Source organism: Alligator mississippiensis, chromosome 6 (genome assembly GCF_030867095.1).
Source record: "Alligator mississippiensis isolate rAllMis1 chromosome 6, rAllMis1, whole genome shotgun sequence".
Classification (NCBI taxonomy): Eukaryota; Metazoa; Chordata; order Crocodylia; family Alligatoridae; genus Alligator; species Alligator mississippiensis.
Genome location: NC_081829.1, coordinates 66617732 through 66671180, shown reverse-complemented (window position 1 = coordinate 66671180; position 53449 = coordinate 66617732). Strand labels below are relative to the sequence as shown.

General features: G+C 42.5%; 2 protein-coding genes across 2 annotated transcripts in view; both read right to left on the bottom strand.

Annotated features, from left to right (window-relative positions):
• Nucleotides 1-6703, bottom strand: part of LOC102566262 (putative lysosomal acid lipase/cholesteryl ester hydrolase) — a 15659-nt gene extending 8956 nt beyond the window's left edge. Inside the window, exons 1-3 of the mRNA XM_014607810.3 lie at nucleotides 6593-6703; nucleotides 2357-2474; nucleotides 1382-1580 (exon numbers count right to left, since the gene is read on the bottom strand). Of these exons, the coding sequence (XP_014463296.2) occupies nucleotides 1382-1580; nucleotides 2357-2474; nucleotides 6593-6697 (422 nt within the window). The 5' untranslated portion in view covers nucleotides 6698-6703. The remainder of the gene's footprint in view (nucleotides 1-1381; nucleotides 1581-2356; nucleotides 2475-6592) is intronic.
• Nucleotides 6704-27398: 20695 nt separating this feature from the next.
• Nucleotides 27399-52673, bottom strand: LOC102565783 (lipase member M-like). The gene is made up of 10 exons (XM_014607841.3): nucleotides 52545-52673; nucleotides 50860-50967; nucleotides 46056-46173; nucleotides 42146-42344; nucleotides 41315-41424; nucleotides 36944-37080; nucleotides 34657-34800; nucleotides 31774-31845; nucleotides 29674-29739; nucleotides 27399-28381 (listed from the first exon to the last, which is right to left on the bottom strand). Exons 2-10 carry the CDS (start codon nucleotides 50956-50958, stop codon nucleotides 28124-28126), a joined length of 1203 nt encoding a protein of 400 aa, XP_014463327.1. The 5' UTR covers nucleotides 50959-50967; nucleotides 52545-52673; the 3' UTR covers nucleotides 27399-28123.
• Nucleotides 52674-53449: the final 776 nt, after the last annotated feature.

The window sequence follows — 53449 nt, the reverse complement described above, 5'->3', positions numbered from 1 at the left end:
TCAGGCAACTCCCAGTTCACAGTGGTGGGGATGATTCACAATCAGCAATAGACTGAGAGGGTCTTGGGTAAGGAAAAAATGTCAACAGAGATTTCACCCCATGTGCATTTCAATGCAATATCAATGAGCCCTGGGGCTGCAGTAAAGCCACCTAAACTACACAGTGCTTATTTTTGCCAGATCAGGTTCCAGGGCTTTGCTTCACTATAAAGTACACATTACATGTTTCTATTTGAACTTTCCAAATATTTATGTTTATTTGGAACTAGAAACTACATGATATTTGAATTAACATCAGCCCCTCTGCTCTTTCAACTCTGTTTCTGTGCCATCTTCTTCAGCAATGTCATTTAAAACATTTTACTCATTAGATCCACTTATGATAAAATCACTGAAGAAGTTTGTTAGAAAATTACTTGGATAGTTAAATAAAACACAAATTGATTACAGACAGGTGGAAAAAGCTTGACTGATATTGTCTGAACCTGCATTCCATACATTTTGAACCTGAGCTCCATTCTCTTCTTGCTCTCCCTTTGAAGCAAATGACTGCAAGGTACAAGGTACATGAAATTCTGGTGCTACTCTGAGCTCTGGGACTGATGTCCTTATCACATAGGACTGCAGTGATAGGAAGTTTTTTCTGCTCTCTCTTTGATTCTACCTAGTTCAGAGTGTTTGATGAGCTGGAAGCAGCTACCACAGCAGTATGTTGTTATGGAACATGAATCGTCTGCACAATGACAGTTTACAGTATGAGGTTCTAATTAAAAGTTTTCCATGACACACAAAGTCTATTTTACTCCATGTCCGGTCCTGCAACTCTGACATTACTGAGATGAATGGAATTAGTGACTGGAGTAAGATAACAATTTCTCAATTATGCTTCTTGTTGACTTGTAAGTGGGTGCCTTTTACTGATATATTATAGGGCATGCCAGTGGTTTGACATTAGTGCCAGGCTCTTGCACATATCGTGAATCGCTATTACTCTGAACTAATACCCAAGCTTTTGTTTGCATGAACAATTGATCAATCAAATGATCCATTTGAAAATGCTGATCATGTACAGAGAGAATTGGCAATGGGCAAAACAATTTCCTAGATTCATTCATTTCCTAGCTTATAGAGGATAAATTCAGGCTAGATATAACAAAGAACTTTTTCTCTGTAAGGGTCACCAGAATCTGTAACACACTCCCAGCAGAAGTGGTGTAGTCACCATCCTTTGAGTTGTTCAAGGTGAGGCTGGACAGGTACCTTGCTGAGCTCGTCAGAGCCCAATAACTTCCTGTCCATGGCAGGGGACCGGACTTGATGATCTTACAGGTCCCTTCTGGTTCTATGATTCTATGATTCTTATCTACCTAGTTCAGCCTACCTGAAATCCCAAAACTCCTCTTGGTCAGTTGAAAAGTTCTGATGTCTTTTTGACCAGGTTGTCCCCCTGTTGTTTCCAATCCAAACATCATAGCCAGAGTCTGCTAATATGAAGCCCAAGCTGTTGTTGGCCAAATTTGAAACCCAGTTGCTACCTTCTCCAAAAATTCCATGCTGGAGAAGCACAGCGGGCTTTGGCTCTGAATAAGAAATAAATGGAAAATTTACTAAACCATAATTTCTGTAAAATAGTAATAAAATAACATTTGCATTTCCTGAACTCATGATAATAAAAAACAATTACATCCTACTACGTCCACAAGACATCCTATGGTAAATAACCAGTTTAAGTTAGAAGTAACCATAAAGGAGAGTTTGAAATGTTTAGCAAATCTGCCTGATAGCTGTTACCAACATGCCAGGTACATATTTATAAAAAATAGTTGAACTTCTTTTGATCACAGCCATTTGCCTCTCCTATGCAGTTCCATTCTAAGCTTCTCCTTTTAGGTGCTTATAACAAGCATTTTTGTGTTTTACAATAGGCATAGACAAAAAGTGAGAAAAGCACAGAGATTTCTCCTGTAATAAAAGAATCCACAAATTAACAGGGGAGGAGAGGAGAGGTGGAAGAAATCACTGAGAGATTTGACCAGCACACCTCTGTCCCAGTATTCTCAAATTCAAGTCATTGCTTATGTTTGGCCTCACTACCTGAGGTTGTGTGCAGTTTCTCATACTGTTTTGTTCAGAAAAAACATGAAGATGGATATAAAAAATTGTAAAGACTCATTTGATTCCGTTTCAGTCTGAAAAAATAGTTTGGGTTCTGGATTTTTGCTTTAGCAAATAAAAATTATCCTAACACAGTCAGAATTATTTTCTTTATATCTGGATGACTGAGTCAGTTTTGAATTTGGGGTTTTTTTACCCCCTTTTTCTTTCTTCTGTTTTTTCATGTAAAATGTAGCCATACCTTTGTTGCAAGGATTTTGTCTGCCACAAGGAATTCTGTTTATTGTCACATAATAACCATCATCTGTGAGTACATCATACTCCTCACTGGGATATCCTCTGCAACAGATCATTTGACTCTGACAAAAGAAAAATAATATTCGAAGATTGTTTATCTTGGATTTTTCCCTTATCTGGAGCATAGAAATGGAGGCTTCTTATTAGGCAATGTTAGAGTGCATTTCAGATTTCAATTAAGACACAAAACAAAGCATGTAGTAGTGATACCATTAGCATCTGTCCAAAACAATTATGCATGTGCCTACACGTGTGCTTTAATGAGCATTACCCTACTTTAATGAGCGCTAAATCATCACAAAGGGTGTTTATAGATGTGCTCTGGGAGGCAAAGGGAGGAGGCACTTTAATTAGCACAGCTTTAAGAGCCACACTAATTAAAAGCACCTGTAGTATCACGTGTATCAGCATCCCCACAGTGAAAAATGGTGCTAGGGCACTTTGAACTAAAGCTCATCCTACAAGCTTTAGTTTAAAGCACCCGGTCACTATTTTTCAGTGCAGGGGCACTGATACACATGATGCAGGAGGCTGCTGGAGCACAGTAATTACCAAAGGAGCAGACTAGATTAATCAAGTCTACTCCGATGCACTGTAATTACAGTGTGTCTGAGAAGCCTCCCTGCACATGTATAGGAGCCCAAACAGTGAACTTTTGCTAATGCACATTAAAATAGGCTAATGTGCCTTTTTCTAGGACCTCACAAAGAAAGGCATTTATATACATACTTTTTTTTTCTACCAACGTGCCAGATATCTGCCGCTTCAGAGCAGACTCAATTAATCTAGTCTGCTCCTTTGGTAATGCACATTAAATTTGGTATCTCTGGGCATTTATACACATGTATGTGTCACAGCACTGGGCACTTTGAAAAGCACCTGGCGCTGACACACATGCAGTTGTATAAGTGGTGAAATGGGCATCAGCACTCAGAAAATGGTGGCAGCGCACTTTTGAACTAAAACACCTTGGAGGTACTTTAGTTCAAAAGCTCACCACTGCCATTTTCTGTGATGAATCTGCTCTGCACATGAGATGAGGCAAACTGCACTCACTGTGTGCAGTTGTAAAAGCAGCAAAATGTGTGTCAGTGCACAGAAAATGGCAGTGGTCCGCTTTTGAGCTAAAGCACTTCCAAGGTGTTTTAGTTCAAAAGCACTCCACCACCATTTTCTCAGTGCTGATGCCTGTTTCATCAGTTATACAACTGCATGTGTCACAGCACCAGGTGCTTTTCAAAGCACCTGGTGCTGTGACGTATACATGTGTAAAAATGCCCAGATGTACTACATTTAACGTGCATTGCCAAAAGTACATTAATGAACATGTAGACTTGCCCAGAGCGTGTGAGAAATCCAGCCCAGTTCTCTAAATAAGGAAATATCAAGCCATTGAAAATTATTTGAATGTTTTAAATTTCCCAACGTAAAATGGAAAAAATCTCCCTGTTCTCCCTTCAAAATTTTAAATGTGCTGGCATTAATCAGAAGGGAATAAAAATTCAGGAATCTATTATTTGGGGAAAAATAGGTCATTGGAATTATAATACTAGAAATTCACAAAAAAAATTAAACAGCTTAGATGCAAAGATATGGTCAAGGAATAAAAAAGCGAAAAAATGTAATAGATGGGAATGAAAATGCTGAACTTATATAGAAAGGAAGGTAAGCAAAAGGGAAGGGAGATAACTCTCTGCCCCAAAAGAATATACACACTTCATTTCGGTATGTGAAGTATGAGTTTGTCCAGTACAGTGAAAAACGCTCGCTTTGGACCTTTCAGAACCAGAAAACTGTGAACAGTGGAGTCTGCTGACACATGAGAAGCATAAGTAAAGCTGACTATTTAGTCTCCCTCAAGGTCAATTTTCAGCAGCAGACAGATTGTAAGTGCATCTGAAGCGAAACAAAGAAAGTGAAATCCATATTGCTTAACCTGAGGAGCCTTAGCTGATTTTAAATCCCAGAGGCATAAGGAAGCCAAAACAGAACTTGTGTCATTTCATCATACCTACTGCTCGTGCCTTCTGTCAGCTCAGCATTTCACCAAGCCATAAACAATTAGTTTTTTTAGGGGCATTCTGTGAAAGTAAAATCAAACCAAATAGTGATTCCAACTAGATAAATTAGGTATGTTATATATAAAGCATGTGTAGCTGCCATCATCACAGACCAAACATTATTATGAAGCTTATAAGCAGAGTGTAACCTACCCCAAATAAGTATTTTTGTTGCTTATGCAGCCTTTTCTTCCATACTACACACACCCTTCCTTTGCTCCTTCAGTCCCTCCTTTAAACCCATTCTCTTTGCAAAGTTTCTATATTCTATCATCATATTGAAACAGCTTGAAGTTTGTTCCCTTACTTATGCGCTACATTTTCCTAACAATTCTTTTTCCTAATAATTCTTCTTCAAGGAAGAAGGAATCACTGCCCAAAAGGGTGTTAAAAAAAGTGTTTGACAAACAATTTGTGAGTTTGTATTCCTGGAGACATAAGGGAGAGACACTTTAGACATCTAAAACAGCCCTTGGATCCCAGGCACAGATTCTGGAAAGTGCACCTCTGAATCCCAGCTGATTGTACCACTTCACTGGCAAGCAGGCAGTCCAGAGCCAGCAGGAGAAGGGGTGGGCAGGAAATTGGGAAGACTGGGCCAGGGGCACTGGCAAAGAAATGAAGTTCTGTTTTCCTCTCCCTTCTCATTCTGACCCCAAACCACATAAAAGATGGTTTCTTCTCCTGGCAGACTGACCATCCTGGGGTGTTTGCTCAGGAACTATTCAAAAGTCTCATATCAACTTGTCTGCTCAGAAAGTAGAAGGTGCTAGTCTCACTTCAAGGTGGTTGCATTTGGATGTCCAGCCTTCTGATCTGGGCCAGCTGCTGCAAAGTCTCCTCCTCCAGAGATACCCAAGCCTTCTAAAGGATATGTGGAAGTGATGCTTCATAACCACCAATCACCATCTGCAGCAACACATGTACCACTGCCTCCTGTCCAATCCAGAGTTCTTCCAAAACACCCTGTGCTAACCCCAGTCCTTACCTACCCATAGCTTAGCATACTACCCACCAGTCTAGTTCTAGTTCTGCCCTCCAGCCCTGAAGGAAGTACTCCCTGGGGTTCCTGGCAGGGTAGTTTTGTGTTCTCCCAACACCTGGAGTAGACACATGGGCAGAAATGAAGCGCCAGTCACATATACAGCCCTGGCAGTGGGCAGCTGCAACCCAAAAGGTTGATCTGTCCACAAGTGAAATCTGGGTATGGGAAAAATCAGGGCAAGAGAAGAGGGAAGAGCACACCTACACATGCAGGCCTTCCAGACAAAAACAGGATAGAGACAGGTTTAAGAGAGAACACAAGGTGCCACCACATACAGCAACAGAAACACAACAAGAGGTTGCCCTCACAGGCACTTGAGTGTCATATAGGTGCTTGGGTGCACATAATCATCTGTCTCCTGACAAAACAAGCTATGGAACTGACTAAACTGTTTTATTACAGTTTTGATATCTAGAAGTCTAGGCTGGGAACCTTGTCTCCTAATCTTATTTCTTTGACTCACTTGTCTGGTGTCAGGTGCCTAATTATTAGGTGTTGGGGGCATGACATGTACATCTCTGGATTTTACCCTCACTCATGGGAGCAAAAGGGGAACAAACTGGTTCTAGCAGAGGAAAAAGAAATACAGAATTTTCTATTTCCATGAAGAAGTACATATAAAATGCGTAAAATGTATGTAAGTGATATCCTCATAACTCTACTTAGTAGCACTTCCCCTGACCTATGTCCCTAACAAAAGTAATTAGGTAGGGCCCACTAGGGAAAGCAAACTAAAAATACAGTAAGTGCAGCTACATGGGGAAATGGAGGCAGAAACCTGCTAATGAAGTTACACATTATATTATTAGTAGAGACGTACCCGAGCCAAAATCATAGTTTGTTTTCTCCTCTCAACAACATCCCACGCACACATTTGGGAGTGGTATGTTAAATCAGACCTAAGTTCAGATCCACTGTCAGCAGATGTGGTACCTTCTGTGCAACTTGAATGTATCTCTCCACACACCAGAGCTAGATAGTTACAAACTTTGAATGTTTGAAATGCATTTTGAGCTCATTTATCTCAAATTATTCTGTTCTGTGATTTCAACCATTTCACTAGTACTTAACTTACAACATTCATGAATGTTTCTGGATTCACATCTCTCTTCCTCCGAATCAGTTCTTCTGAGCTGGGAGATGCTTGTATCAGAAATGCTACTGCAATGAAGAGCCACATTTTGTATCTGTGTAAAACAGGGCATCTATTAATAAAGTTGCCATGAACACACACCCTAGCTTTATGACTTTTATTCCAACTCTTTTATGTATTGAAAGAATATAAAATATAAGCTGGAAAGGGGAATCCCCATGATAGCTTGCCTATTCTTATCATAAGGGTGTGATGAAATTCAAAGCGGGTAATCCTACTATCAGCTTACATCACAATTATCATACTCAACGTATTGAACAAATCCATCTTCCACTTTACTCCATGAAAAGTGGAAATAGGATCAGGTCCTTTGTGAAAAACTTTGATTACACATTTAATACAACAAGTAGTTTAAATGTTCTATATCCCCTCCCAAGTAATAATGTTAGAATATTGCATTTTCTTACATATGGAAAGGTAGTGAAATTAAGGAAAACCACGCTGAGGAATGTATTCATTCAGGTTAGATTATGACTGTGTGGTAAGGCAAAAAGCCAAAGCCAGAACAATATTATTATATTGGACCTTGTAGAAACAATGTGGGAAGATACAGTCCATCCCTCAGAGTTTACAATCCAATGAACTACTCCAAACCACTATTTCCAGAATGAAACATTTCTCAAACCAATTCTTTTTCTTTTAGTGAAATATGTCAAGAAAACTTAGGAACTCTTCTAACTGTTTTACCCATCTCCTGAGAGATGAGAAATCTCATCTCCTGAGGGAAGACTAATTGACTGTTTAGGCAGCCTTTAAAACAGTTCTACATTTGGTTGCTTCACTCTATTGCGAAATTAACCACAAAACTTCACAAAAGTAACAAAGGTATAATTAACCAGAGGTAGATTAGTGGCACGTCAACAAATGTTAAGTGATTGAAAGTGAGGTTGAATTAGAAACAACATAAAAACCTAAGAACTTGATGATTTAAACATTTTATGATTAACTACATTATTGTTAAAGAAGTTATATTATTCAACACGTCTGTATGTTTTGAATATTCCTAATTTATGGTACACAGCAAATATTTTTCATCGTTTTTAAAAGTCTTAATCTATGAAAAAATTAGATAGATCCTTATGAGACTGACTTTCTAGTTTTCCAACTTTCCTTCCCCACAGAATACATAGGCTAGAGAAGTTGCCAACCTTTTGTATATCTTCAGAGGAATGTTATAAGCATGTACAATCACTTCACCTTTGTAACTAACAAAATGGTTCATGACTTTAACCTATACCAAGTTACAAGCAAACAGTGTATTGGCTTGCCCCTGGAAAAATACCTAAAAAAGAAATCTTACTTATGGTAGGAAAAGCTATTACCAACCAGAATCCGTTCACTGTCTCAGGCTGGATTAGGAGGCTTGATGTGTGGCAGTTCTACTGTCAATGGTGTTATGAGAAGCAGTGTGACACAGGTCTATGGCATTCTATTATATGCAATACAATTAAAGGAGGTGCATACCGATAACATCGTTGACACCTTCCTTTCCTCATCCTCACATAGATTACTTTCAAGGGAACACCCATTGCAGTATTATTAACAGGAATTTCAGCAATGATTTAAAAGACGTGCATATTGTGACATTTGTAGTTAAGTTTGCTACAATGTTTTCACTTTAAAGGGTCACGTCCTTGTCCACCAACCAAAGGAGGACAATCTGCTGCTATATTTTTAAAGAACCTGGCTCCATTTGCAATTTCCTATTCCTTTGTGGTACTGTGTTCTGTTAAGGAACCAGGGAAGATTGCCTGTTGTGTGGGCTGTGAGAGTTGTAGAATAGTTACTTTCGTGGTCCAAGTCAGTCATTGCACATTTATCCAAGGACATGCACAGGATAGCCATGAACAAGGTATGGGTCCTATGAGTAATATTTTGTGATCATACATTAAATTGCCTTTTATATACGTATGTTGGGATAGATTTAAAGTAGCACAGAAAACTTTAACCTAAAATTTTTCTGATCATAAACAATAAAACTTAAAACTTCAAAGTTTCTTGAATGCCATTTTTGTATGGAATTAACAGGAGCTTTGCAAAAATTAGTTAAACGAAGGCATTAGCTTAGCTACTTCTATAGTTCCACTGATGCACTGTAGAATAGATAAACATACCCATGGCCCTGCTGTGTGACTGAAACTGTATTATTGCTTAATGAATTAATATTTTCTCACTCTCCTTCATATGAAAACAAGAAACACTATCTGTTACTTCAGTAACAGCCAAAGGTACTAATCTTTAAGTAAATTATATTTCTACTAAATGTTAGGCTAACAAATTAAATGTTGCCTATATGCAAATGAGTTTGATAATCTCTTTTCACATTTGCATGACATAATTATAATGTTATGTACAACACGAGTTGAAGTTTCCTCATACCCACGTAAATGGTATTAATAACATTGTTTTTATTGGTCTGTCATCATCGTCTTCAGTCTGAGCTACCGGGAATGTTAGAGTTTCACCCATCTTATTTGCTATATTCCTCTACTTGGAAGACGACAAAGGTGCTTTTGTAAATCTCTTCCCACTACAAAAATCCCACTGTATTAACCATAAGCGATAAGCTAAAATATCAGTTACCATGACACTTTGCAAGAATAAATCTAGAACTTTCCACTGTCTTTAAAGCAGATAGAAAAATGACACTAACCAGGACCAAATCAAATTTGCTTTACCTTTCATTTACAGAACATGTTTCTTTGAGCGCAGACCTAGCCACATACAGGTGAATTTAAACGGCATCTTTGTAAAAATTATTATTCATTGTGTAAATAAGAATTTCAACAAATATCAGGGCATTGGGCCTGTAGGGCTGTTTTCCGCAGTGTCTTCAGTGGAGATCCACAGGTGCTAATGAGAGCACTGTTTATCCCACAGATATTCTCAGATTGCAAAAAGCTGATTACATACACCCATGACGGCACTCTTAGTTCATCCAGGAAAATGATTCTTTTAAAAATACAGTTTAAACAGAGAATAATTGTCCTTGTTAATTACCTTGTTAATGATGACAGTAAGGGCTATACTATGAAGTCTTGTCTGTAAATAAATGGTAACATTAATTTGCTTTAATTATGATCTCTTATGTGTTTGCATTTGCTGAACACAGAAACTAGAGCAATTTAAATTTTCCTATGCAAAGGCTAATGGAAATCCATTTTCAGCGCATCTGTGAGAGGACACAAATTGGTTAATTTTCCATGGGTTAGATACACCGTAAGAAATGCTCTCACCAACTCCCAGACAAAGCTCTAACCATACGAGCACACCTTTCACAGCCTTCTGAAAATGACAAAACACAACAGTGCATGCATGCAAAGACAATGATACAAAATTACAACCCAAGGAACACCAAGCAATTGATATAATTTATATATGGAATGTGACACTGCTTAAAACTCGGTATAGTTTGGTTACTACATACAGGGTTTAGCAATTGCTTTGTATTAATCTGAGAAAAAATTAAATATTTCAAAGGAAATTAGTTTTCACCCAGCCAATGTACCACAGAGTGGTGTTATCACATGTATAAGTCCACCCAGTCAACATACCATAGAGCAGCCTAATCACGTGTATGAGGGCACCTAGGAAACATGCCACAGAGCAGCCTAATCACATGTATAAACGCACCCACTCAACATACCACAGAGCAGCCTAATCACGTGTACAAGTGCACCCAGTCAACATACCACAGAGTAGCCTAATTATGTGCATAACTATACAACTATCAAAATACATCAGTGTTGGCATCAGTTACACACAGAATAAATAGGAAACATAATTATGCACTGTATAAATAAAGTTGGATAACAACTTAGGTACTGGCTAGTGACATTCATGTCTGAAGGAATGAGTCACAGTCATTTACCTCTGAAAAAAAAACAGTATTGTTCAAAAATACTTGTATACCTATTTCAAAAGGATCAGACTCTGCTCTGGATTTTCTGAGAAGCTGTTGATATTAGGGCTGCCTGAGAAGTCAGCCTGGGAAGACAGTTTAAACTAAATTAAGGCATCCATTGGGTGACCTGGCTATGGTTCCTCCTGCTACCCACTTCTGTGGCAGTGGAGGGCAGCCCAGGGACTCTAGGCCAGTGGTGTTGATGTTATGGATTCCCTTGCACAGCCATCCTTTCCCACACTGGGGCAAGAGCATTTTTATACATGACTATTTGTTATAAGCAAGCTGGCCACCACCAAGTGGTGAGACACTGTAATAAGGCCTCCTGCCTGTAGCTGGTTAGTCTGTCCTCTCCAGTTCTGGTGTAATTTAATTAATGAACAAAATTGATATAGAGTGCACTGGTTCAAACTTTCAGAAATATTAGTTGTAGCTGTGTTGGTCTAAGGGTATAGGCAGACAAGACTTTTGGGATAGAGGTCATATCTTTTATTAGACCAACTTAATAGATGTCAACAACAAAAATTTGTAAGGTTTCGGGCTCACACACCCTTCAGCAGGCAAAGGAGACATCAAAGATGGCAATAGTTTTCCCAGGTAGAATAGAAACTTTCTTTTCTCCCCAGGAGAACTCTTGTCATCTTAGATGTCTCCTTTGCCTGATGAAGTTCATTTCTTTCAAAGAAAAAAAAATTGCAACTATTTAGTTGGTCTAATAAAAGATGTCACCTCTGCCTCAAGAGTTTTGTCTTCCTGGTGCAATTGTGCCATTTAGTCAGGTCCTCAATTCTTCAAAGGGATGCTAAGAGAGATGAGACATGGACACATGCCATTAATACCAGTGTAATTGGCATTTGCATCAGAGTAAACTGGGAGCAAAAAGACAACATACTGCTCTGCACCATTATGCAGTACTGTATTACTGTATTACTTCAATCAGTTGTAGAATCACTCTAGGGAAAAATCAGAGGTAACGCTAATGTAAGCTTCTGGCCTGCCGCTATATGGGGATAACTGCTTGTGATCAGACAGTATTTTTTGAACTTTTTTAGACTCCCGGCACCCCTCCATACCTTTTGTGAATTGAGCACCACCCCATTTCAAAAATGAAACTATTTATTACAGTGATAATCTCCTTGCAGAAGAGCTAGGTAGTGGGTATGGGGGCATGGCCAAGCTATGCTTTTCTCCTCATATTTTTGTACACTCTTCTGGCACCCTTCAAAGATCTTGCTGCATCCTGGTTGAGAACAGACCCAGACACAGACATGGGCATACCAGGTGGCCACACAGGGCCCGTACAGAAAGGAAGCCTGAAAATGAAAAAAAAAATTATAATTGTAAAAAAAAAGTTTTAAGAGTGTATATATATGGGACTGGCAATGTTAGCAGTTGACAATGAGCTACATAAAGACATCAATACCACAGATGTGATAAAGACTTTTGAAACAAGTTCAATTATTATTATCATTATCTGTGTGGAAGGCGGGCCTGATAGTAAAAGTTTGCCCAGGGCCACAGTCTAGATACAGCACTGGTTGAGAATCATTGCTATGTGCCAGCAATGTATTCCATGCTCTTGACCACAATTGGAAAAGTCCTGTAATAGTGTTTACTGCATGCAGCTACTTCTGGATAGCTACATATCTGACCGCTGAAGAGCTTAGTGTTATTTGCATAGATTTGCAGAACTAATTTAACTTATACTAGTGTAAATATGTCACATGTGTCACAACCCAATGATTTTAGTGCCTCGGCACGATGGAATTTTCCCGCCACATGAGAGTCTCTTGCACAGCAAAAGTTTTCTGCTGCAACAGAAAACTCCGGTGCAAGAGAGTTCCCACCATCCTCATGCAAATTTGTGTCCTTCTATTGGCCAGTTCTAAATTATTCCTACGTGGCAGCTAGCGATTGGCTTGTTAGCCATATAAAATTCTGTGCGACTTCCGCCCAAGTCGGAGAACTTTGAGCACACTGCAGAGTGCCTTTGAAGATTCTTGACTTGTGGCTTAGCTGATTGATAGCCTGATCACCTATCAATTCTTCTCCCTGTCGCTGAGCGCAATCCTTCGACGTACCCTTTTCCCTGCCGGCCTGTTTCGTGTACAGATTCGCTGGCCTGAGCCTTGCCAGCTGGAGCAACTCATGTAGTTGTTTAAGCGACCAGACCACCTGCGTCGTGACGACTAGCGGCGTAAGTAAAGCTTTTTGCAACCAATACGCTTTGTCTGCCTCTCCATTCACCAGCCCGCCCAAACGACCGAGCAATTTGTATATCACCTCAAGTCAGCTCCGGCCGTCTGAGACAGGGCGACGAGGATGGGATCTAAGGGCACAGTGATGGAGATAAACCTAATTGGGTGCTGCCCTTGGCGCACCGGGATTCGCCGCATAGAGAATGCAAACGATCTATGGGCGCATATCGCCTACCACCAGGCGGTAGAAGGGGATGAAAGAAATATTGATGGCTACTTCTCCATAAAGAAAGAAGAAGCGGTCATAAAAGAGTGGAGGACAAAGCTATCCCTTGGGGAGTTCGGGTGTATAATGGGGAGCGATCGGGTCTATTATCGACCCCCGGAGGAAACATCGACCATATCCCTAGCCGGGGTGAAGGCGCAGAAGGCAGAAAAGCTGTCCCCCGCTCAGGAGTTTGCTCAATGCACCCAATACGTGAGGGAAGGAGGGGAACCCACCCCAATGGACTGGTTCAACTGTCCGGATTTGGTGCCTGGGTCACGGAGTCATGAGCTTCTCGTTCAGCTCTGGGAGGGCCTGGAAACCAAGGGCCGTCACGTGCCCAAGTGGGGTTTAACTAAATGGAAGAAGGGAAAAATGATGAATGTGTTGTTCCGTACAGTAGCGGGTCTACTAAGGGAATATGCAAATTTGGAGGTTCAGCTGCATACGGCGGGTAAGGAGTCGCTGGAGCGGACAGCAAAGAGCTCCAGAGCGACGCTTATCAATAGCGTCGGCCGCATGATGCCGCTGATAGAAAATGGCGCTGAAAGAAATGCGAGCTATCCGGAGAACCCAGAAAAGAGGGGCGGAGCTTCAGAAGACCTGGCGGGGATCCGCCTAGCGATTCCGCCCCCTGAGGTGACGTCGTTCCCAACGGCCCCGCCTCCTTGCCATGGGGAGGGGGCAATGGGAGGAGGGATGTATCCAACACTCCCGCATGAAGAATTTAACTCTCTCTCTGCCGCAGCTCACCCAATAGCTGTGACGAGGCGTGTTGCGGATGAAGAAGGTACCACGCATACCACTGTTACCTCTCGCACATGCACCCGACCAGAAATACAGGAACTTTGCAGAGAATCTAAAATAAAACCAGAAGAAACTTTGGCCATGTGGTTGGGATGATTAATAGTAGAGTTTGGATCTGACATTTTAGACAGGGAAGAAGCGAGTGCCCTGACCCAACAAGTGGCGTGGAGCGGAGGGCGTGCTACTGATTTGAACGTGGTCACGGACAGTGCCCACTGGCCCATCCCACTCCCGGCGCTTGTAGTGGGACAGGTAACCCACAAATTCCACTCCTGGCATGAGGGTCGCCCGCAGAAGGCCACTGCGGAGCAACTCCTCCTAGCCATAATCGGAGTATCATATCTTTCATGGAGCCCAAGAGCGAATCCAATGGGGCTAACAGCAGCCCAACGCAAGGAAAGATGGGCTCATCGCCACCTTTAGGACCCTGGGGCAATTCCAACACCCCTGGAAGCTATAGACGCCTGTGTAGAGGTATATGGAGGAGCAAATGCTGTTACGCTCCGACTCTTTTTGAACCCGATGGCGGGTCAGCCAGTGGGAAATCTCTTAGGCCATCTCCCATGACTGCAGGCGCTCATGAAACAAAGTGAAGGAACTTCTGATGATATAAGAGACCGATCTTCGGCATACCCAGTCGAAACACCGAGACCAAGACGTCAAGAATTTACCCCCCGGTGAGAGCCATGGTGGTCACCTCAAAGAACCTTGAGGGAAAGAAATATGTTTGGATTTCTCCTCGCCCACTCTGGACTTACAAAGTATCAGTTGCGTATTTTGGGAGAAAGGAGCCAACGTCGTTTAGCCGAAGCATTAGGATTTAAATTCGAGGACCCACCAAAAAATGAGTAATAGCCGGCGGCTCCGCCGGCGGCCTTCTCCAACTCGAACCTGACCCCACTGACCCTCGTCCTTATGCCGAACTCACTGTTTACAACCCTACTGATCCAGATGACCAACAACAAGTACTTTTCCTCCTCGATACTGGAACTCAGGTTAATGTAATTACCTCAGCAATACCCCACCAAAAGGCCACCAAAACGATCAAGGTACAAGGGCTTAACGCTATTGCAGTCACCACAAAGGTCGAATTCTTAGTCCAAGGTTATCGATACGCTCTAGAGGCCGTGTTAGGGGGCATCAACATTCTAGGAATCCCGGGGATTAAGGCGCTTGACCTTAAGGAACAAGTGCTACAAGCATTACCCATTATTATCCCAGAACAGGATTGGCATCGACCAACACTTCGTAACACCTCCACCTGGCGGTATTGACCAATCCCAACCAAGAGTCCCCTAAAAAAGTCCCTTACTGACCTCCTGCGGTGACTCGAGCAACGAGGTTGTATTAAAACCGTAACTGCTAGCACCTACTTGTCACCAGGATGGGGAGTCGCGAAACCTGGAAAGCCCAACGAAGCCCGGCTAGTTGTCGATTATAGAGAGGCCAACAAAAGATGTCAAATATTTCAACAACCTAACCCTTCTACTCTGCCACAATGCATGTTCGAGATGGCTCAATTCCAGCGACGTAAGTGGGTCGGGGTCACACTAGACTTAAAAAATATGTTCTTTTCCATTCCAATAACTGACCCTGAGGGAGTACTAAATATGTGCATTGACGGCACTATGTACAGGTGGACGGTTTGCCCCCAGGGATATCGCAATGCTCCATCGGTGGCTACTGGTGCCATGAACAATACCCTGAAGAATTTTCAAGCCTCACATTCTCTTCCCCCAGAGGAGGAATTAAAAATCTGGAGTTATGTCGATGACATTACCATCATGGGTCATGATAGTTCCGTAGTTACTAGTATAGTCAATCAACTAGTTGCTCACCTTCAAAGTGAGGGATGGACGATCAACGAGGAAAAGTCATGCCTACATCCTGTAGATGACATTATGTTCCTTGGCACCCGATACATCGGTTCCATCCGCCATGGAATCTCACATGATGATCCTAAAATCGATCCATTAAAAACATTCTTCCCTGTTACTAAGAGACATTTCCAACAGCTTTTAGGTCATTTAAACTGGTACCGGCATTATGTTGAACCCAGTCATTTGGCGCTCCTCACTAAGTTGCAGTGACAGATCTGTGACAAATCCCGAAAATCCACGCCTTGGACGAAAGGAGATCAGCGGAACCTGCTTTGCCTTCTAGCCATGGTTAAAAACACACAGCTCCACACCATCGATCTAGGTGAGCCATTAACCGTAACCCTTGGGTTCACCACAAACCACGTGTGGGCTATGGCGCACAATCCTCGCGATGAGCTAGTATACACTGTCCATAAGACGCTTCAAGCGGCACAACATCGATATGGAGCTATAGGGAAAATCCTCCTAGCCGGACAACTAGTGGAGCCATTAGCAAGGGGGCATGGGACACTATGCGCTCCCGGTGCCACATTGTTACCCTTGCTGGATGCGGAAAAAGTCGACCCGCATTTTCAGGGGGAGCCTAAAACGTAGAATACATTGGTGCTTACCCACCATTACAACTGGCACTGCTGGAAGTTTGAAGATACGACGCCTAATCCTAGCCCAGAAGATAAGGAAAAGGTCCCTACACTGTATGGAACCTCTGCCCCAGCATGGATGGCATCAGATGGAACCTCCCAACATGGCGGAGGCTATGGGTATTACTGCAAGGCTTGTCACGATAAGGAAATATTTCAAGCCTACCCAGATGACATTTCGGCCCAAAAATGTGAATTGTTAGGATTCCTCAAGGTACTGGAGCACTGTCTGACACATCATGACGATACACTCCCCGGTCCAATCATCGCAATCGACTCGCAGTATATTTACAAAATTCTTACTGGTACAGCCCTTCCTACCGAAAATTTGAATGATTGGCAAGACATCTGGAAAACGTTAACTAAATTTGCATGGCTCCCGTTGCTTAGGCACACTAAGTCACACCGTCTGGATACTGATCCCATGAGGTCATCGATAAGCTCTTAGAAGACCCACTCCAGACCGACGTAGTTTTGCCTATCACATCTACCTCCGGTCCTGAAATAAATCCATTCCTCGCGTGGCTTCATGAAAATTGGGGTCACCCGGGACCACAAGTTTGCCAATGTAGCATGGCATCTCCATCTGCCATACCACCCGCAGTCCAATGGCGTTGTAGAAAGACATATAGGCCTATATAAAGAACAACTTCATCTCAGAGGAGGAGGGATGTTTAAAAACTGGGCTAAATTTAATCATGATGTTCTCATTTCACTGAACACCTCAAAACCATTATGGGATGAAGCTAATGTCCAGAAACCTCTACCTTGGGAACCCAAGTTCCAACCAGATGAGTTAGTGTGGATCTCAATACCGCACCCCCACCAGTCTCATCGGCAAGGTCACAAGGGAACAGTTCAACGGTCGGGACAATATCCTAATACCTATTCTGTCCAATTAGAGGAAAAGCCCGATCGTCCCCCTATTATCATTCATCACAACTGGATGACTCGTCGTTCCGACGTTCACCTAGTATCCTTATAGTAAATTCAATTACGATTCTCTTTTGTTTTGTTGTTGTTTTCTTTCTTTACAGGCCTGACCACAACAAAGCAATAATCTACAGCTGTTCAATTGTGAGATCCGTCGAGCACCCAGCTGCGGTTCCTTCGAGTCAATGAAGTGACGGCTATGAAGGGGACACCGAGGAAGCGAATGTCTGTCAGGTCAGAACTTGCTCTGGCGCTGCTCCTCTCTCATTTCTGCTGCAGTGTATTAGTTAAACCTGTTGTTGATCCGTATGTAACTGCAGTTTGGGAGAAGAATGACACATTAAAATGTATGATTAACACAAATGAAACCATAATAGAAGTATCATGGGAAAAGATATATGATAAAAGCGCACAAACTATTGTTGTGCATCATCCTGAATATGGGGTCTCTGTTCAAAGAAAATACCACGGGAGGGTGTTGTCTAGAAGTTCTTCGCCCATTGATGCGACAATCAGTCTGCATAATGTGAGTTTCTATGATGAAGGAAAGTATATATGTAAAGTAACTACATTCCCATTGGGAAATACACAATCATTAACAATTGTAACTGTACTTGTTAAGCCCACTGTAAGTTTCACCAAGGAGCCAAATTCTCCAATAGATGATGGAAAGTGGACAGTGACAGCTATTTGTACAGCAGCCGCTGGGAAACCAGCTGCAAATATAAGTTGGGAAAGAGACTTTGGTAAAATAGAAAATAGTTTAATTTCCTTTCCAAATCGAACAGTAACAATTATAAGCCAATATAAGATCATTTCTACTAAATTTGCGAGGGGAAGGTGTATAACTTGTATTGTGAAACACCCAGCTTTGGACAGGGAAATAAGGTACTTTCACGTCCTAGACATCCAATATGCCCCTGAAGTATCAATAACCGGTTATGACGAAAATTGGGTTTTTGGCAAAAAGAATGCTCAACTTACATGTAATGCTAATTCTAATCTGCCACCTCTAAAGTTTACCTGGGCCAGATTAGATGGACAATGGCCTAAAGGCTTACTGTCTATAAACAATACTCTACATTTCAATGGCCCACTAACCCACAATCATGGTGGGACTTATATTTGTAGGGTGACAAATTCCCTTGGTCGAAGAAGCAATCGAAAGACTATTTACGTATTGGATCTCTCCACCATCACTACCACACAATCACCCACGGTTTCTTGGTATCCTTCAACTAATAGCATTACGGGTTTAGCGTCAGCATTAACCTCAACAGTAATGCAGGGACGCAGTTGGGGTACCATCATCGGTAGTGCAGTAGGTGTAAGTCTCTTTCTAGTACTGGGAAGTATTTTAATTGGCATTGTCTGTTATGGAAGAAGGCGAACGTTCCATGGCAACTATGACCACACTCCGTCGACTGACATAGAGGAAGAGTCTCAAGTAGATGTTTCCCAGTCAACTGATAATTAATAATTATTGTTATAAATTCAAGTTGTTATATTTTATAGTTTGTTAAAGACCGGTCTGTAAAATTGTTTATTTGTATATATATATATATATTATTGTTGGTTGCTTAAGCTCTGCAAGGCCAGTGAATCCTGAAACAAAAATTCCTTATATCGTGCTCATGTGTCTAAAATTCCAGTTGCGCCGTTGGCAAGGGGGCATGTCACAACCCAATGATTTTAGTGCCTCGGCACGATGGAATTTTCCCGCCACATGAGAGTCTCTTGCACAGCAAAAGTTTTCTGCTGCAACAGAAAACTCCGGTGCAAGAGAGTTCCCGCCATCCGCATGCAAATTTGTGTCCCACTATTGGCCAGTTCTAAATTATTCCTACGTGGCAGCTAGCGATTGGCTTGTTAGCCATATAAAATTCTGTGCGACTTCCGCCCAAGTCGGAGAACTTTGAACACGCTGCAGAGTGCCTTTGAAGATTCTTGACTTGTGGCTTAGCTGATCGATAGCCTGATCACCTATCGATTCTTCTCCCTGTCGCCAAGCACAATCCTTCAACGTATCCTTTTCCCTGCCGGCCTGTTTCGTGTACAGATTCGCTGGCCTGAGCCTTGCCAGCTGGAGCAACTCGTGTTGTTGTTTAAGTGACCGGACCACCTGCGTCATGACAACTAGCGACATAAGTAAAGCTTTTTGCAACCAATACGCTTTGTCTGCCTCTCCATTCACCAGCCCGCCCAAACGACCGAGCAATTTATATATCACCTCAAGTCGGCTCCGGCTGTCTGAGACAACATGTACAGGCCTTTATGTGCCAAATCCTTCTGTAAAGTTAGGCAAACACTCTTGTGCATTACCTGCTGCATATAGCACTTCTATAAACCACAGGTTTAATAGAAGCAGTGAGTAAGCATAGCTTCTCTCTTTGTCGTAATCCATGTAATAGCTCTAGCTACAGAACAAGTCCAAGAAAAGGCAAATCTCTTTCTACCCAGAGCAATTAAAATGTTTCTGAATACATATTTTATGTATTTGGCTCCCTGAATGGAGTCTAAACCCTGGATTTTAAACAGCCAGGCTCCATGTGCAGTGCATGGGAAGAAGCAGGTGCCTCAAAACACATTCCATAAAATTCTCATGCTGAGCTGAGAGTCCCTTAGAGCTAGCTTATAGGAAAAGCTGCATGCAGGGTATTCTGCTAATTGGCTCTACCAGGGGACTGTTATTTATAATTATTTTACATTCAACAGTCACTGGTAAAATACATAAAATAATGTCTGGAACAGGAATTGGAACCCTTGGCTCAACCATCATAGATGAGTGCCCTTCCCAGTCATGCTCTTTCTGGTGAGTGTTCCCTCTCCCTCTATCCTATTGAATAAAATTTGTGCACTTTTTCTGCACAGTAGCATAACTTCCACAGGATTGATGGAAAGGATTCCTTTGCTATCCTTGCAAGCAGCCTGGTGGTCAGGCACACACCTTTATTTTCCTTATCACATCCTAATTTCTCTATACCCTGCTTAAGATGCAATGCCCATAACTGGATACAGAACTCCAGCTGAAGCTTAACCAGTGGTGAGTAAACTGTCATAAATTTACAGACAGTCCATAGAAAACCAAGCTAAAAATGATTACCCATAAAGTCCTTTTGAAAAAAAAATGTGCTACACATAAAAATCTAAGAACAGTGAGCTTGACTGAGGCTAGATTCAAGTGTTGATAGACTGAACAGAGCAGTGCCAACTTGTGTCTGAGTAGGAGCACAGTGTTAAGGCTCTGAAGGGTGCCCTGTGTTAAAGCTTTCTGGCCCATAGAAGTCTCCATAGCTCCAAATCCAGCCACTTGCTGTTTCTGTGTCCTGCTGCCTGCTTATAATAGCTTTTTGCCTCCCAGGTGAGCAGGTCCACACAGCCTAAGGTAGTCTGAAGCACTGCCTGAGACAGGGAAGTACGTGCAGCCAGGATGGAGCTACAGGGTTCAGAATGCGGGGAAACAGATGGTAGGTGAGGGCCTGTGACAGGAAAGGAAGGTGGGGTTGGCAGGGATAAGGCTGGAGGATTGGGGAAGGCAGCACAGTGCAGGGTGCAGTCAGGGATATCAAGATGTGGGAGCTGGTAGAAGATCCCAGGGGTGGGACAGCAGGAGGTAAGGCCACTGCTGCAGTGCACAAAACTTCATTCTTGGTGAGGAATTGAGCCAGATTTGGAAAGTTTGTGTTAATCCCCTAAATGTGAACATGGTCCGTGTTACTGCCATACAGACCCTGGCAGAAGGGCTTCATTTACATTAGGGAAAGCATCAACCAGTAAAAACACGTATGTCAATAAAAGAAGTTTGGTTTTTAGTAAAAAAATAAAATTGAAGATTGTTGTTAAAAATAATTTCTTGGGTTGGCAACCATGAGTAGGGTCATACTATCATCCCCATGTCTTGCATACAACGCTTTTGTTAATGCAAAACAGAACAGTAGTTGCTTTTCTTATGAGAGCATCACAATGCTGATTTGAATTTAGTTTGTGATCCACCATAATGCCCAACTCCATCTCAGCAGTGCTAACAAGCTATCCCCCATTAAGCATTTGTGTATTTGGGTTTTCTTCCTTGGGTGCTCCTTGTTTTTGTTGAATTCCATTGTTGTCTGTTGCCCATTTCTCATTATTTTCAAGATGTTACTGAGTCATGGTCTTGACTACTGAAGTGTTTGCAGTTGCTCCCAGTTTTGTGTTGTCTCTCAATTTGATTAGCATATTCTTTATTCTTGCATCCAAGTCACTAATGAAAATGTCAGACAGTGTCAGAACCAGAGGAATGTCCCTATGGAAAGCTAATTGAAACCTCCTGCCAGGCTGACATTGATCCATATATAGTTACTCTTCACTTACAGTTATTCAACCAATCATGCATTAGGGCTGTGTGAAGCTTCAGTCCGTGATTCAATTAAGCACAGATTCGGCCCGATTCAGTGGCTGAATCTCTGAATCCGAATCAAATCAGGAGACCCTTTAATGTCTCTGAATTGAATTGGAACCCTCCAAATCAATTCAGAGAGATTCAGAAAGATTTGGCAATTTGGATATAGACAGAAAGTCTGAAGATTTAAATGTTTTTTCTGCATATCTCTAGGTAGCAGGCGGCTTGTAAATACTGTGATGCTGGGGCTCATGGAGTATCCCACAGGAGTGTGGGGGGCTCCCCAGCGCACTCGGCAGTAGACCCGGAAATGGACCAGAAGCACTTCCGGTCTACTTCCGGGTTGATTGGGGAGTGTGCAGTGACTGGTGTCTCCCGGGTCTGGGGGGATGCACATGCTCCCCAGCAGACCCAGAAGTGGACCAGAAGTACTTCTGGTCCATTTCTGGGTTTGTTGCTGAGCATGTGGAAGCCCCCCCCCCCACACTCCTGTGGGACACTCCATGTGGTCCAGCATCACAGCATTCATGAGCCATGCTGGTACCTCAAGGTATGTAGAAAAAACATTTAAAGCTGTGCCTATGTCCAAATCACTGATTCTCGGACACAGCATCAAATCTTCAGATTCAGATTCAGCCGGATTGAAACAGGGACAGTGATCTGAATCAATTAATCGAATCACTGTCCCTGATTCAGAATCTGAATTGAATCAAATAGGCCCCGCTTTGCACACCCCTAAGATGCATCCATCTAACTGTAGTTCTATCCCACTCATGTTTCCAGATTACTTATGAAAATGGCATGTAAGACTATATGAGAAGCCTTAAAAACTCTTCTTTTCAGCTATATGAGATTACCCCCTCAAAAAATGTTTGACATCTTCTAACGAATCTATGTTGCATGAGGATGTTCATCCCTTCTATCTCAGATGCTTACAAAGTTAGCTGTTTGCTTCAGTAATTTCCAAGGTATACATCAGTCACTATGACTTTGATAATTCCCCAACTCCTCTTTTTCCCCTTTTTAAAGATGGGCCCTATGTTAGTCCTTCTCCAGCCGTCTGGATTTTGACTTGTCCTCCAGTAATGTGTGAATATTATTGTCAGTCACTCAGCTTTCCTCAGATAGTTCATTCAGCACACTTAGTCAATTTCAGCTGGCCCTCCTTGTCCCCAAAGGACAGTGAGTTCGTGCCCTTTGCGCTTGTGCCGATAAATACACGGGGTGAAGGATCCAACTTAATCTTTATTTCTGCGCAGAAAGCGGTGCTTGGCAATCATTCGCAAAGCAAGCACCCCCACCCAAGTGGGCATTAGCCTTATATAGCCTCTTCTAGCCTTACACACTATGCAGTTACTATAGGTTTCCCCTTTTGGTCCATGCGCACTTCACCCTAGCTACAGACCCCTCCCTAGTCAGTTTAAACTTGCCTTTGTGACAGTGTAATTTGCTGATGTGGCACCTGTTATTCAGCAAGCTCAGCCAATAACCCCCCTTTCTAACCCCTTAGGGACCTTGCTGATATGGCTTTCCTTCTAGCAAGGCCAGCAATTAAGCAACTAGGCAACAAGCGATCTCCCCCAGCCTAAACAACCTACTCTATGCCCTTGGTTAGATAAAATACTTTTTCAAAACATACAGCTGTTCCCAAAGTATAAAAAAACCTATAAAAGTTTCAGGGCTACTCATCATCCTGATTTTAATTAATTCAGTGTTTGCTGCGGCTTTCTTTTATGGGGAAGACTGAGGCAAAACAGGAATTAAAGTAGCTTCTTTGTGTTTTCCATTAACATCTCACATTCTCTGTTGAAGAGCAGACCTATAATTTCCTTGTCTGTCTTTTTCATCTGGCATATTTGTAGAACCTCTTTCTGCCATCTTTAACACTTCCTGACCCACATCCTAGTCCACTGTTGGTCAGGCTGAGAGTAACACTGCCCCTCCTCAACCTGGATGGCACTGGAGTCTTTCTCTGCATCTTGAGCCAAGGTATTGGTATCAACTGGAGTGGGGCTAGCCATAGACATTTCTCAGAAAAATGCAGGAAAAATGCTTCTAATAATAGGTGTTCATTACCCTACAGGCAATGGAGACACAATTGGCAACCTGGGCCCTCTTGTAATCAGAGCTTGAGGACCCTGGTCTTTGAGGGGCACTACTGCATGTCCTGGTTGTGTCCCAGAGGTGCCATTTCAGCAGAAATCACTCAAAGAGTTGGTTCCATTATACTACTATAAACATGCTATATATGTCCATAACCTGAGCAATTTCATCATAGAACTATACCCCTGTATGCCAGTATAAGGGTATTGACCAAAAATGGTGGGAGTAGAGTCCTGACCAATTCAACTTCTTCTGCCCCTAGTCTACAGAACAGGCTGGATGCTGGTTGGGGACAAAAGGGAAAAGGAGCCCCCCGTGTGCCATGAACGTTGCATAATGAACTGTGGCTCTCTGAGCTCTGCTTGCACTGATTGGAGTAAAGGGTGCAATGATTTATTGACTCCTGCCAGTACCTAAACACACACAACTGTGTTTGTATAATCATTCCATAAAAAGATTCCTCCATCCTTTTCCCTGAACAATTCTAGAATACATTTAAAATGCATTAATATAAACAAACACTTTTAATGAGCTTTCTTTGCTCAATAATTAATATATTACAAAATGATAGCCAAAAAAATGTCTTTTCACAGCAATGCCTTCACCATTTTTCACAGCCACAGATAATAAATTATACCCTGAACACTAGCTGAGGTGATAATATATATTTTACTGCAACATTCTTTTCCCTTGATATTCTTTCTTATTAAAATTTCATGAGATTGTGTTTTTTTTTAAAAAAAAAACATTTTAAAAGATACATTTCCATGACTGAAACTGATTTCATAGACATTAGGACTGGAAGGGACCTCAGAAGATCCTTGAGTCCAGCCCCCTGCCCGAGGGGCAGGAAGTCAGCTGGGGTCATAGGATGCAAGATAAGCATCCAAATTTCTCTTGAAGGCGTTCAAAGTAGGTGATTGAACCACCTCCAATGGCAGGCTATTCCAGACCTTGGGGGCTCGGACAGTAAAGAAATTCTTCCTTATGTCCAGCCTGAAACGTTCTTGCAGGAGTTTATAACCATTCAACCTTGTCATCCCTTGGGGCGCTCTGGTGAACAAACGTTCCCGCAGATCCTAGTGAACATCCCTGATAAACTTACAAGTGGCCATCAGATCACCCCCGAGCCTGCTGAGATTTGCTTGAGAAGCATCTATGGATGCAAGCCAGTGTTTTGCTCACTTTACAAGCCGCAGCATCACATCATAGTTTCATAGTTTGTAGGGTCGGAAGGGACCTTGACGGATCATCAAGTCCGACCCCCTGCCATGGTAGGAAAGAGTGCTGGGGTCAAATGACCCCAGCAAGGTGTTCATCTAGCCTCCTCTTAAAGTCTCCCAGGGTAGGAGCCAGCACCACTTCTCTTGGAAGTTGGTTCCAGATCCTAGCCGCCCTGACTGTGAAGTAGCGCCTCCTGATGTCTAGTCTAAATCTACCCTCTGCCAGCTGGTGACCGTTATTTCTAGTCACTCCTGGTAGTGCTCGAGGGAACAGGGACTCCCCCAATGCCTGCTGCTCCCCTCTGACCAGTTTGTAACAGGCCACTAGATCCCTCCTCAGCCTTCTCTTGTGAAGGCTGAGCAGGTTCAGGTCCCTTAGCCTCTCCTTGTAGGGCCTGTCCTGCTGCTCCCTGATCATGCAGGTGGCCCTCCTCTGGACCCTCTCCATGCTATACACATCCCTTCTCAAGTGTGGCGCCCAGAACTGGACACAGTACTCCAACTGCGGCCTGACCAGTGCCACATAGAGGGGGAGGATCACCTCCTTGGATCTGCTTGAGATGCATCTGTGGATGCATGACAAGGTGTGGTTGGCCTTCCTGACCGTGTCCCCACACTGTCGGCCCGTGTTCATTTTGGCATCAATAATGATTCCAAGATCCTTTTCTGCCTCTGCACTGACAAGAAGGGAGTTCCTCAGCCTTTAGGTATGCTGCTGGTTCTTCCTTCCCAGGTGCAGCACCTTGCACTTGTCATTGTTGAAACCCATCCTGTTCTCATCTGCCCACCCCTGTAACCTGTCTAGGTCCAAATGCAGCCTATTCCTCCCTTCTAGCATGTCCACATCCCCCCACATCTTAGTGTCATCAGAAAATTTGAATAGGGTGCTTTTTACCCCCTTGTCCAAGTCACTGATGAAGATGTTGAACAGGGAGGGTCCGAGGACCGAGCCCTGGGGGACCCCACTGTCCACATCCCTCCAGGTCGAAAATGTCCCGTCCACCACCACTCTCTGGGTGCGACCCTCCAGCCAGTTAGTGACCCATTTGACTGTGTAGGTGTCGATGCCACAGCCCCTTAGTTTTTTAATGAGAATGGGGTGAGAGACAGTGTTGAAGGCCTTCCTGAAGTCCAGAAAGACTATGTCCATTGCTACCCCTGTGTCTAAGGATTTTGTGACCTGGTCTTAGAAGGCCATCAGGTTGGTCTGACAGGACCTGCCTCTAATGAAACTGTGTTGGTTGCCCCTAAGCATAATCTTCCCTGCTGGCCCCTCGTGGACATGAACCAGGATAATTCTCTCAAAAAGCTTACCCAGGATCGAGGTAAGACTAACTGGCCTATAGTTCCCTGGGTCCTCCTTCCTCCCTTTTTTGAAAATGGGAACCACATTGGCCCTTTTCGAGTCCTCTGGCACCACACCAGAGCACCACAAGTGCTCGTAAAGCCATGCCAGGGGTCCCACAATGACCTCTGCTAATTCCCTCAGTACTCTGGGGTGGAGGTCATCAGGACCAGATCATTTAAATATGTCCAGTCCCTCCAGAAGTTCCCTGACTAGATCTTCACTAACCCTAGGCCTGGCTGTGTCTCCCCCGGGGCCTGAGGGTGGATGGGCTGATCTGGTCCCTGTTGAGGAAAATGGAGGCAAAGAAATTGTTAAATAGGTTAGACTTGTCATCTGGTGTGACAACCAGATTTCCTAGCGTGTTTTGCAGAGGCCCCATGTTACCCGGTACCTTCTTTTTGCCCCCTATGTATTTAAAAAAGGACTTCTTGTTGTCTTTAATCTGGGTAACTAGTCCCAGTTCCATCTCTGCCTTTGCCTTCCTGACCGCCCCCCTGCAGCCCAGAGCAACCAAGGTATAGGCTTCCCTGGTGATGGCCCCTCCCTTCCATTTGGTGTACACCTACCTTTTAGCTAGGAGATGTTCCCGTATGCTTTTGGTGAGCCATGGGGGCTTTTGCGCCCTCTTGCCCCCTTTGACCCTTGTTGGGATTACCTCCCTTTGGGCATGGAGGATGGACATCGACGGCTCATATTCATCTTGTGGTCAATCATGACCCTCAAGTCCTTTTCATTCATAGTGCTAGCCAGTGTAGCACTGCTGAGCCTATAAGGATGCTGCAGATTTTTCCTCTCAAGGTGAAGAACCTTGAATTTTTTGGTGTTAAACACCATCAAGTTCTCAATTGATGTTATTTGAATTTGAGTGAAAATGATTGTAGTGACCTGAAGAATGCCTTGCATTCAAAAGCTTGTCCAACTCTATCCCAACTATGAAGCTGGTACAATAAAAGATATTACCCTAAGAAATCTTTGCCTCTAGGAAGAATTATCTTATTGTGTAGTGAAAACATTCATAATTTTCACACAAAAACTGTAAAACTTCAACTTTGTAACAGTTTAATTTTTATTCTGAAACATAAATTCAGTATTAAAATAATTTTGATGCTTTTAAAAACGTGCTCTTGGAGCTTCTATAATTAAAGTGCCCCCCACCTACCCCAGAGCACATGTAAAAACACCCAAAAAGATTAAGGATGCACATCTCATTAATCAATGGCCCTAGGGAGTACTGAAGTGAAGCATGGTACACCTGCTCTTCATGCACTATACCCCAGAAATGATGCAATATAGCCACCCTTAGAAAAGTGTTGGGTGCATACTAGCAAGCTTGCTGTGCTTATAGGTGTGTGGCCAGCATCTTGTGAAGATGGCTCTGCAGCAGTGGTAGATTTAATTTGTTACAGGTGTGAGCAAATGAGGAGTCAACATGTTTTGCTTTGAATTGTGGTCCTTGGACTCTGCAAAGATGCTGCAAGGCTCAGCTCCATAAAGATATTTTTGCATCTAACTACCTTTGGAAACAATGAGAGTTAGACACTTATAAAGACTTGAGGATTTGGCCTGAGTCACTTGGCCTGGGTCTGTAGGAAGTGTATAGTAGAACAGGGAACTGAACCTGGTTTCCTTAGAACCAAGCTACAATCTTTTTCATATTTACAGAAGTATTGCAAATCCAAACCAGACAAAGCAGACACCTCACCTTCATATGTTAAAAAAAGAAAGAGGCCCTGAGAAAACAAAATTGATGTCACAAGAACTCATGATATACAGTTACAGTAACTCTATACAATTCTGCAAAGGATTCCTTCTCAGCAGGCCAACAATTTCATTGTATAGTTGCTCAGGTGCTTCAAGACCCCAAATGAAATCAAAATGGGTCCAATGAGGAATATATTTTTTGTACACTATATTATTTATTTGAGGGATTAATCTTTCAGCATCCTTTAGGTCTACTATCCAATCATTTCCAGCATACCACAGTGCAGTTGGCACTTTCATATCCTCTAACCTGTAGAAGGGAGCATCCGTCTGGAAAAGAAATGGAATAGCTTTAAAAATGGAAGTTTGTGAAGCTGTAGTAACTTTAAAATTTACTGTTAATGAATGGCTTTCACTGATACCCAAAGTTCCATCCAATTAGAGTACAAGAAGTGTATTATTTGATATGAAAAATAAACAGTTAAGCAGGTACAGTTCAGTAAAACCAACTGATTCTGAAGAATAAATAGGGCTGTGCGAAGCTTCGGGTGCTGATTCGATTCAGAGGAAATTCGGCCCAATTCAGCAGCCAAATCTTCAAATCTGAATTGAATTGGGAGACCAATAAAAAGGTCCAAATCAATCTCCACATCAATTCAGAAAAGATTCAGAGACCTTTGGAGATTTGGACAGTCCCCACTCGCTGCTGCAGGGACCTAGACCCAGACTCCGTGCTGGTAAGTAGGGGGCCGGGGAGCGGGGCCTGCAGGAGGAGGAGGGGACCATGGGTCACCCCCACCAGGCCCTATCTCCTGCTTGCTCCCCAGCCCCCCTGAGTGCCCCCTGACCCCCGCCCACTCTCTCAGCCCCCCCTCATGGCTGCCCTGCCCAGTCTCAGCTCCCAGCTCTTTAAAAAAAAAAGAAATAAAAAGCCCCCACTCACTGGCTCCTGCCAGGATGGGGGGGCAATCCCCACTGCCCCCCACTGCCCTCCACTGTGTGGGGGACTCTTCCATGAACCCCCAACCTCCACCTGCTCTCCCAGCCCCACCCCCCATGTCTGCTCCATCCAGTCCCAGGTCCCAGATCTTTGAGAAAAAAAAAGCCCACACTCACTGGCTGCTGCAGCAGCTTCGGGGCTTCTGGGGGCTCATGGCAGAGTCCCCACCCCCACAGCATGGGGCAGTGGGGGGCAGCAGGGATTGCTCCCCGCCTGTCAGGAGCCAGTGAGTTCAGGACTTTTTTTTTTTTTTTTAAAGAGGTGGGAGCTGGGGCCAGGCGGAGCAGCCATTGGCAAGGATGGGAGACGGGCAGGGGATGGGGTCTGTCTGATTTGGAGATTCAGCCAATTCGGCAGTGGCTGAATCTCCTAATCAGATTCAGCTGAATTGATTTGGGACATATATTCAAATCATCTAATTGAATCACTGTCCCCCAAATCGGCCAAATCTGAAGCGAATACTAGCCGCTTTGCACAGGCCTAATAATAAATATACTATTTTGAGTAAAATATTGAATAAAATAAATAAAATAACCTGATGTAATTTGCTACTTAGTCCTTTGGGGGGTGAGGGTGAGGGATAGGAAGGGGGAGGGGGCAGAGAATCAGAGATTTCTCTTACCTGGTTGTACTTGGCTTTATTTTCACTGCCATAATCATAATTTTTAAATTCCCCTGTTTGATAGGTCTAAAAAAGAATAAATGAATACATATATTTGATTTATATTACATATATATATACATATATTTGACTTATATACATATATTTGATTTATATATTTGACATATTTATTATATTAATAATATAATAAATATGTATTATACGAATAATATAATACAATTCTATTATATAATATTAATTATACATATACATTATTATATATGCACACATACACACACACTGTCTCTTACATCCTGAATTATTTATTCTGTCTCATAGGAACCTGAAAATTTCAAAATAACAAAAACATTCAAAACACTGTTTCCCTTAAAAAACAGCAAATAGTAGCCACTTTCACAGTATGGAGACTGACATCCTAATACATGTTTTATTTTACCTTAAATAATAATTCCAGACATCCTTCCAAGATATTTGGACTGATCTAGGGTTTACAAGATGTGCCTACTTGTATATCAATATAAATTATATTTTGAGTTGCTCTGCCCACATAAGGCACTATAGTGTTTTCAGGTATATTCAGAAATATCCTATAGAAAAACAGTGGCCCAATCAAAGTATGGACAAATATTCATTTGGAACCATTTCAAAAGGGGAACTGCTGACTGAGTGTGCACAACATCTGTTGTTGCCTTTTGTTAGTTAGAGGTGGACGAACTGAGAATGATATAAATGTAGCAAAACCACTCCAACTTTAATCTGGAGAAACAGCAGTTGTAAAGTTGGACCTGTTTTGCTACATTTGTATCATTCTTGGTTTGTCTACACACAGCTGTTGGAATGTATAACCCTAGGCTGTGTTAACTTTACTCCGAAACCGTTTCCTCATATGGCCAGTGTGAGTTCTTGTGATCATGGGAACAAAGAAGCCATATTACAGAAGCGCTGAAGGCAGGAGGGAAAGTGGTCTGTGCTGGGTACCAGAGACCAGACACTACAATAAAGACAAAGATTTGGAGCTTTCTGGCTTCAAGGCTAAGTCTTAACCTCACATAGACATTCCCCATCCCTTGCCTCTTTCCCCTTACCTCTTGTGCCCCATCCTAACCCAATGACCTGATAATAACTCCTCTGCTCTCTCCTTCCATGGAATATTTCTATTTCTAAAGCAAGGAAGTATATACTTTTCTCCTTAATTTTAAAAAGCAATATTATTTTTATGGTGGACTTAGTTTCATTGCATAATGAATGAGATACTATGTAATTCACCAAGTCACTGCCCATGTCTCATTCACATCTTTCCTGATAATTTACTTCTGCTATGAAGCCTTTAGCATGTGAAATGATTCATGTACAAACTAAATGCATTTTCACCAAGCTGATTATGAAATAGGTGTGGCCTGAGCCCTGCAAACATTTAAAGCTCTCCATGACCTAATTTATATAATCAAACCCATCTGTTCCACTTGAACCCCTACATTATCTTTGTCATGTAAAGATAAGTGTCTGGAAGCAGAAATATCCAAACCTGACTACCAAGTATCCAAAGATGCTTCTGGGACATATTGACATTCACATGTCATCTACTAATAGTAATTTTTTTAAAATTCTGGGACATATTTTCTTTCCAGTTCTTGGCTTCAAAAGCACTCTAATGAATATATGACAAAGATTCTTCACTGAGAATTATAAAAGTAATTTCACAGACTTTGACATTCCAGATGTGCACAATCCCAGCTCTTCAGTTCTTAACTCTGTTCTAGGATCTACTCACTTTTAAATAGTTTTGTTACACCTCCATTCCCTATAAACCCCATATGCTCAAAATTACCTTTTGAGAAATGAACCACTTTCAAAAGCCAAAAGCCTTTTCTTGACTGTGTCTATACTAGTTTTATATAATATATTTAACACGGTGATAGTGATTATGGTATTTTGCATACTGTTTGGTAAATTCAAATAGAAAATATGTGATGTTTACTTACATCACCCACCTGCATTTATACATGATGATGCTGATTTATGAAGTATTTGGCAATATATTATACGCCCACGGGAGAGAGAACATAAAAAATGCACAATTTTAGATTACAAAAACACTACCTGGCCCCAGTGAAGTATATTTTGCACAGATGTTGAATCTGGGAAATGTGACATGTAGATATCAAGGCGATTCTGAAAAGAAACAATTTCAATAATTTATTTCAAAATGAAATGGGCCAAGCTAAATTCAATTTAAATATTACTCAATTCAATAACTACAGAATTAAAAAAGGATGAGGGAGACATCTTACCAAGAACACTTTCATTAATATACAATAACTTGATTTTTCATGACCATGAAAATGTAACCATTTAGAACATTCCATCTTGGTTCTATGAAAATGTGATGATTTCTAATATTAAGCCCTCCATATTTAACAAACCACAAAACAATGGAAATTTACAAGTGGTGCAGTGAGTCTGGCAAATTCCAGTGAAACCATCTGGTCTGTTAAACCATAATAACCAAAAACAAAATTGGTAGCTTTCACTCAGCTTGCTTTTGAATAAAGGTACACTCTTAGGTTTTTTAAATATCTATGACCTCTGTGGTAAAAGCCCAACTTGAATTTTTCCCTAGCTATTTGTGGCCATTTGGAATTCTGGCCAGCCTTGCAAGGCCCCTGACAGCCCCGGGGGTGAAGGGGGGGCGGGGGGATGGAAAAAGCGCTTTACTTCCAGCTCAGTGCACCCCTGTCCCAAGTGCAGCACAGGCCTAGAAGTAGATCTGCATCAGTTTGACCTGGCTTGCCCAGACTCTGTATCAATCGCACACTTTAGCAGGGCCTTTTAGTGCTTTTATCTGATAGTGATTGAATCAGCTTTTTTCTTCAAGCTCTATTTGTTTTGGGGTTTTTCTCATGTCTGTCAGTAGCCTTAGTTCACACTGCTGTTCCCTGGTGTGCTACAAATTTGTCTCCAAGTCAGATTTTGTCCTCCTTTCTTGTGTCAAACAGCATCTTACTCCATCTGCAGTCCCATAAACTACTCCTTTGTAGAGGTAGGAGCAAGAGAATCTGCATGTTCAGTGTAACTAGCATACAAGAGAGTGGTCTACGATTCTTTAATGATGTTACACTTCCCACACTTCATGAAACATCTTACTGCAAAATAAAGGTTACTTATCTTAATATAAATGCTACTATGCCATTTATATTTTGCATTTTTTGTGCAGGTCCTGCTCTCCCAGATCCTACTCTTCTTCAAGTTTTTTCTATGACAAGCTAATAGCATTAACTTTTGTAACCTTGTAATCATCTGAAATGAAAAGATCAGATTCCAGTTTAACCAATCTCCTGAAATCTAGTTTGAAAATTCATGTTTTTCAAAATCTTTCTAACAAATCAGCAGTAACTTATATAAGTAACAGTCTTGTTTCTACATTCTTATCTTGATGAAAGTGGTTATCAGGGCACATTAAAATTTTAAATTAACAAATGAGTAACTACATGCACCACAAACTATTATGAAGATTCATGAAACCTTCATAATAGTTTGAGAAGCATGTAGCTGCCCATCTGTTAATTTACATTTTGTAAGTGCCCTGCTAACCAATTATACTTATGCCAAGGGGTATTATAGTCATACACCAGTCCTGAGGCCTTGCTTACAGTAAGAGAAGTTTCTACAGAAGTTAACCCACAGCTGGTTTGTGATATTATGTACAACCTGAGCCAAAAACATTGTATTAGCTGCATGACAGCCATCTGGGTCATAACTCTTCCTTCCATCTAATTCTCGGAAAAATAATTGTAACTTACTGCTGATCATTATCATCATTTTGAAACAGGTAATTCCGTAACAAAGGCAAGCCTGAAAGTCACACCCTAATCCAATTAGCATTAGACAGGCAGTCGGTCTTTATATGTAAAATCACTCAGTGGTATGCGTACCTGGGGTGCCCCAGGGTTGGCAGTAACAATATAAATGTCAGCACACTTAGCCCCTTGTATTTTTCCACTATTTGTCTGAAACTTGTTCAGAAAAAGACCAGTTAAAAATAATACATGAAACACCAGTTATACAGCTGATCTTCTTCTGCAGCTTGTTATAATCTTGAGGGTAACATGCCATATAGATTTAAACTAGGTCCATACTATACACAAAGGCACACACGCACACACACACACACACACACACACACACATATATATATATATACACACACACACACACACACACACACACACACACACTAGATAGATAGATAGATAGATAGATAGATAGATAGATAGATAGATAGATATAAAATCCCATTTCTATTATTCACTTCCCCCAGCCCCCAAGTTGCCTCTAGCTGCAGCAGGCAACCAGTAATGTTAGACCCCCACAAAAATGATCAAACCTACAAAGTTCATATGGTTTCAAGGCAAAGCAAAACTAGTTTTCTCAGGTTCAGTACAAGTAAACACTATACTAACTGTGGTTTTACATATTACATTATTTGCCCAAAGAAGTCATAAGGGAAATAAGTTGAATCCAATACATTTATTCTCTGCAGTCATCTACTCAGTGAGACTATTTATGCCTGCATGAAAGTCAATGCAAAGTAAATAGCATTTTTGTATAGGTTCATAGAAATGAAGAATCAGAATTCAGACCTTTTATCTGTGGTCAAAAATGGTATTCTGTCCAGGATTATATAATATATTGGGCAAAGACAGGTAAGCGACAGAACTTTGTCAATTTATATTAAATACACCATATGTTTTATCAACTGTTTTGGTTGAGCTATTGCCTTTCTACAAGCTCATCATGAATTAAACATCAGCCAAAATTCAACATATGCAATTTAGGAAACATGTCTACATCCAGACATTCATATCAATGAAACTAAGTTGATTCTTTTTTTTAATTAATTGTCCAAGCTTTTGCAGCTCAAACAAGGAAAACTTAGTTCCATTTAAAAAAAGGAATATAAGTTGTTACTATGTATATTCTTACCTTATTTAGGCTACTGTTAAATCCACCAGAAATAGAAAAGACCAAGGAACAAAGCCAGTGAAATATTTTACAGCTACACATCTGAGTAATAATTTTGTTTACAATCTTTGGCCTGTTAAAGAAATATTTGTTTCCAACAATAGCCTGTAAAAAAAAAAAGCAAAGATATTATTTCCAAGGATTCACAAAACTCAGGCTACCTAGGTACAGACATTACACTTATCACACACTAAATGCATAGAAAGCATTTTACAGATATAACAGAACAGATATTCACAGCACATAAAGCGCTTAAAAAATGGTAAATTCCACTTTAACCCTGGATGAAGGTGGTATCAGATTAAAGCTCTTTAGATTAGAGTGCTTTATCTGTACCACATGCGATCCCTAGTCAAGGTAGGTCACATTCCTCTAGAATCCCAGGTTCCCATTGCTGGGCAGCTTGCTAACCTCAGCCAGCACATGTCTCCTCCAGGTGAGCAGCAGCACAGCCCCACTTCTGGGCTGTCACAGGGGAGACGAAAAAGCTCCGACTCCTCTCTGCATAGCTGGGCAGAGTTTTGGGGAATGGAGCCACTGTGCTGTGTGGATCCCCTCCAGATTCCTGGGTCAGGTCTTGAGTGAGGGGGGCAGGCCAGGTTCATGCAGCAGGGGGCTCCCCCCCCACCACCTGCCACAGCCTCTTGACAGCAGCAGCCAGCAGCAGTAGCATTAGACTGCCCAGCCTGGCTTTTGGATGTGCTGGGAAATGTGGGGTGGGGAAGGGAGTCCCGGTGTCACATAGCCCTCCCCCCTGAGATTGCTGGGTCCAGTCTTGGGAGGGGCTGGGCCAGGTCCACCCAGCAAGGAAAGTTCCTCCCTGTACCCCTGATCCTGGTGCGGTCAAAAGCTGGGCAGAGCAATATTATGCTACAGCTGCTGGCTGCAGCTGTCAGGAAACTGGGGTGGAGGGGTTGGGGGAGGGAAGAGCTCCCCTGCCATGCAGACTCAGCCCAGCAGTGGCTCCCCTCCCCAGCCACTGCTGACCGTTGCCAGTTGGTGGGGGACAGGGCTGGGCAGCTTTGGCAGGCTCTGATCCATCCTCCCCCGACCTCCGCCCGCCCCACTGAACAGCGAATGTCTCTTTGGTTTGCTCCCACTCTAACTTATAGTTTTTAAGTAAAGTGTTACAGAGCGCTTCTGCCAAGGGCTTTTTGAACATCTATACTTAGCCATAGATAGTATTCCCCTTAGTAAGGGAAGGGTTTGCAACAAGATCAAGGAGCATTTAAACAGCTTTGAAGGCAGAAATCCAAGCTTATTCAGCAAAGATCAACCCACCAAACTCCCCTTCTTTCTGCTGGTAGTGTAATGAGGAAGTGTTGCCAGGAGTGGGTGGAAGAGGGGCATGTGGTAAACTCCATGGGGGGTAACACTTTTCATGTAGCCTTCCTTCACAATATTTTAAAAGTATTATAGATTTACATGTACTGAGAGCATCCAGAAATTCAAATCTTTTAAGTTCATTCATGTTAAAAGAAACTCCTAGAATAGTCTCTTCATTCAAGACCCTTTTCAAGATGAATTTATGGATTATAAGTATGTAAGAATAATGCCGTAGCCATGATGGCCCAGAAATTACACAGGAGGCAAGGATCTCTTAGGATCATATCTTTTATTGGACCAACTATGTTCTTGGGATAAAGTTAGACAAGCTTTCAAATTAAGACATTCAAAAGGAAGAATATCTTGCATTCAACAGTTTGTGTAACTGTATTCCAACTGCAAAAAGTCTAATAAAAGATATCGCCCTAAGAGATCCTTGCCTCTGGATTATCAGACAAACCCTATTGCTAGACAATGATGAACAAGAAAAGAACCTAATTAAAAAATATCATCTTTTTCTCAACATAGTAAAAAAAGAGCTTTATTAGAAATAAGGAAAATGGTAGTATTCCTACCCTCATCCTCTCCACCCTGTTCTTTTTTCTTCTGTGTAGGGCCTTCTGCCAGAACCTAAGACTTCTAATGCATGGCTTCTTACTACAGATTTAAAAAAATAGTACAAAATATCTTTATACTTCTTATGTAGTTAAAAAAAAGTGGAATAGCCAATATAAGACAATACACCAATTAAACCACTTCTTCCAGTTTTCACTCTTCCTAGCTTTGTCATCCTTTGCTTCTACTCTATATATGCTAAATGTAAATTCCTTACAGAAGGTATTTTTCCTTCATGACTGTCAGCAAAGCACCAGAAACTTGCTTGGTATTATATAAATAAAAATAATAGGAAAGGAACACGCACCTTGATTAAAACATGAGGGAGTAAGAGCAACCTTATCGTGGGGGTATTGCCATACTGCAAAATGGTTATAGGAGCCAATGCAAAAAACATTTTGATTTTTTGAGCCAGCTCTGGCATTGAGGAAAATGCAATGAAACCTGAGAAAACAGAAAAAATGAATTAGGACAAAGTTAAAAAGACACCTGCACCAAAACACTGCATTATGCAATTGTTAAATGAACCCATTATTGCCTAACTTAAAATTTTAAGAAGTTTTAGAAAGCCTGTTGACTCATTTAGCCACAGGGAACAGATCATATGATAGGCTTATCTTTTCTGACAGTGAAGAAGAATTTTAAAAAAATCTTACTGAAGTGCGTCATAAAAGGCTCAGGATCTAAGAAGCAAATAAAAATACTCCCTCCCTTATTCCTCCCCTATTTAAATCTTTTTATTAAACTAAATAAATAAATAAAGACCTGGCTTGATTGCTGAGGGTCTAGCTCAATTTTTGCATGTTTGAGTTTTTGCCATTTTTAATACTAAGAATACAAGGGTAATAATAGGGCTGCATGAAGCTTCAGTATCTGTTTCAATTTGGAGGAGATTCGGCCCAATTCGGGGACCGAATCTTAGAATCCGAATTGAATCAGGAGACCAAGTAAAATCTCTGAATAGTTTCAAAGCATCTGAATCAATTTGGAAAAAGATTCAGAAAAGATTCAGCTGATTTAGAGATTCAGCCATAGAATAAACAGGCAGCTGACAGCTGGCTCCAGCAGGTCAGTCTATTGGGGATTGGGGGAAAGGGGAAGGAAGGGGCATTGGGGAGGGAGGGAATGGGGCTGAGGCTGGGACAAGCTGCCCAGCTGGAGCGGGGGGGGGGTGCATTACTCAGGGAGGGGGAGGGGGATGCAGGATGCAGGCATGGCAGCGCTGGGAGTGGGGGCTCTGCCATGCTGCTGCTTTCCCAGCTGGGGCAGGGGAGGGAAGGGATACGGGTGTGGCTCGCTCCAGGCAGAAGTTGGCAAGCAGTAGCAGGGCAAAGCCCCTGCTCCCAGCACTGCTGCACCCACAACCCACACCCCTCCAGGCTGGCTGGCAAGAGGTGGCAGGGCAGAGCTTCCACTCCCAGTGTTGATATGGGTACAGAAATGCTGGGGATGGGGGCTATGCCCTGCTGTCGCCCAGAGCAAGCTGCAGCTCCACTGCACCCCCCCCCCATGCCAGATGGGCAAGTGGCAGCAGGGCAGAGGCCTCTGGCTCCCCCCACCAGGGCAGAGGCAGGAACAGAAGCTCCCATGGCTACTCTGCCTGGCCCCAGCCTCCCAGCACTTTAAAAAAAAAGAGAAAAAGACCTGTGCTCATTGGCTCTGGCAGAGGCAATTGGGGGGCCTCTGAGGGCTTGTGGCAGAGCCCCCCTGTGCAGTGCAGGGCAGTGGGGGACAGCAGGGATCTCTTCCCCCGCTTGGCCTGTCCACAGCAGCTGCCCCATGGTGTGTGTGCAGTGCGGCTTGGCAGGGCACCATGCACTGTCTGGGAGCTGGGGCAGCTCCACGTGTCAGCCAGAGCCTGGCAGCACTCAACCCCAGTGGCCCCAGGTCCCAGACAGTGTGCAGCACCCTGCTGAGCCCCGTTGCAACTGTGCCATGAGGCAGCTGCTGCACGAGTGCCAAGCAGGGGGGGGGCAATTCCAACTGCCCCCCACTGCCCCATGCTGCTGTGGAGGGGCTCTACCATGAGTGTCCAGAGGCTCCAATCACTGCTGTTGCAGCCAGTGAGTGCAGGGCTTTATTTTTTAAGTGCCTGGGGCTGAGCTGGGGTGTGGGCCAGGCAGGGTAGCCACGGGGGCTTCCCTCATGGCTCCCCCGACCCGGGAAGAAGTAGGCACAGCCAGAGGAGTTGTCTGACTGTGCCTGCCTCACCCCAGCCAATCCAAATCATTGAATCTCTCTGAATCAGTGCTGAATATTTCAAAGCTGATTTGGCCAAATTGATTCAGGACAGTGATCCGAATCTCCAAATTGAATCAATGTCCTCCGAATTGGCTGAATCCAAATCTGAATTGAATACTTCCCTATTTTCACAGGCCTAGTTTATAAGCATTTTTTTGTTGACTGAAACACTGCATTTTAGTTAAAGATATGTTCATCCTGAAGAACCAATTAGCAATTTTAAACCAATTATTTCCAAATACATAGATTATGACTGTAGGAAAATTGGTCCTTTGATTGCATTAATTCAAACCTAAAATAGAAAGGAAGTTGAAGATTATCTGATAATAAAACTAATTTATTTATGGCCTTTTAAAGGGCATTTTTAGTATTTCAGGTAATGTCCCTTGTCATTGCATGAGGGTTTGAAGGGGTGATTTGGGAGATTCCTTCAGTTAACATCCACCTGTGAACACAGGGAATGGGAGCTGATGGTCCAAGGCAGCTTCTTCCAGTTCAGGAATGTATCCATTGGCTTCAACATTCCAGATCTGAGAAGCAATTTAATAGGCAATTCATTTCTGCATCAAAAGGTACCAGACTTCAAAAGCCTGAAGCTTCCAAATCATATACCCCTTCAAAGGATCTGGAATTTTTCATGCACATTTCAAAATGTCCCATAGAAAAAGAAAAGAGGAGAGACTGGAAGGTTCAGGTTTACAAATATGTCAAATTCATCAGTGTCAAAGCCTGGGTCACAGCAACAAGGGAGGAAAATCCTTCTCCTCTAAGAACTGTTCAAAACATCACTTCACTTTCGTTCCATTCCCTGTCACTCACACCTCACTTCCAATGCCAGCTTTTATTCTGTCCTCCTCCTAGCACCTCTGATTCCACAAATTAAGAGATAATTTTTCCTCACATCAGCTGGTTTGGAAAGCTCAGAGAGAAACTGACCCAGGGATGATATTTTTCCTCAGAAGAACAACACAACTTCAGCCATGATAAGAAATAGCAAAAATGAAGACTACAGGTGCAGACAGAAGTGACAATTTTTGATCAATCTGGCCACAGAAAGCAGTCTATAACCATGACCGAACACAAGTGCACAGCTGCAGACAGTTCAAAAATGGCTGTTCGGGTGATAATCTGAACCCTCATTGCATGAGGGGTCAGATGATGACATTTCAAAACAGAGCGTCTTCTATAAATTCTGTCTGTGCTGCCTCCAAGCCTGTCACTGTTTTCAGAATGGGAGGGAGGAAAGGGAGCAGGAGGAGTTCAGTCGGGGGGTTTCAGCCCCTGCTGGAGGGTGGGATGGAGGCATTGGAGCCTCCCCTCCCAAGGTGGGGGGCTCCAATTCACCTACTTAAATCCAAGACTGGCTGGAGAACCCTTGAACAAGCTCCCTCTGCTCCCTTTCCCCCCTCCCATTCTGAAAATACTGTAGCCTTTCAGAGGGGAGGAGCCATTGCTAGGGGAAACTAGTTGCTGACTCACAGCCAGCAGCTAGATTCCCACCCACCCCCCAAAACCAACAGTGAACTTCTGTTTGGTCCAGGGGATCCTTTCAACTTAGAACTCTTCCTGCAAAGTATTCTCAGTTACAGCAGGGACCTGCACTTGTGTCTGCACCATAAGACTACATTGATGTTTTCAGTTTCCAAAGTGATCAGATGGTGATGTAGTCCCTCTTCTACTTGATATTTTGCATTATTGTTAATGCAGTGTAGACACTAAAAGAGGAATGCTTCTTTTCCCTTGAACTGAAAGGATAAAATTCTTATGTTTCTGCTTTATGTCAACAATGCAGTTCTGCTCTTCCAAACCCAGATAACTCAGTTATTTTCAATACACCTTCACCAAACCATCTTTAATAATTACTCATTGTGAAAATGAAGGTGTACTTGTTTATTCCTTACCCCAAATAACACCTATGGAAACTTAATAATCTAAAAGCTAGCTATCTTACTTTTATGTTTTGAGTTGACTGAAAGTGTGAGAATCTTGTGTCCTATCAGAAATTAAGAGGCAATCCTAGGAGTCTTCAGGTTACCAAATATTAAAATCTAATTTGTTTTTTAACTAACAGTTAAAGTTTTACCTGACAGAAATGCATATACACCTAATATTTCCCTAACCAGATCTCACCAGAAATAATACTCCTGTGTCACAATCATGAAAGAAAACAGACATCTTATAATGGCTAGGCAGAATACAAGTTTGGTTACTATTATTTATTGCTATTGTATCTTCTGACATCCTTGAACTGTGCACACAATTAGTCTATGCTAGAATATGCAATTGTTCTCATGTACTCTTTCCTTCATACTTCATTTCTTTCACTCTCCTATTACATCTTAGTTTTTTAATAATGAAGTCTCAGAGATCTATACATCAACTAATATGATAATGTCTCCAATTCAGTACTAAAAACAAAAAATATTTTTTAACATACCAAGGGTGGTGCCCTGCGAAAAGCCAACATAATACAACTCCTTTTGCCCAGTTGTCTGAAGAATAAAGTTTATTATTGCAGGAAGGTCATATACAGCCATTTCATGAAAACTGCAACAAAATGAAATTGGGAACATAATAAATTTGTAACTACTGCCTGTGTGAGCTGAATGTTGCTTTTTGAACCCTAGACAGTCCGTCAGACCATTGCTACATTGATATTTTTTGGCACTTTGGGATTTGGGATTTGAAACTTTGTCTCACTACATAAAGATGCCAATTTTATTTTTACTTTCAAATGTTTGGTGGACAACTTTCTTGTCCTTCCTTAGAAAACATATTAAGTTCTTGCCACGTGAAAAAATATTCACACTGAAGACAGGGTGATGCAGTTTTAACATGTATTGGCAAGTCAAGACCCTAGACTTGGGTAATGCACAGGTTAAGGAAAGCTAGTTGTTAGGAGTGGGAAGGAAAAAGCTAAATATTATTGGAAGTATTTTCTATATGGATTAAAGTTGCATGCAATAATATATTATCCTTGGAGCTGATTTGGACACTGCACTGATTTGATTTGTTTATTATATGGTTAATGTTAATTAAGCATGAATAATGTGTGTCAGCTGACAAAGATTGACACGTACCAATAAAACCAGATTAACCAACCTGTTAAAATGCTTTTATGGTTGCTTTGTATCCATCCAGGGCAGTGTAAAGAGCTGAAATACACCAGTGAATCTGACCCAAAATACTATTTGAAATAGAAAAATTACCATAGTATACAACCAAGTGGTTAGATAAAACAGCTTCTCTGCCCTCCAGTTTTAGGTACCTGTAAGATGAAAATTCCTCCTGGTCATCTGAATATTTATCATGTTTTTTTGCCCCTGTGCTCCCTCTGGTATTTCCAATCCATACATCATAGCCAGCATTTGCTAGTATGAAGCCTAGGCTGTGGTTGGGAAAATTAGCAACCCAGTTGCTTCCCTCCAACACTAAGCCAGACTGCAGAAGAATGATGGGCTTTGGACCTGAGAAAGAAATAAGTGGATTATTTTAACAAAGTAAAACTGCTTTAATAGGTTAAAAAAATGGTACACCCAACTTTTCTCCATATATTTCAGGGAATGGTCAAGTGCTGGGAGAACTGTGCATTTACAACATCTAGCTAACCTGCTGGCTTCATGACAGTTTCAGTGGGCATGTCTACATGAAACATTTACTGCAAATTAGCCTAACAACACTGTGCAGTAGCATTATTGTTAAAAACCATGCTAATAGTCTACTGGGCACTGTTATTAGTCTAACATGCAATAAACATCACAAAATAACCATGTGTCAGTTCTACTGTGCAGTAACTCTAGTTACTGCACATTTACTTCATTAAGCAAGTACTAAACTAAAAGAGCAGTAACTAAGGAGCATTAATGAATGTGTAGACATGCCCAGAGTGGAGTGGATTACTGCCTCCTCTATCCACTAGCAACAGCACACCTCACTCAAAAAAAAAAGTAACATTAGATAATGAAAATAATTATACATTTTTCACCACGAAAAACTTTAACATGTTGGAATATGAGAAAATGTGCAGAAAGCCAAAAGGTATGTCATAACTGGAAAAACTACAACAAAATAAAAATGTCCCATTTAAATGTTGAGGATAACTGAAAATGGTTACAGGGTTATTGTGGTGGTGAGACACCCCCACAGGCTCCCAAAGGAGAGAGGGCAGTCCCCACAGGCCCCAAACCCCACAAACAGCGCCCCCACAAGGGAAACTTACCTCCAGGGGCACAGCTGGAGCCGGAGCTGGAACCACAGCCATGACCATGTGAGCTGGCATTATGCCGACTGCTTAATCAGCTGTTCCCCGGGCAGAGAAAAGCTAAGCCAATCACGTCGGCTGTTCTGGCTGCCATGGGAAGATTTAAAAGCCCCACTGGAACCCAGGCAGCAAAGAGAGTGAGGGAGCATGCTGGCGTGGAGCACGCCAGACATGCTGGGGCTCCTGGAGCAGCCAGGAGCAGTACAGCTGGCTTGATGCCAGCAGGCAGAGCAGGAGAGGTGTTTGCACCCCCTGCAGCAGGCTGGGAGGAAGGAGGCAATTCCACACCCCTCTCCTCCCCAGAGGCCTATTTTTTTTGACAAAAAGGAGAATAGGAGCAAAACCAGAAGCACCCTACTCAGAGGTGCTGAAGTAGGTGCCAGCCAACTCAAGTCCAGCTTGCCAATCTCTATAGCAGGAAGGCTACTCATCAGGGCAGCCTGACAAGTCCCAACAGAACCCACACTGACACGGGTTGCCCCCCAGGCAAGCAGGGGTGATCAAGCATGACCAAACCACACAGTTGTGCCCATCTGGTTGGCGAGTGGATGGGGTGTAGGAGAGGCGGAGCTCCATGGAACATCGCACCCAAACTGTGAATACTACAGTCCCCGGGGCTTCCCAGGAAGAAGAACTCCACTGAATCCTCTGGTCATCCAATAACACCAAGTCATGCCAGGTGAGTTGAGGGGAGGGGCCCTGCGCCAAGTGGATAGTACATCAGGAAAGCCCACTTAAGGCACCTTTCATCACAGTTATATTAGGATTCTTTCTTCCCATCTTTCCTTTGTCCTCCAAAAGTCCCGTTCCACAGCCTACTGAAGACTCCTCTTAGTGATCTCTTTCCTGAACAACCTCCCTCTGAGAATAACTATTCCCTCTTGGACCTCACTATCCTGATGCTCAAAGGAAATCTACTTAACACTATAAAAGGTGACCTGGAGAGTGAAAATTCATAAGTTGGCTGGACATTAAGAAGCAAGGACTTAATGCTGATGTTGGTTTTATGGCTCATTATAAGTTATAACCAAGCTGATCCCTGAATTTTCCCCACAAATTAAAGGTAAGCCAAATCCTTACCTTCTGACAAGTCTTGATCTTCCAGTAATCAGCTTCTATTCTCCTGCTATTTGTCTGTGAACAATACCCCCTTCCCCCCTTATAACTGTTTTCTTTACTATGCTGCATTGGCTGTCACTGCTCAGACCTGATGAAGAATGTCTTGCATTCAAAAGCTTGTCTAATTCTGGACCAACTGTACAGTTGGTCTAATAAAATGCATCACCCCAAACAATCCTTGCCTCTTCCATACTTAAAAAGCATTCTCCAGGCCTGGGATCCTGTACCACCACAAAAACATCATCCACTGGTGAATTAAAGTCCAGAAAGGAATGGTCATACTAACCATTCCATGTTATACTGATTAAGAAAATTCATAGATTCATAGATGTTAGGGTCGGAAGGGACCTCAATAGATCATCGAGTCCGACCCCCTGCATAAGCAGGAAAGAGTGCTGGGTCTAGATGATCCCAGCTAGATACTCATCTAACCTCCTCTTGAAGACCCCCAGGGTAGGGGAGAGCACCACCTCCCTTGGGAGCCCGTTCCAGACCTTGACCACTCGAACTGTGAAGAAGTTCTTCCTAATGTCCAGTCTAAATCTGCTCTCTGCTAGCTTGTGGCCATTGTTTCTTGTGACCCCCGGGGGCGCCTTGGTGAATAAATCCTCACCAATTCCCTTCTGTGCCCCCGTGAGGAACTTATAGGCAGCCACAAGGTCGCCTCGCAACCTTCTCTTGCGGAGGCTGAAAAGGCCCAGTTTCTCTAGTCTCTCCTCATAGGGCTTGGTCTGCAGGCCCTTGACCATACGAGTTGCCCTTCTCTGGACCCTCTCCAGGTTATCCACATCCTTCTTGAAGTGTGGCGCCCAGAATTGCACGCAGTACTCCAACTGCGGTCTGACCAGCGCCCGATAGAGGGGAAGTATCACCTCCCTGGACCTATTCGTCATGCATCTGCTGATGCACAATAAAGTGCCATTGGCTTTTCTGATGGCTTCGTCACACTGCCGGCTCATGTTCATCTTGGAGTCCACTAGGACTCCAAGATCCCTTTCCACCTCTGTGCCACCCAGCAGGTCATTCCCTAGGCTGTAGATGTGCTGGACATTTTTCCTCCCTAGGTGCAGCACTTTGCATTTCTCCTTGTTGAACTGCATCCTGTTGTTTTCTGCCCACTTGTCCAACCTATCCAGGTCTGCCTGCAGCTGATCCCTGCCCTCTGGCGTGTCCACTTCTCCCCATAGCTTTGTGCAGAATGGCAGAAAGCAGCCAGGAAGCACAAATGGCAGACACTTAAGTGATATTTCTTTAGTGTTTTCTTTTTTAATAAGATGTGATAAAGATATCAGAATAGAATACATCCTTACAAAATGTATGAGACCAAATCGTATAGTGACTAGTGTCCCACACTACCCCATTAATTTCCATGGTTTATGTTAGGTAGCATTTGACTCATAACTCTTCTATTGACTGTATCCCACTGCCCCACCTCTCTGTCAAATTATTCCCCTGCCTACAAAAAAAGCATATCCAGTAGAGCTATTCCCCTAGTGCCTCTACTTCCCAATACTAATCACAGTCACCAAGGTGTCTCCTTATTTGCCCAACCTACTTCTGCTTTGTCCAATGCCTGCTCCCTGCACCCTTCTCATCTCCATTCCAAAGCAGTCCTGTCAGATACAGTCCAGCTGGATCTTCCAAGTGCATGCGTGGGTGCCCTGATCTCTTTTGGATCCAAATTAGTAAACTGATGAGCAAAGGTTTCATGTTTCTTGGGCTACCATCATGCACATGCAGGTACACTGCCTGCCAAAACTTCCCAAAGCTGAACATAATGAAACTTCATGTAAGATACCTGAGTTCCCTGGATTTTCTATGCCATGTGGAATTCTGTTGATGGTAAGGTAATAGCCATCATCAGTCTGGATGATGTACTCCTCACTTGGGTACCCTCTGTAGCAAATGATCTCACTCTGCAGAAAGGAAAACAGGAGGAAAAAACTGGTTGCCCATATGATTGCTATACATTATCTGGGGATATCTCTCGTAAGGAAATATGTAGAGGAATCTATTGTTGTTTAACGTTTAAGAGCTTCTATAATCTGCAGGTTTGAAATGAGCTAGGAAACAAATCAGCATACCTGGAGGCTGCACCAGGTCATGAAGTATTCAACCATGGCAGCTTAGCATCCATGTCATGCCTGTGTTCTAATATCATATGAATATTCCTATAACACATTCTGTTTTTTGAGACGATCTTGACACACTTTCAAACAATATAGAGGCAGAAGTTGATTTAAAGTGTTAGTTGTTTTCCTCCAAAGGAAATAAAGCATAGTAAAAAGTGGGAGTTCTGGATGTTGAATTCATTCCTAATAGAGAACAATGTTAAAAGTAGAGAAAAAAATGTTCATTTTGCAGGCAAAGTGCCTCTAGAAACATCTAAATTCAAGTTCTCAAGATGATAAGAAAATAGTTGGTTTATAGGTTTCTAGATCTGCATAAGGAAGAGAAATGATTAAACAAATCAAATGGCTAAGACTATGTCCATACTAAGGTCATAGCCTGAAGGAATAACTGCAGGATATTGTAGAGTTTTGAGGTGGTTATCTTCTTAGCAACAGCAGCAATAGCACCATTGGACTTAGTTCAATTGTACCTAAATAGAAATGTTGTTCCCTTTCTTAGGCAGTTGGTTATAAAGGTTGGGTAGAGCAGGAATCAAAGGAGGTTGGAACTGCACTGCCCCCTAGATCCACCTTGCCAATGTACTGTTTGCAACTCTTGATTCATTTTCAGTTATTGACTCATCTAGATGCACAAAAGTTTATTTGAAAAGACTCATCTCAGGCACTGGAATCTTTGACATGTAAAATCACAGGTTTGAAAGGGAAGTTTCATAGATTCATAGATGTTAGGGTCGGAAGGGACCTCAATAGATCATCGAGTCCAACCCCCTGCATAAGCAGGAAAGAATGCTGGGTCTAGATGACCCCAGCTAGATGCTCATCTAACCTCCTCTTGAAGACCCCCAGGGTAGGGGAGAGCACCACCTCCCTTGGGAGCCCGTTCCAGACCCTGGCCACTCGAACTGTGAAGAAGTTCTTCCTAATGTCCAATCTAAATCTGCTCTCTGCTAGCTTGTGGCCATTATTTCTTGTAACCCCCGGGAGCGCCTTGGTGAACAAATACTCACCAATACCCTTCTGTGCCCCCATGATGAACTTATAGGCAGCCACAAGGTCTCCTCTCAACCTTCTCTTGAGGAGGCTGAAAAGATCCAGTTTCTCTCGTCTCTCCTCGTAGGGCTTGGTCTGCAGGCCCTTAACCATACGAGTCGCCCTTCTCTGGACCCTCTCCAGGTTATCCGCATCCTTCTTGAAGTGCGGCGCCCAGAATTGCACGCAGTACTCCAACTGCGGTCTGACCAGCACCCGATAGAGGGGAAGTATCACCTCCTTGGACCTATTTGTCATGCATCTGCTGATGCACGATAAAGTGCCATTGGCTTTTTTGATGGCTTTGTCACACTGCCAACTGATGTTCATCTTGGAGTCCACTAGGACTCCAAGATCCCTTTCCACTTCCGTGCCACCCAGCAGGACATTCCCTAGGCTGTAGGTGTGCTGGACATTTTTCCTCCCTAGGTGCAGCACTTTGCATTTCTCCTTGTTGAACTGCATCCTGTTGTTTTCTGCCCACTTGTCCAACCTGTCCAGATCTGCTTGCAGCTATTCCCTGCCCTCCGGCGTGTCTACATCTCCCCATAGCTTTGTGTCATCTGCAAACTGGGACAGAATACATTTCACTCCCTCGTCCAAGTCACTGATGAAGACATTAAAGAGTATCGGTCCAAGGACCGAGCCCTGCGGGACCCCACTGCCCACATCCTTCCAGGTCGAAACCGACCCATCCACCACAACTCTCTGGGTGCGACCCTCCAGCCAATTCGCCACCCACCGGACTGTGCAGTCATCCAAGTCACAGCCTCTTAACTTGTTCACCAGTATGGGGTGGGATACCGTATCGAAGGCCTTCCTGAAGTCTAAGTATACGACATCCACCCCTACTCCTGTGTCCAGGCGTTTTGTAACCTGGTCATAAAAAGAAACTAGATTGGTCAGACATGATCTGCCTGCCACGAACCCGTGCTGGTTTCCCCTCAGCATAATTTGTCCTGCCGGGCTCTCACAAATGTGAGCCTTGATAATTTTTTCAAAGACTTTGCCAAGGATGGAGGTGAGACTGACTGGCCTATAGTTGCCCGGGTCCTCCTTCCTCCCCTTTTTGAAAATGGGGACCACGTTGGCCCTTTTCCAGTCCTCCAGGACTTGGCCCGTGCACCACGAGCGTTCAAATATTCCCGCCAGTGGCTCTGCAATGATGTCGGCCAGTGCCTTCAGCACCCTCGGATGGAGCTCATCCGGGCCTGCCGACTTAAAGGCATCCAGTTCTTCCAAGTGACTCTGCACCATCTCAGGGTCTATGCATGGAAGTCTGGCACCTTGCTGCTGCCTCTCTACAACCCCAGTGAGAGTCTTGTCATGCCCTTCTCTTAGGAACACTGAGGCAAAGAACTCGTTGAGGAGTTCAGCCTTGTCCCCCCTGTCCGTCACCAATTGCTTCTGCCCATTTAGCAGGGGTCCCATTCCTCCCTGGGCCTTCCTTTTACTCCCTATATATCTAAAAAACAATTTCTTGTTGTCTTTTACTTGGGTTGCCATCCTCAGCTCCATGGTAGCTTTGGCCCGCCTAACTGCCTCCCTGCAAGCACGAGCAGAGGAGGTATATTCATCTTTGGTGATCTCTCCCTGTTTCCACTTTTTATGTGCTCCCCTTTTGTCCCTTAGGCTGCCCTGGATTTCTCTGGTCAGCCAGGGAAGCATCCTGGCCCCTTTCCCTCTTTTGCCTCGCTCAGGAATCGTCTTGCTTTGTGCCCGAAGGATCGTTTCCTTAAGGCACAGCCACCCTTCTTGGGCTTCCATTTCTTCAAATCTCCTACTCTGCAGTGCGTCCTTGACTAATTGCCTGAGTTCATTGAAATCAGCTTTCCTAAAGTCTAGCACTTTCACCCTACTAGTTACCTTACCCACTCTACGTCTTATGGTGTATTCTATTATTAGGTGATCACTGTCCCCCAGATGGCTACCAATCTGGAGGTCCGCTACCATGTCATCTCCCATTGCCAATACCAGATCCAGTATGGCATTCCCCCTAGTGGGACCGTGTACCTCCTGTGTCAGGTGGAGGTCCTGTACACAGGTTAGAAACCTGCGTGAGTGGTGGGACTTTGCTGTCTGTGTCTCCCAGCAGATGTCCGGGTAGTTTAGGTCCCCCATGACTACTGCCTCTTTAGCTTTTATGGTCTCCGAGAGTTGCCTCAGGAATCCCGAATCTCTTTCTTCCCCTTGATGTGGGGGTCTGTAGCAGCTGAAGGTCGGTTAGTCCAATCTCCTGCACAGACACAGTCTATTTCTAAGTTTTATACAAATTACCTTTAGCAGTATTAAGATACTTTAATATCCAGTATTGGCAGCCGTGTACCTAAGGATGCAAGAGTGGTGCACCAACCCCACACATGGAGAAAGAGAGTGCCAAAATAGTAGCCTCTGGAGATCTCATGCTACAACAGCAGCAGCCAGTTGTAGGGACACTGACAGGATCTTTGAGATTCCAAAGCAGGATGCCCTTCACCCTTACCAGCACTCCAGTATCTGCCCAGACTACAAAATGTGCTACTTATACCTCTGGGTAACAGACTGTTCATTATCAACCTTCACACTATTTTATAAATGGTGCCATTTATATTAAATTAAGATATAATTATGCATTATGGGATAGCAAAATACCAGTTATACCACGCAGAACAACTCATACTGGCTAAGAAACCTGCAGATACACCTCCCTTTCTAGAGAGAAGAGAATTTTGTAGAATTATTTTTTTCCTTACTCTGTTCCATAAAATCATCCTTCAAGTATGTTCTTTTAGGCTTACATTTTATTACAAGGATGCAAGGCATAGGATTGGACATCAGTGCTTCAAACGTGCCTAAGAAAGGAGTTGGGCTTCATGGAAATGTGAATCCCTACCCCCGTGCACCACCTTCCTCCGTCCCACCCAGCCCCCCTTGACCTCAGAAGGTCCACTAATCTTGGCCTATACTATACGCTGCTTCTCACACCGGCTGTAATGCCATAGCCAGGCAGTAAGGTATGAGACTAAGCCTCTGACCTTATGCCCGTTTGATGGGTTTCACTGTTATATACTTCTATTTTCCTGAATATTGACCACAAACCCAGCCTACCATTTCATAAGGAGAGGTTCAAAATGAGTCAAACAAACTTTAGATATGTTCTTTAAACAGGGTCCAAAGTACTTTATCTGTATATTATGCATATAGATGTAATTCACTTCCCTGCTTTAGTCGATCAGTAGAAGGCCTACACAGAAAAGAAATTATAGGAGGCAGCTTTCTCTAATAAAAACCTAAGAAGGCTGTTTACCTTTAAGGATATGATTGGTTGTTTTTTTTTTAAATAGTTCCTAGTTTGGGAAGGGATTTGACTGAAGGGAAATTCTTTTTCTGAAGGAAGTAATGATTAAGTACAGTTAACAAAAATATTTCATTGTCCCCAACCAGCTTCAACTTTCAACTTACAATATTCATTAATACTTCAGGATTCACATCTATTAGGCTCATAGATCCTTCCAACTTCCCAATACCATACATCAAATAAGTTATAATAAACAGCCACATCTTGATTTTCTGAAAAACAATGTCACCATTAATAACATGTATCAAAACTGAAGAAATATACCATAGATATAGATGACACTAACATGTGCTCATATGTTAAAGAAGGTATTTTATTTTGTTAGGCCTCAATGCTGCAGAAGGCATTTTTCGTATAATGTGTCATGGTAACCAGGTAAATGATAGAAACATTTCAGTTTAAAATACTAAATCTTTTACTTTGTCTATTTTGCCAGTCTAATTATTCCTGCGTGTGTGGAAACATCCAGGAATAAAAGTAGGAAAATCCTCCAGTTCTAGTTACAGAGTTTCCTCAGATCATTGTATTTGGGAAGAGAATTTGTGTGTCTCTCCCTGCCCCTTCACCAAGCCACAGTTCAGCAGTGGATTTCAACTGACTATTAATTTGTACTAGAACAAGTTGATGCAAATTACCAGCATGAAGAACTGTATAGAGGGAAGTGTGTTGCTAACCGCTTATCATTGTTTGCTTGTTTAATTCAGCACTTAAAGTTGTAGCTTGCCAACCTATTTTAATGCTCTGTTTTGGCTTTTGTTCATATCACAAACATACTGCTTTTTGTTGTTTTTAATGTGGTTGGAACTATGATTACTCATGAAACTGGCACAGAACCCAACCAGGAACTGCAAGAAACATGTAAGCAACTTTTATTCAAATTAAACTGAAGAATAACTGCTGTTCTATTCATGGGAGTTGTCAGAAGAGATTGCTCAATAAAGCAATCATGCTAATACACCCCTTTCCTCCCCCATAACTAAGTCTATCCTGTGCCTAGGGTGGGGTGAGGTTCTATAGAAAAAGTTGTCTTTAATCATGTAATCAAGGACTGGACCACTGTTCAAGGTACAGCTAGAACTTCCTAAATGTCGAATGCTTGACTTTAGAACCTAACAGTGTTCTTTTAACATATTTTTTCACTTACTGGGCTATTTAGTGAAAAGGGAAGAGTAAAATTAATTATATGACATGCAATTGGAACAGCCTTCAAATAAACAGAATCCTAACCCTTCAGCCTGGCAGCATACTACCACTTGAGCTAAACGATTCACTATTGTAACCGGAAGCAATAGAAAGTCATTAAATGAACCCACAGGGAGTAATGAGCCACTGGGTTCAACTATAAGTATCTGCAAGAGAATCACAGGAAACCTTCCCACCAGCCTAGCCTGTCTCTTTCCTCACGTACCATAATATACTAGACAAACCTTAGATATATGCTCCCAATGGAGTCCAAAGTACTACATTTGTTCTGAGGTTCAATTCAGTAGAATAAGTTACTGAAAACTCCTCCTGCACATACAGCTTCTGAGAGGCACACAAAGTATTATTATGATATATATTTCCTATAACATTTTTTTTTTATCTTTAGGTGTTTTTTTAACACAAATGAAAAATAGATTTACTTCAACCATATTAATCAAATCCTCAGCTTCCTTATCCCCATAGATTTGTTCTGAGACATCAGCTACGTAGTTCAGAGACAATTCATCAATCATTCTGTCCTAAGATAGGTAACTAACATACAGTTTTAATTTTGAGAAAGAAGAAATTACCAGAATCTACTTACTGTACTGGATGGAAATCAGGAGCCTAAATGGCAGCAATTTTGATGATCCTAAACTCAGTGAAGCAGAAAGGAAGCAAATGAATGGACCACAGAATTCTCTCTGTAGGTGTGACAGTCTTTAAAATGCAAAATTCTCTCTCTCTCTCTCTCTCTCTCTCTCCACAGTTCAGTGCAACATCTCTTATACTTAGTGCATTAGTATACTATTAAGGGAGTGCACAATAACATATATGGTCTCTTTCCTCATTAATGTTAAGATAACATATAATTTAGCAGAAGGTAGGCAGTGCTTTGAAAAGAAACACCCAACTTCTCAGCTAAGAAATTATAACTAATAATTTCAGCTCAGAATACATTTGCCACTGCTGAACAAAAGCTACTATGTGTGAGAGTAATACGCAACAGTTTATTTTAATCCAATTAGTGTCGTTAGAAGGTAATCTATAGTCCACATTTCATCTTCCATATCCTTGGAACAGAGTTGCCCAATTTCATGTTACAATATTGCATTAGGACCAGAATTAGGATAAGATGCTGATTTTGAAATGACTTAGAATCCAAATAGGTCATAGGTGATGCATCCAGACTTTCAGACCAGTCTGACTTGTTCAAGCATGATCATGCAGGAACCTGCAATTTCACTGTTCCTATTCTTTTCTTACCCTAGGTTCTATCTGTGTAAAGGAAAGGTGATCTTAAAACTGCACGTCTATCCTCTAGTAGCCAATGAAATGGCTTACACAAGGCCAGAAAAGCAGAGGGAGGGAATATATGGAAATACAACAGTAGTGACCTTGGTTTCAATTCCAGTGGGGGAGGGCTGACACCTTTCCTCAATTTTATCTCATCACTAGTTATATCCACCTGGTACCCAATAAGGATGTCTGTCCTGTCTTCTAACATTT

What these genes read in the sequence shown, in the direction of transcription:
- LOC102565783 (XM_014607841.3), bottom strand. Translation starts at nt 50,958, where the DNA reads ATGTGGCTGTTTATTATAACTTATTTGATGTATGGTATTGGGAAGTTG. An exon ending in TTCGCAGGGCACCACCCTTG is followed by an intron (nt 37,081 to 41,314) that starts GTATGTTAAAAA and finishes CTGTTTTCTCAG; the next exon opens with GTTTCATTGCATTTTCCTCA. An exon ending in ATATACTTCACTGGGGCCAG is followed by an intron (nt 29,740 to 31,773) that starts GTAGTGTTTTTG and finishes ATTCTTTTTTAG; the next exon opens with ACCTATCAAACAGGGGAATT.